General features: G+C 43.0%; 1 protein-coding gene across 1 annotated transcript; it reads left to right on the top strand.

Moving 5' to 3' along the window:
* Positions 1-1,268: 1,268 nt before the first annotated feature.
* On the top strand, positions 1,269-35,006 carry LOC311226409 (cell adhesion molecule CEACAM1-like; the record flags this gene model as incomplete). Its single annotated transcript, XM_084311835.1, has 11 exons — positions 1,269-1,318; positions 6,174-6,208; positions 8,529-8,656; positions 8,949-8,996; positions 11,351-11,413; positions 12,988-13,290; positions 13,854-14,177; positions 24,823-24,949; positions 29,423-29,451; positions 30,539-30,579; positions 34,911-35,006. Exons 5-11 carry the CDS (start codon positions 11,359-11,361, stop codon positions 35,004-35,006), a joined length of 975 nt encoding a protein of 324 aa, XP_084167961.1. The 5' UTR covers positions 1,269-1,318; positions 6,174-6,208; positions 8,529-8,656; positions 8,949-8,996; positions 11,351-11,358.
* Positions 35,007-61,965: the final 26,959 nt, after the last annotated feature.

Here is a 61,965-nt window from a genome sequence, read left to right as displayed (position 1 = left end):
CAGTACTGTCTATGTGTTACTGAGACAAAAGTTAAGTTTACTCTATTATTACTAGATCTGTATGTCATAAATGTCTAGATGTAGCAGTACTGTCTATGTACAAGTTTACTCTATTATTACTAGATCTGGTATGTCATAAATGTCTAGATGTAACATTACTGTCTATGTACCTATGTAAACGAGACGAAAGTTAGTTGAAAATGGGGAAGGTAAGTTGAAAATGGGGGATCTATGTAACTAGCATGGCTTTGTCATTGTTCCAATATACCCAACCCCCCCCCCCACCTCCAATGTACAGCCCCACCCAACCCCACCCCACCTACCCAACCTCCTCCAATGTACAGTTTCTATGTCAAATGTAAGTCAGTATTCAATGTACAGTGTGTGTGTCCCCTACCAACCCCCCCCCCCCCCCCCACCTCCAATGTACAGCCCCACCCCACCTACCCAACCTCCTCCAATGCACAGTTTCTATGTCAAATGTATACAGGGGTGCAGTCGTGCACACACGCGGTTACACGGCGTGTTATTAGTAGTCACTCAGGGCAGAAGTGCTCGCAATGATAAGTACTCGGCCGTTGTAGAAAGCTACCCGGCCGGCGGCCGGCACTTGTCACCTAGACTTTGCATAATAATAAGAACCTATACGAGAAGGTGGGGGGCTGCTTTATCTCCATTGTTATGCATAATAATCATCTGTTCTGTGCAACTGAGGGAACATGTATGCGCGTGCGCGGGAGCGCGCGTGCACGTGGCGTGTAACCAGTTCCCATATTACGACTGCACCACTGAATGTATATACACTCTTTTTCTGGATTTTTTAAATGTATAGATGTAGCAGTACTGTCTATCTGTATGTCATGTATGTCATATATGTTATGATGAATTGAAAATGGGGGACCCTGATGGAAACAAGACGAAAGTCTCTCAGGTCTGCATCCTCTTAACAATTGTATGTATTGAGCTGCACTGTACTGTACCCATTCTGCAATCTGTTAATAAACTTTTCAATCAATCAATCAATCAACGAGACGAAAGTGAAGTTGAAAATGGTGCGCAGTATACTTGTCCAGACCACTAATACTTGTCCAGACCACGAAGCCCCGCCTCCAACCCGTCCAGCCTGGCTCTGCGGCTCTGCAGATACCCCTATTGGAGTAACTAGACGCGGCGGTCCGTTGAAAAACACTGCTGATCCCTCGTCTCTCCTCTCAACTCCTTAGGAAATAAGGGCTCCAGTGTCCAAACTATTCTCGAAGCGCGACGGCAGTCCCTGTATAGGTGCATTGGATTAGGATACATGGCCCTCGCCAGAACGGTACGTGGTGGATTTATGTGTAAACTCCTGTTTGTGGGTCTGTTGTAGACTACTTTAAGTATATAGACGCCGAGCGCATTCGCAGCCTCCCCTACCCTACATTCTATATCAAATGTATATACACTCTTTTTCTGGATTTTTTTAGTATCACAAACAGTACTGTATTTGAAAATCTGGTATGTCATAAATGTATAGATGTAGCAGTACTGTCTATCTGTATGTCGTGTCATGTGTGTCATATGATGAATTGAAAATGGGGGACCCTGATGGAAACAAGACGAAAGTCTTTCTCAGGTCTGCATCCTCTTCTTAACAATTGTATGTATTGAGCTGTACTGTACTGTACCCATTCTGCAATCTGTTAATAAACTTTTCAATCAATCAATCAATCAGGGACGCGCAAAGAGCTGCCCAGCCGCGTAAAATGAAAAAGTGGACATCATGAGTCTCGGCACCAATGGAAAGTTGTGTATACGTGTGAACGTATAGGATGTGTCCCGTTAAGGACGATGGGGGGGGGGGGGCGGCTTGAGAGTTGAACAGAAAGTTGCTGTGTTTTCGGTACTATGATGAGGTTTTCGGTATCGATAAATACCTGCTTTTTATTGCGTTAATTGTTGCTTTTTTATTCCTTTATGCTGTGGAGCAAAAACGAAGACTCCCATTGTACTGAATCTGGATCTGAAACTCTGAATCTGAATGTCTGAATGAATGAATGAATGAAAACTTTATTTAACAGATTGCAGAATGGGTACAATACAGTACGGCTCAATACATACAATTGTTAAGGGGATGCAGACCTGAGAAAGACGTTTGTCTTGTTTCCATCAGGGTCCCCCATTTTCAATTCATATAGACATATATGACATACATGACATACAGATAGTCAGTACTGCTACATCTATACATTTATGACATACCAGATTTGCAAATACAGTACTGTTTGTGATACAGAAGGAGTCAAGAAAAGGGAGTATATACATTTGACGTAGAAACTGTACATTGGAGGTTGGGTGGGGGGGGTTGGGTACATTGGGATATTGACAACCATACTGGGTAATTTACATTGGAGGTGGTTGGGGGGGGGGGGGCGGGGGGCATACTGTATAAACAAGTAACACTGTACATTGAGGGGGGGGGGGGAGGAGACACTGTACAAACAAACACAATTGTACATTGAACTATTGACAAAACCATACTAGGTAAATGACTGTACATTGGAGGGGGTTGGAATGATTGGGTTAGGATATTTACAGGGGCCAGTGTTGAATTGCAGTCTCCCGTAGGTGTCCCTTGAGAGAGGTTTTGAAAGTGGGTAGTGATCCACATTCCTTTACAGCTTTGGGTAGGGCGTTCCACATTGATGTGGCATAATTGCGAAACGTGTTTAGTCCCTTATTTGAGCCGAATCTGGGTTTGACATGATTTGTGGAGCTCCCTCTGGTGTTGTGATCGTGGTATTCACTGACCTTTGGGAAGTATTTTGACATGTACATGGGTACCTTGGTCGTGTAGTGTATCTTGTAGACCAGGCCCATTGCAAGTTGTTGTACTCTGTCGTCTACTCTAAGCCATCCTAGGTTGTCGAAGTGGGCAGGGGTGAGGTGGGTTCTAGGAGTAAGGTCAAGCAGTAGTCTGACCAGTTTGTTTTGAGATGTTTGTAATTTTGTTTTTAGCGCCTTTGAGGTGCTTTGGTACCATGAGGTGCAAGCATAGTCGTAGTACCCCTGAATGAGTGCTCCTGCCAGAGTCTTCAGGGTGTTCTTGTTTACCAGAGAGGAGATCCGGTACAAGAATCGAGTTCGTTGGTTGACTTTTTTTATTACATTGGATGCCATTTTGTCACAGGAGAGATTAGCCTCTAGGATGGACCCCAGGTAGGTAATTTCATCTTTCCTTGTGACAATATTGTCACCCACTGTAACTGAGAAGCCGTCGGTCTTGCTGAGTTTGTTATTTGAACCGAAGAGAATGGACTCTGTTTTGCCCATGTGTAATGATAGTTTGTTATCAGCGAGCCATATGCAGATTCTGCCTAGTTCCGAGCTGAGGGTTTTTTCAACCTGTAACTTGTTCTTGTCAGAGACCAGCAGGGCTGAGTCGTCCGCAAACAGGAACAAGTTGCAGTCACAAGCTGACGACATGTCATTTGCATAAATTAGGAACAGTAGCGGTCCTAGTATGCTTCCTTGTGGAACACCACAGCTCACTGTGAGGGGGGGGGATAGGGTACCGTTTACCTCCACCATCTGTTCCCTCCCCTCAAGGTAGGATTGCATCCAGCTCACTGATAGACTATCAAAACCAATTGCTTTTAGCTTGTCAATCAGAATGGAGTGATTGACCGTGTCAAAGGCCTTTTGTAGGTCCAGCATGACCATGCCGCAGTATTTGCCTGCGTCCACCTCTTGTTTGATGTGGTCATTCAAATAGAGAAGGCATGTGTCAGTGGAGTGGGATGTTCTGAAGCCAGATTGGAATTCGTAGATTAGATTTTTTTCCGCTAGGTACTTTTCGACCTGTTCGTAGACTATTTTTTCCATGACTTTCGAGATGGAGGTGAGAATAGAAACAGGGCGGTAGTTGCCTGGGTCTAATTTGCTGCCCTTTTTGTGCAGAGGGGTCACCCTCGCAATTTTGAAGTCCTTGGGGACGTGTCCCTGTTTTATGGAGAGGTTTATTATGTGTGTGATGATTGGTGTGATGGCGGCTGCTGAGTCTCTGAGGAATTTGGAGGGGATGTTGTCATGGCCAGTGGCCTTGTTAGGTTGGAGGGCGCTCAGTTTATTGAGTACCTCATCTGTTGTTACCGTTTCCAGCTTGAAGTCGTCCTTGCGGACCCCTAGGTTTTTGTAGAAAGCTACTATGTGTTCTACCCCATAAAGCCCTGAGTGGGAGGGTAGTTTGTTTACCAGTGTTGTGGCTATGTTTGTGAAGAAAATGTTTAAGTAATTGGCTACATCCAGCTTGTCTGTGATGAGCGTGTTGTCAGTTTTTATGTTTATGTTTGAGAATCTGGTTTTAAGTTTTTTACTGCATCCTAGTTGATTATTGAGTAATTTCCAAAGTTCACGTGGTTTGTTTTTGTTTTCCTCAGTTTTGTCATTGATGAAATTCTTTTTTGCAGTTTTGATCATGGAGTTTACGTCGTTTCTTAGTCTGTTTCTTTCTAGTTTGAGTTCAGTCACGTGGGCTTGGAGTTCACTGCTCGTGCTTTTAGTAAGCTTTGACTGACTTTTACGAAACTCAGAGCATTTTTTGTCTCTGGTTTTCATAGCGGCCAGTATTTCTGAACAACAAGACGCGCTTTCCCCCTGGACGCGCGCTCTGGACGCGCGCTTTACGCACGGCTGTCGCCGCTATATTGTGCCATCTGCGAGGTTTCATACCGCCACAGAAGGACAGGGCTATCTATCGCGTATAGGCTACAAACGAAAAGCAATCCGTCCGTCCCTCGTTCCGGGGGAGAATTTAGAACTGTGAGTATTTTTCCTGTTTTGTTTGTTTGCTTGCTTTTTTGTTGTTGTAATCGTTTGAATCGATTATACCCATTTCGCGTAACCAAATTAAACACGCCATGGTCGTTGTGACAATAACGACGAGTATTATAATTGCGGCTGCTGTGAGCACCTGTTTATGAGTTGATCTCTCATTGTCTTTGTTCCTTGTAAATAGCCTAATTAAACGGGGTAAAGCATACACGCCTATTCGTGATTTTAAACGATGCTGTCTGACTAACGGTCCTTTTTGATTCTCACATTATTAGGTCGTTTCTTTTTTTTCCAGAGCGCACAAGGTTCTCCTATAATCTTTAAAACACGGTCGATGTTGATCATTTTCATGCACATTCCACCTCACACTGTTCCTTTGTATTTGTATTGTTATTATTTAATCATGCAGGCGACTATCATTTCCCTCGGTTGTTTAACAGATAGAATAATACAGAGACGTTGACCTGTTGCATGGCAGGTCACCAAAGTCAATCTGTCGGGGTGTTCTTTAACCTCTGCGCAAAATTATTATTAGCATATTGTTGGGTAAATGAGGTTAAAAAAAAACTTGGTGATGGCGAAGGGCTCTCTGGCTGCATGCATGTCCTGCATTTCAGGAAAATTACTTTAAATAATAAATGCATGGCAGCCCAACAGTATGTGGGACCCTATCCCTGCTGCACCGTCCTCTCAGGATTGTTTTGTATGAATTCACAGCCGGTCTCTGTGGTAGAACCGTGAACCTCAAGCCAGTCTAAGAGTTTAGTGCTTGGATGGTGCCTGGTCGCATGTGGCCACATCTCCACAGCTCTGCGGCTATGGGGGTACATTTCTATCAAAAATAAACAAAACGCAAAAGTAGAATCCACAATCGTAAAGTAGAATCCACAATCGTAAAGTAGAATCCACAATCGTAAAAACTATCCACACAATCATAAAAACGATCCACACAAACATACCTCTCAATTTGTGTTTCATAAATCATAAAAACACGCTTGATTTGTTTATATTTACGTACGGAATTCTAAAAACAGCTTGATCTGCTTAGATTTACGTACGGAATTATAAGGACACACTTGATCAACTTGGAGTTACGTACGGAATTTTGAGACAAATATACTATGTCAATATTTGGTGTAAATATTTCCGACATTAAATGGCATTTGGGGACATTTCTCCCCACATCACTCACCCCCCTCCCTCCCTCCCTCCCTCCCGCCCCCCCTCCCTCCCACCCACCCTCCCTCCCTCCCTCCCTCCCTCCCTCCCTCCCTCCCTCCCTCCCTCCCGCCCCCCTCCCTCCCTCCCTCCCACCCACCCTCCCTTCCTCCCTCCCTCCCTCCCTCCCTCCCTCCCTCCCTCAGGTGCATCTTTGAGGCGGGGCGACGCGGAAGTCCAGGTGAGTCATCCTCCAATTTCATTAGTTCCTGCAGTTATACCCGCAGTTTTGAGACTATAGCTCTCTTCTTTATTTATTTTTATTCAAATTATTATTATTTTAAAATTATATAGTGTTGAATCAGACCTACATATTATGTGAATAAATAAATAAATAAATAAATATCTTAATTGTAATGTTTCTTTCTAGCAATGAAGAAACTGGGGTTCTTTCCATATCATTTTATTTAGGTACTGGTAGCAAGTAGCTACAGTAGCATACAGGTCAGCATCAAACAGGTGTCTCATTACCTCCCAGTTATACTGACTGTGTTTGGGGTGTGGCCCATGTAGCCTGGTAGATGGCGCCATCTAGTGGTTAGTATAAATCACATCACATATATCACAACATCCTCCTTTCTTTAGATGCTAACCATACAACAATGAATGTACACATTTCTGTTGACTCAAAACACAGTCACCTCTTAGTTTTGTTTCTACTGTTGCTATTTCCAAATACAATTATTTTTTAACATGCATACCACAAATTAACGTCATATATATATAATGCTTTATAATTATTTTCCTTTTTCTTTTTAATTTTTTTTTATGCAAAAGGATAGAGCTCTGCGCTGTTCTTAACAAATACTGAAGTCTGTCAGGTGGTCTAGACTGACGTGTAGATCTTCTCAGTACCGGTGTTGAAGGTGTCTGGTCAGCTGGTGCATGGTGGCAAGTTTGTCAGCTCAGCTGTCGGTGGTGCTGCTGTTGTGCAAACTTCGTCATCAGCTGTTGACCGTTCGGTTCTCCAAGTGTCTGTGGTGTTTTTAGTTTTTTTTGGCCCCCCCCCCCCCAGTGCTGGGCCCTTGGAATCATCCTAAACTACCCCCCCCCCCCCCCCAGCTACACCCCTGTGTGTGTCTGTGTGTGTGTGTGTGTGTGTGTGTGTGTGTGTGTGTGTGTGTGTGTGTGTGTGTGTGTGTGTGTGTGTGTGTGTGTGTGTGTGTGTGTGTGTGAGTGTGAGAGAGAGGCGTCTGACAAGAGAGAAAGTTTGATTTGAATATATTATCAGTCAAATGTGTTACTTTAGTAGACCAATGCAATAGTAGTAGTAGTAATAATAATAATAACAATAATAATATTAATATGAATAATAATATGAATAATTATATGAATAACAATAACAGTATAGAAGAAGAAGAAGAAGAAGAAGAAGAAGAAGAAGAAGACTGATAATTATAATAATCACAATAGCAATAATAATAATAATAATAATAATAATAATTATTATTATTATTATTATTATTATTATTATTATTATTATTATTATTATTATTATTATTATTATTATTATTATTATTATTATTATTATTATAATGTTTGCCTACTATTGATTTAATTATTACTTAGGCTAATAAAAAAGCACAGACATTTATTTTTCATTATTATTTAATGGCATATAATAACACTGAATTACAAATACATTTGTTGATCATAGCCAAGAGTTGCGACATGACGAAAATGTGTGAGCCTGGCCTTTTAAAAGTTTAAAACGAATGGCCAACCTGTCCCTGCAGTAAACATGCAGGCTGATGCTGGGGATTGTTTAAAAGTGTCAAATCGAATCCGTCCTAATCTATGAACTCTGTCCATTAATCGCATTACCTCTCATCAAAGGCTGCCTCCTCCTCTCTCTTTTGTCAATATTTGGTGGAAATATTTCCGACATTAAATGGCATTTGGGGAAATTTCTCCCCACATCACTCACCCCCCGACCTCCCGCCCGCCCTCCCTCCCTCCCTCCCTCCCTCCCTCCCGCCCCCCCTCCCGCCCTCCCTCCCTCCCGCCCTCCCCCCCGCCCCCCCTCCCTCCCTCCCGCCCTCCCTCCCTCCCTCCCTCGCGCCATCCCTCCCTCCCTCCCTCGCGCCATCCCTCCCTCCCTCCCTCCCTCCCTCCCTCCCTCCCGCCATCCCTCCCTCCCTCCCTCCCTCCCTCCCTCCCTCCCTCCCGCCCTCCCTCCCTCCCTCCCTCGCGCCATCCCTCCCTCCCTCCTCGCGCCATCCCTCCCTCCCTCCCTCGCGCCATCCCTCCCTCCCTCCCGCCCTTCCTCCCGCCCTCCCTCCCTTCCTCCCTCCCGCCCGCCCTTCACTTATATACTTTCTTATACACAGTAAATTTAGCAGAGTAAATTTTACTTAAAATGTACTCAGTTTGAGTAAAATTTACTCTGCAAAATGTACTGTGTATTAAAATAACTAAAAGCGGCCCATGTGTGACCTGAGGTATAATGTAATGAAGCCTATATATTAACAGTGAATCTTCCAACATTTTGCGTCTTTCAGTGAACCCTTTGTGCTGCAGTGTGACTCGGCACTTTCCTCACATCACTGGTCAGAAGAAGAGCGCAGCGCAAAGACATCGGAGAATTGGTGTTTGGGCTTCAGGTGCATCTTTGAGGCGGGGCGTCCAGGTGAGTCATCCTCCAATTTCATTAGTTCCTGCAGTTATACCCATAGATATATATAGAACACTAGATAGCTTAAGGCGGAGTCACCAGCGTAGCTGAACCGCCGCCATCTTGCCCCAGTCAGCCTTGAGTGAGGGTGAGTGATCTGCACAGACAAAAATACTCATAACTCACTGAAACCCACCCACCTCTCATTAAATAAAGGTTGTAATCTGTAAATGTATTTGATTTTACTGTAATTTGACAGTAAGTATTTGGCAACCATTGATGCCAGGCATTTACCGTTTTCTTGCAGCTTTTTTTCTTAGTGTGGCAGACTAGAAGTCCCAACATAAACCAACACGTGGGTATTCAGAACCTTTATCTCCTTGCTTCATTTGATTACTTGATTCTTGTCTGACCTTGTTACTGTTTGCTATAATGCCGGGCGAGAACCATCGTGGTCTGTACATTTAGATGCGCTCATAAGGGCCCGGGTCCACCTGCCTCATATTTATGACCGCACGCGTCTTTTTTCAATGTATCCCAATGGGGAGAGATGCGCTCATAAGGCCTGTCCTGTGTTATTCTGCATTCATTAACCAATGATGACCAGTCGAAATCCACAACAGTATTTAATCAGAAAGGTCAGAGCACAGGGTCACCCTGGAACACCTTTTCGGGTTCAGTGCTTTGCTAAACGGCAATTAGGCAGAGATAGAAGATCACTATCCATACGTATACGTCTGGGGTTCCTTGGAAACTGTTGACCTATGTCTTTCAGATAATCTTGTCAATCTCCCTTGCTCAGGGACAGGGAAAACATTAGGTCTAACTTCCTGGCCTTAATGTTGAACTGTGGGTCCTCTTTACAGTCAACAATGGCCACATACATGTGACGAGAAGTCAACATTATCTATGATAACAACATGATATATGATAACAACGCAAAAATGCTCACATTAAATTACCTGATGGCATGACGTGGACGTGATGGCGCCTGTGTGTAGACATTGAACGCCTGCCTCCCCCCAAGGTCTGTCTCATCCCACATGTACAGCGAGCCAACTTCATAGTCGCCTGCTACAAAAGAGCAGAACAGCCAATATTCAAGAGGCCCAAAGCCTATGATCAAAGTATGGACTGGAAAAAACAATGGATGAGGAGGTGTTAGAACCGATGGTTGGACCCATCCTCTGTCCTTCTCTTGTTGAGGTACTGGCCCAGAAAGTGGAGTCAGAAGAGCAAGAAGGTCTTGATAAGGAGGCAGATTACGCAAAAAATAACATGGATGAGGAGGATGGAGAGTACAAGTGTGATGAGGCGGAGGAAGAGATGGAGATCGAAGAGATAGACTTTGACAATTGTTTTACTGATGATGATGTTTAGTAGTTTAGGGTACAAAATACAAATAGAAAAAATACTTGAATTTTGTGTCAACAAAGAAGATATTCAGTCCATGATATCCAGTGCATATGAAAACATATAGTTTGAACCTTAACAATAAACAAATCACTGATCAAAATCGCATGGGAAATGTTTTAATTTGTCTATATAATTGTTTATGCAAAACTATAATATTTAGGGCATAACAGCATGGAGACAATCTTTATTACAATATTATTTCCAATATTAACCTAAATCGATCTCGTCCAATGCATTATGCACTACATTTCAGTAAAAAGGGAAAATAGAAATGATATACGTTTTCTTTCAGCGTTTTTAGCTTTTTCTGTCCTGAAGTTTAATCAATATGTGTTTGAATATTAAAAATAACAATTCCTTGGGTCAAACTTGTTTGGGAAAATGTTTTAATTTGTCTCTATATGTTGTTAACTTCAAAAGTTATGCTGTTTTCTTTTTCTTATTTTTGAGGTTTTGGTTCAGGATAGGTGTAATAAAGTGTTAAAAATAAACCCCATGGGACATTATCCCAACCTGTTACCTGTCAGAATCTTAAAATAGACACTTCAAGGATTAATTAAAAAAAACGGTGGTGAAAAAAAATGCAGGTGGACCTATGTTTCCATCTAGTGGCTGTTCTGTATAGTTTAATAGGAGCCTAATACTGCTCTTCTAATTTAAGGCTCACAATGACCTGTAACAATGAAATAGTATAGGCATATTATACATTTCCTGAATCCTTATGGTCCTGAGAGTGTTGTAGATTGTGTCTCTGTTGCTCCTAGTGACACAAGGCTAAAAGATAGTATATCATTTAGGCGTAAATCGTGTAAAAATGTGTGTTGTTGACTGTTCAAATAGCTCCAGTGACCTCTATATTGGTCAGAAAGATTCACATCTTAGCTTGAATGAAAGATGACATAGTCCCCTTTAAAATGATACCAAACACAATATTGTGAAACATTGACAGATGTCCTCTACGTGAGTCTAAACAGGATATGCGCCAGCATCTGAAATGCAATTTCCTGAGGGGGTGGGTATACTTCATGACTTGATAATTATGATAAAGCTACCACTCTATCATACCAAAATATCATCTACAGACATAGAAGATCTTTGAAAAAATTATATGTAAGTTTAGTCACCCTGAGTGGCACCGACAAGTGACATTTTGGCCTCTGGCCCATGGACTAATTTGCATCATGAGACGAGGGAACCTTTGATGACTGAGAACAAATGAGTGATCAAGGCGGAGTAAATTCAGCTGAAAGCAGAGTCCAGCTCATTTCTGACCAGAAGGGATTTGTCTCCTAGGCAGCGGAATGAAGTCTCCTATGGTGTCTGCTCTAACGCTGGCCCTGCTGACCCTCCTAACAGGTAAGGCTGAATTACACACAATTATTTCGGTTCACATTTAGATGGTTGTCATATGGTGATTCATTCATGGTCATTTTGATTTATTATTTTAGTTTCTGGGGTGGTAAATGTGTGTTTTTCCCCAGCTTGTAGCACTGAATATATTTCAGTATGTCCTAACACAGGGCTGCTACAAAAATCCTTTTGACTCTCCAAAGAGTGAGAAGATGTAAATTTTTGACTATTTTGCCTGCAATTTAATTGTATTTGAGGAGCAATTCTGAGATACCAATATCATGTTTATTACAACCATAGAAATATGATAATGTTCATTATTCTACATGAATGATTACAACACATACGATTAGCAAACCCTATAATGACATAATACATTTAGTTATTTATCTGACGCTTTTATCCAAAGTGACTTACAAGTTCTGTACAACAGGTCAGCAGGAAGGGTACAACTCTTTCAGCTAAGTAACAATGTTTGTCAAACTGTGTTGAAACTTGAGTGGTACAGTCTAATACCTAAGAAGCCAACACCTACTATGTACACTTTGAAAATCTAATTACTCAAAAGGTACACAGTAAAAGTAGTTCATATTATTTGTGCAAGTAGTCTAAGAAGTACTAAGTACAACCATGGCAGTTTCATAAACTACTTATGGAAGAAATGCTTTTTATCCCGCATCAAAGTTAGTTGAAAATGCTCATTCTTCTATGGAGAGGACTTTGAAAATCAAATTACTCAAAAAGTACACAGTAACATTATTCCTATATTATTTATGCAAGTAATCTTAAGAAGTATTAAGTACAAACATGGCATTGTCATAAACTACTTATGGAAGAAATGGTTTTTATCCAACATCAAATGCTCCTTCTTCTTCTCTGGAGGGAATTTTGCCATTCTCAAAAAGTACACAGTAAAAGTAGTTCATAGTATTTGTGCAACAAGTTTATGAAGCAATAAGTCCTAACAATATTCTCATGAATTACCCTGTTCCTCAATCGCAAATAATAGAAATGAACCACATGCCATCCTTTATTTTGAAATCCTCACCGGAAGTGCTCCTCAGTGGGATTTTTTGTAGCTTGTGGTTGAATATATAATACTGCACATACGAAACGTCCTATTGATTCGATGTTCAATAATACTGCACACATATGTATACGAAACGTCCTATTGATTCGATATATTACCGGGAATAATTAAAGTATTTCTGTAAGATCAACTTGTGAGACTGTATTCAAAAGTCACTTCGGTTAATTACAACAGCTTCCCGTGGTTGTTTTAATGCATTACCGTAAACCTGGAACTAATCGCGCACTCGAGAAACAGGAGCGGCTGGTTTGACCACGCAAAAGTGAAAGACGGCTGGCTTGACCGCAGTGCTAATGCCTTCGTTTTACATTTAGTCAATGTTTTGTCTCTGGCCCTCTGTATGTCAAAGAGGCGTGGGCAGCCCTGTTCTAATATATTTCAGCCGACATATTTATATATTTGTGTGAACATTTGTCAATCTCTGAGGCACGTCTATTGATAAAAACTGAACAGAGCTCGCCTCTCACAGCACACGTTCCTCTCTTTCCAGAGCATGTCTGCAGCCATGGGATAATTGCCTCTAAGAACCCCTTACCTGTCGGCAGCAATGTCACGCTGAGCCTGTCCAACAATACCACTTTCACAGAGGGGGGCTGGTCCCATGGAAGAGATAAAATTATTATGGTGCATCCAGCGCTACAGATTGTACATCCCCAATGGAAAAACAGGATCACGTACAACAGTACCGGTGGACGGCTGACAATAAGGTCACTCCAGGTGGCAGACTCGGGAGACTACATACTAGACAACATACTACAGGGTTCCCGTCTCACTATAACGTTGTCAGTCCAGGGTAAGCTACCTGACAGAGTCCTTCTCCCCCTGACACACTCTAACTTTCTTTTTTGTAAATGTTTACTTTCTTGTACATTCACATGTCATGTGTGCATGTGCTCACACACACATACACACACACACACACACACTCGTCGACGCCCTGTCTACTCCCGGCTGCCCTTGGGGGAAAGGACGACGGGATGGGTTAAGCGCAGAGCTCAATCGCATCGGCGACTGAGAAAAATACAATGCGTGTGTGTGTGTGTGTGTGTGTGTGTGTGTGTGTGTGTGTGTGTGTGTGCGTGTGTGTGTGTGTGTATCCCACTGTGTGACTGTGTGTGTGCCGCTCCCATTCCATGTCCAGTTCGTTGCATGCCGAATAAAGACCCCTAAAGAGGTCCTGCATTATTATTATAATTATAATAAAAGCGCTATATAAATGCAGCCATTTACCATTTATAGCAAAAACAACCTTTCGATAGTTTCTGCTCTCTTCCGCTTCACTCTCATGCCCTCTCTTCTCCTATACTCCTCCCTTGTTATTGTTTTCATGTTCACACTCTTTACTTTCTTCAACAGAGCCGGTTACTGCTGTGAAATTGACTGCCAACATTACCGAGATGTCGGAGTTCAGCGGCTCTGTCAGTCTGTCCTGCTCCTCCTCTGGCTCCTCCCTCTCTTACCTCTGGCTGAATGGCAGCTCTGAGGTTACAGCCCGTGAGGGAGTTCAGCTTGGTGATGGAAACATCACTCTCACCATAGTCAATGTGACCCGCTACGACCAGGGACCGTTCAGGTGCAACGTGTCCAATGCTATCAGTGATGCAGTCAGCCAACCTCAGAATCTTATCATCAACTGTAAAGACGACGTTGCCTGTGTTCTCCAAGGATCACATTCGACAGGTATATTAGACTGGCTGACACGCTGTTCTATTTTGTTTGGTCTGATACCAAACCGTCCATGTCCCAATGATGCAATGCAGGCAGGTCTTGTTAAATGATATTTATTTGCTTCACTGTGCAAACAGGATATATTGGCTTTTGTTCCTTAAACTGATTAAATAATAATGAATACAATAACTAATTACCTACAAACATTTCGCCCTGCGGCGTGTTCAAAACAGCGACCTGTGACCTGCGTTAACCTGCGTGTTGCGGTCAAAAACCATTGCCCCTCCCGGGTCAAACTCCCCCCTCCTACAGGTGTACCTGACGCTTATATAAAAGAAGCGCCACCCCCTGGTCACATAAATCCACTGCACATTAAATCCATTTTGGCCATTACACCCATAGATATATAGATATCTATGATTACACCCAGTTATTTAGCTGACGCTTTTATCCGAAGTGACTTACAAGTTCTGTACAACAGGTCAGCAGGAAGGGTACAACTCTTTCAGCTAAGTAACAATGTTTGTCAAACTGTGTTGAAACTTGAGTGGTACAGTCTAATACCTAATACTTAATATCTAAGAAGCCAACACCTACTATGTGTGGTGTTATGTTAATGTGTGTGCGCTATACGCGAAGGTACAGGCCACCGTACTGGGGGTCTAGGGGAGTTGGAGAGGAACCTAGGATGCACACCTGTGTAACGTAGCTAGGCTAAGCTAATAAACATACTTACAACCAAAGCAGAGGACTCACGTATTTGTTACCGTGCAAAGTAACACGACATGGTGTCAGAAGTCCTGCTAGAGTTGTGTGTGAGTTCGGTCGGACATTAAAGTGCCATTTGAGACTCGTTTATGACGAAGAAAAGCAGAAGGAGAAAGAAGAAGATGGTGGATAACGCTAATAACGCTGTAGCTCCGGTAGCGGCTGCGGTTTCAAGTGCTACGTTTAGCATCCAGCCTCCTGAGTCCTTCGACTTCTCAAAGCCGCAAGAGTGGGCCAAGTGGATACGCAGGTTCGAAAGATTTCGCCTGGCAAGTAACCTAAATGCTAGCTCTGAAGAGAATCAAGTCAACACGCTAATATATTGTATGGGCGATGAGGCGGACGATATTTTACGTGGACTGAATCTGGCTGTTGATCTACGACGTACGTACCAAGGAGTGCGGGATGGATTGCAAGGTTTCTTCGTGGTCAAGAAGAACGTGATATATGAACGAGCCAAGTTTAACATGCGCAAACAGGGAGAAGGTGAAACAGTCGATTCCTTTGTGACGTCATTGTATGCGCTGGCGGAGCATTGTACATACGGTGTGTTGCATAATGAACTTATACGTGACAGGCTTGTCGTCGGTCTGATGGATAAGCGGCTGTCAGAACGCATGCAGCTGGACCCAGACTTAACCTTGGAGAGGGCATTGAACATGGCGAGGCAGAGTGAGGAGGTGAAACGACAGCAATCCTCTCTGCGAGGGGATACCAGGACAGAGGCAAGTGACATTAAATCGGTGGACAGGGTGTTTAAGAGCAGTAGCAAGAACTATGCTAAGAACAGCCCCCAACAGGCTAACAGCTACACAGCCAAACCACTCAGTACCCAGTACCCGAGGGGGAGAAGTGTCCAGTGTCATAAATGTGGCAGTTCTCAGCTCCACCCACAGCGCGATTGCCCTGCTAACGAGGTGAAGTGCCATTCATGTGGGAAGATGGGCCATTATAAACGTGTGTGTAAATCTTCCAAAAATGTACATGAGGTTGAAGAAGACTATTCCTGCTCCTGTGATGGGGAGGAGGAGCACATGTTCTTGGGCAGCATCACAACTGATGGGGAGCCATGGATGGTTGACATAGACATCAATGGCAGATGTGTGCCATTCAAAATAGACACTGGCGCTGATGTTACTGTGATGCCTCACACTGTATTCAGAGAGATATACAAACACAAGGATCCACCTACCCTGCAGAAAGCGACAAAACCACTGATGGGACCTGGGAGGAGTCCACTAGATGTTGTGGGCGTCGCCAAGCTGCTGCTGAGGAGAGGAGAGAGAGAGGTGTTGGAGGATGTGTACGTCGCTCGACACCTACACTCAGCGTTGCTGGGGAGACCTGCTATCAGCAAGATGGAGCTTGTGGCACGTCTAGACAGTATAACGATGGAGACGCTCAAGACGACCTACCCAAAGATATGCAGTGGTCTCGGGGAGATGAAACAGCCGTATGCAATCAGGCTGAAACCGGGGGCTCAACCATTCTCACTGAAGACGCCCAGAAGGATTCCATTGCCACTGATGGACAAAGTCAAGCAAGAACTGTCCCGCATGGAAAGCCTCGGAGTGATCAGCCGGATCGAAGAGCCAACCGACTGGTGCGCTGGCATGGTAGTGGTCCCTAAGAAGAAGACAGAGGAGGTACGCATATGTGTCGATCTCACAAACCTCAATGAGTCAGTGTGCCGGGAGAAATACACCCTGCCAACAGTCGAGGAAACACTGGGAATGCTGGCCGGAGCCAGGATATTCAGCAAGTTAGACGCGAACATGGGATTTTGGCAAATACCCCTGACTGAGGAGTCGTCAAAGTATACAACTTTCATCACGCCGTTTGGTCGTTACCACTTCAATCGCCTACCTTTCGGCATCGCCTCCGCCCCAGAACACTTCCAAAACAGAATGGTGACTGAGGTCACAGAGGGGCTGGAGGGTGTCGTCTGCCACATGGATGATGTGCTGGTGTGGGGCCGATCACAGGAGGAGCATGACGCTCGTCTGCATGTCGTGCTGGGGAGGATCGAGAAAGCAGGAATCACCCTGAACACAGGCAAGTGCGACCTGTCAAAGGAAGAGGTGACCTTTCTAGGCCATGTGATCTCCAGCAGTGGCATTAACCCCGACCCGAGTAAGACGGATGCCGTGAGGAGGATGGAGGAGCCGACAAATGTCAGTGAGCTGAGAAGCTTTCTCGGCATGGTAAACCAGCTGGGGAAGTTTATCCCGCGGCTGGCGGAGAGAGACAAGGCCCTGCGAGACCTTCTGTCAAAGAAGAACTGCTGGCTGTGGGGCATCGAGCAGGCCAAAGCCTTTCAAGATTTAAAAGATGCACTAATATCTCCACCAGTGTTGGCCATGTACGATAACCACAGGGAGTGCAAGGTCTCAGCGGACGCGTCGTCGTACGGCTTGGGGAGTGTGCTTCTCCAAAAATGGGATGGAGTGTGGAGACCAGTAGCCCATGTGTCGCGGTCTCTCACACAGACTGAGCAGAGATACGCACAGGTTGAGAAGGAGGCCCTGGGCTTGACCTGGGCTTGTGAGAGGTTTAGAAATGTTCTCATCGGCAGACGCTTCCAGCTGGAGACGGACCACAAGCCTCTCCTGAGTCTCCTGGGGTCTCAGGCGTTGGATGATCTCCCTCCACGGATTCTGCGCTTCCGGATGCGCCTGATGCGCTATTCCTATTCCATTGCCCATGTGCCAGGGAAGAGCCTGTGGACTGCTGATACGCTCTCACGTGCACCTGTGAAGAGGAGAGAGACACCTGAGGAGGAGGAGTTATTTGAGAATACAAATATCTATGTGGACATGGTAATAGAGAACCTGCCAGCGAGCACTGCCTACCTGGACGAGCTGAGAGAGCAGTTGGAGGGGGACAGTGTGTGCGCACAGGTGAAGCAGCGGTGTGCAGAGGGATGGCCACCACACAACAGTGAGCCGGCTCTCAGGCTGTACTGGGCGGAACAGGCGTCACTCACAGTAGAGGATGGACTGTTGCTGAGGGGAAGCAGGCTTGTAATCCCTTCAACAATGAGAAACGACGTGCTTGCCAGGCTGCATGAAGGCCACCAGGGGGTGGTAAAGTGCAGGGAGCGAGCACGGCAGTCTGTATGGTGGCCCGGGCTCAGCCAGCAGCTGAATGAGCTGGTCCTCAACTGCCGAACATGCAGCAAAGAGAGAGAGAACCAAAGGGAGCCCCTGATGCCATCTCAATACCCGGGGCGACCGTGGCAGAAGTTGGGAGCAGACCTGTTCATGCTGGAGAGCAAGACTTACCTGCTGGTCGTGGATTATGCATCAAGGTACGTGGAGATCGCTCTGCTGACTCCCACAAAATCAACAGACGTCATCCACCACTTGAAGTCAATCTTCGCACGCCATGGTATCCCGGAGGAACTGGTGACGGATAACGGGCCGCAATTCTCCGGAATGGCCTTTGCAGCGTTTGCGACATCATATGGGTTTCGCCATGTCACAAGCAGCCCGAGATATCCCCAGAGTAATGGGGAGGCAGAACGTGCGGTCAAGACAATAAAAGGCCTCCTGAAGAAGGCAGCCGACCCATACCGTGCTCTGCTGGCATACAGAGCCACCCCGTTGCATAACGGGTACAGTCCAGCCCAGCTCCTTATGGGGAGGAGACTCCGCACGACGGTGCCAACGCTTCCTGCTCTACTGGTCCCTACTCTTCCTGACAGTAAGGCAGTGGTTCAGAAGGAGGAGGAGAGGAGAATGAGAGATGCACAAAGCTACAACCGGCGTCATCGTACGCGAAGTCTCGACAGGCTCACTCCAGGAAAGGAGGTGTGGGTCACAGATCAAAGTGCAACTGGAGTTGTGGTCAGCAGTCACCCCACTCCACGTTCGTACATCATAGATGGACCCCATGGAACATTAAGGCGAAACCGTCGCCATCTGGTCCCCATGGAGCCCTCACCGGAGCAGAGTGCAGCAGAACCTACGGAGCAGGAGGTCCTGGAACCACCAGCTACTCCCAGAACCAGGTCTGGGAGATGTGTGGTGAAACCAACTAGGTTGGACTTGTAAGAGACAGTAGAGAGAGAGAGAGTAAAGAAAAGTGACATTCATGCGATAGAATGATAGAGGTTTATGTTAAGATAAGACATTGTTTCATGTTTATATATATTATTTGTTTAGATATACATTTCGAAAGAAAGCAATTGCTATGTTTAATATAACCCATGGTTTATATGGTGTTAAAGAAATTGTTTAGATCAGTTCAGATGAACAGACCTTTTAGATATAGAGGCAGAATAATCCTCTAAGGTCTGGGGAATCAATGGCAGTCTACCCATTGATTCTAGAAAGGGAGATGTGGTGTTATGTTAATGTGTGTGCGCTATACGCGAAGGTACAGGCCACCGTACTGGGGGTCTAGGGGAGTTGGAGAGGAACCTAGGATGCACACCTGTGTAACGTAGCTAGGCTAAGCTAATAAACATACTTACAACCAAAGCAGAGGACTCACGTATTTGTTACCGTGCAAAGTAACACGACACTATGTAAACTCGGAATTACTCGGACTGCAGTTGGTTTCCGGGTTTCCCATGTTCGCTAATACAACTGACAGGAAATCAAATGTAGTCCAATTTTATAATGTTTATGTTGTCAAGTTGAAACCATTGAATTGAGTAGAAACAGTATGAGCCTCGGATTATAAGAATCGTTTTAGAGAAATGCAGAAATGAGGAGGGTAAATTAAATTGTTGATGCTGATGGAATGATGAAACTGTTTGCAAGGGTACTGTATTGTGTGATGGTGTAAATATGATGTAGTGATGTAAATATTAATAATTTTTTTAACTAAATAAGACTTGTGTACATCTAGTTGGACCCCGACTGGAGGTGCAGGTCAGCGCAAGAGAGATATATAAAGCTAAAAGAAGAATACCTTCATGACAAACCAATTACATAATCCAACATGTGTAAAAAACTAACATATTCCAGTTTAACATTCCCGGTTATAGTGCAGTTTGAGAAAAAAGTATCTGTCGTTATTTTGTCGTTTTCGGTGCTACAAAGAATGCCATCTAACAATACACTTCATATAAATCCCGCAAGTTATTATTGTTTTGACAATGGGTCATGACAAACCAATTACATAATCCAACATATGTGTAAACAACTAACATATTCCAGTTGACTGTATCTTTTTTGAATGAGTCGTTATGATGAAATCAATACATCCAATCATAAAGATTATTGTCCGCCATCTTGGTTTCATTCAGAAAAAGGATGAACGGCGGAGCCATTTAAAAAAAAAAAAAAAAAAAAAAAGTTATTCGGTTGTGGGCGGGTTCTGGGGTCACGCGGAGTGTGTTATATGAAATAACAACGGCTAACTTGACTGTTTCAGCCAATCAGAATCAAGAAATTTGCATGCCATTGTATAATTATAATTTATTGTTTAGCGCTGCTCCTAATGCCTACTCTAAATGTGTGAGATTTAGGATTATACAATACAAGATTCTGAGTAGAGCAAATATTAGCCGTTCTAGATTATCTGTGGAGGAACCAGATCAATCAATTATGCAAATGAACAGATCTTCATGATCAATATAAATATGGGGGCGACAGTGGCTCAGGAGGTAGAGCAGTCGTCTGGTAATCCGGAGGTTCTAGGTTCGATTCCCGCTCCTCCCGAGCAGTGTGTTGAAGTGTCCTTGAGCAAGACACTTAACCCCTAACTGCTCCTGATGAGCAGGTTGGCACCTTGCATGGTTGCCTCCACCGTCGGTGTGTGAGTGAATGGGTAAAATGTGAGGAACAAATTGTAAAGCTCTTTGGATAAAAGTGCTATATAAATACACCATTTACCATTTTTTAAACGTATTAGTGACCAGAATCACATTGAGGGGGAGGAGGGGGCCCCAAGCCTCTTGTAACCCCAAACCTTGGCCCTCCAAAGGTGAGAGATGTGACTATTGTCTTGATCAAACAATGGAATGTTAGATTCTTCCACAAGTCACTGTTGACCAGCTCCGGACACAGGGTTGTTTATCTACAAAAAACATGTAATAGGCAGCTTGTCTATTAAAATACTTTGATAAGGGCCTGGAGAGCCACTGGGACACTGTCCATAGGTTCCTTAATAGATCATCATGCAATGTAAATAGAATGTAAATACTGTTTGCATGTGTTGATCCTCAGCAATACATCTGCCGAGCATGAGCTGAACAGTTCTCGAGATATGCGAAGAACAGACACAAATACACACACTATAGCACCACCATCTGGCCAAATGGCACCAAATCTGACCCGGACGCGTGAATATTTTAGGCAACCAACTTGTGTTCGGCTTTTCTCTGATTGGCCGCGCCCCCCCCCCGCCCCCACGCGCAGGCAAGCGCAGCCGTCCCACGTCCCAAATGAAATCCAAGGAGCAAGCGAGCGGCAGCGCGGGCAACCAACTTGTGTACCAACGCACTTGTGTTGGGCTGCTGTTCCAACGCACTTGTGTTGGGCTGCTGTTCCAACCAACTTGTGTTCAGCTGCGGTAGCAGTGGAGCGCTATGAAATGCGCTGAACTAGAAAGCGTAACGTTATTATGTTTCGCGTTTTTAACAACCAACTACCAGATTCACTCGTGTATAAACAAAGCCCATACAGTTATGAAATGCGCTGAACTAGAAAGCGTAACGTTATTATGTTTCGCGTTCCATTGATTAACGCCATTACCTGCTGTGCTGTAGGAAGCAGAGGTACAGTAAGTTACAGTAGGTGTAGGTTACATGTTTAATCAAAGCCCATACAATTTTTTAGATTAATGATTGTGGATATAATATAGAAAACACATCATTATGATATTGTCAGATGGCGCAAAATACAATGGTGAGTGAGAAATATATCTCCAGTGATAAAACCCAGTGCTCTGTGTCTCTATATGATACACAGCGTGGATGGGCTTTCAGAGGGAGAGGCATGACTTCGCGACAGCCATATTAGACACTCACTGTACATCAGTGTGGAACTGTAACGTTATATGTTATTTCGCCCGTTGAGGCTGCTGAGCCTGAAGCGCCAGCGGGGCGACGCGGTGGTTTATCCCCGGCTTCCGTGCGCCGCCCGCGGCTTGACTCGGTTCAGCTCCAGCAGCAGCAGCGGCCGTTCCTCCGTTGTAGAAGCCCTTCAATGACAGCGCTCTCATATTTTGCGAATGCATAAACTATATCTTAAATTATGGCTATGTGTCTAATATGGCTGTCGCTTATCAATGACTTCGCAACAGCCATATTAGACACATCGCCATAATTTAAGATATAGTTTATGCATTCGCAAATATGAGAGCTCTGTCATTGAAGTGGGTGGTGGCAGCATTACTAACAGTAGCGATTTTTATTGTTTTGTCATGACCAAACATAATCCCAACATAGATAGGAGGTGTACTGTATGTCAATGACAGCGCTCTCATATTTTGCGAATGCATAAACTATATCTTAAATTATGGCTATGTGTCTAATATGGCTGTCGCTTATCAATGACTTCGCGACAGCCATATTAGACACATCGCCATCATTTAAGATATAGTTTATGCATTCGCAAATATGAGAGCTCTGTCATTGAAGTGGGTGGTGGCAGCATTACTAACAGTAGCGATTTTTATTGTTTTGTCATGACCAAACATAATCCCAACATAGATAGGAGGTGTACTGTATGTCAAATGTCGGTCATGTGGTGGAAGAGTTTAGTACAGTCACACAACAGAACACCGCTGTAGTACAGTCACACAACAGAACCCCGCTGGTTCGACCAGCGCTTCTGCCGCGTCTCTCTTGCCGCAAGGGCGTGTGCTAGTGGATTGATTGATTGGCCGTGTGGCCAATCAGAGAAACGCTGAACGAAAAGCTGAACACAAGTTGGTTGCCTTTAATATTCACGCAACCCGGACCCCACTCCCCTGGCTCCTCAGCAATACACCTGCCAAGTGTGAAGCAAGCCGATTGGATGAATGGTTCTCGAGACATGTGAAGGACAGACAGACACACGCAAACAGAGATTCCTTCCTTTATAGTTAGATGGTTTGAAAAAATATGGAAACTGGGACTTGCATATGGACTTTTAAAGGTGGTCTCGTTGTACTGTGTTGCTTTTGTGATTAGGCGTTCTTGAGTGTTCTGAGAAGACCATTTTCTATAATTCTTTGTGGCGAGATAAACTACTAAAACATCTGCAGTGGAGCAGTTCACACTGTAGTGAACACTGGGCACAGTATTGTTGTGCTTGAGTTGTCATGGAAACAGGAGGGAAACAGCATGCACAATGGCTCCTTACTTGTAGTTGACTTTTGGCAGGAGATGTGACCGTTTATGTATTCTATGACTGGTCAGGCATGCAGTGCTGAAGACTTAGTGCTGGGCAATATATCATTATCGCTTATGTCTATCAGTGTGTTCGGATCTTGAGTTTTTGATATTGTGTGAATTGTGACAAACACATTTGTTTAAATCAACAATAAAACCCAAATATTAAGTACATTTCTCACAAAATGTATGAAATATCTGAGAACGTCAAATGATAATCACACTTTCCAGTTCCATGCAAACATCCTCATTTATGTGACCAGTGTTGTCAGGAATAATTTTCATGACACTCTCCAGGGCCAACATCTCCATTACAGTCAGCATTCATTTTAATGTGTGACATAAGACATCAGGATGCAAATTAACCATACAGTCCAATTGACCATATTCACACGGCGACCATTTTGCAAATCCCAACCTGAGCAAGACATAAGAGCAAAATGGCTGCCATGTGAATATGGTCAGTACAACACACATCATGTGACTTATCATGGGATATTCTATACCTAAGCAGATATAGATTATGTTGATGTAGAAAAAAATCTGTTTATTGTGATATTTATTTTTCTCGATATGGCCCAGCCACATATAGGCTATTTCTCTGATGTGTGAGGGAAAAGAGTGTCAGTATAAACATTTAAGAAATAGCTACTAATTATTTTGTTTTCCCCTATTAATTAATATACTTAAACCTATACTTCCTTCCTCCAGCCAAGTTCCTGTCTTGCAAAGGGGCATGTTTACAATCTAACACAACATTACAGTACATAAAATCATTCATTTTAGGGCTGGGCGATAAAACGATAACGATAATTATTGCGATATATATTCCCTCAATATATAATAAAAAAATGTATAATAATAAATAAATTAAAAATAATAATATATATAATTATTTTTGTATTGTGACCTGCAACAGGGCAGCTTTAAAACAGAGACAGTGCACAGACTTGTCTTTCTTGCCTGCAACTTAAAGTAATGGCTTTGCTTGTCCAAATGACATTTATTTGTCTCTTGTCCATTTATTTAGTTTGCTTTCTAATTTAAAATACAGTTTGAAACCAACAGTGGGAATTACACATGCACAGCAAATAATACTGTCAGCGGACAATTATCAGTATCCGATGTACACAGATTGTCTGTAAAAGGTAAAGCTGTATTACTGTAGATACTGTAGTAAAAAGTACATTTGAATGGGACATGCTTGATCTTGCTACCCGGGGATTCATACTAAAATAAACCGATGCCGTCTGATCTTATGATGAACTAATATTTATTAAACTTATAATACCAGGCAGTATCCTTTGAATAGTAAGCTATAGATGCATTCAAAGTGTTTGGACAAAAATGTAAGGGTTTGCTCAAAAGATTTAGGAGAGAAAGGTGCATGTTCACAATTCTCAAAATTCTCAAAATGGGTGGCATTCTAGATTAAGTAGAAGCATAGCAGATGAATACTAACCTAGGGGGTAATGAGTGTGTATTTTCGACATTATGACATTATCTTTTAAAATCATTGTAATCTTAAATTCTCTTATTTTTGTCTTGGCATGCTACAAGGGGAAGGTTCTTTACCAGGGTCTGGTCCCTTGTCGCCTGGTGCCATCGCAGGGATAGCCATCGCAGGGATATCCATCGCATGTCTCCTGCTTGTCGGAGTGCTTGGGTACTTGATGTATAAAAACGGGTAAGTGAAAACATATTACCTAGATGTTACTGGAAATGTTTTCTTTATGAATCAGGGGTAAATTATTCTTTCATATGCCTAAATAGTATAGCCTGAGACATCACAAGATCACCTGCTGTAGGGGGCCCTATTTTTTGTCAATCTAGATGCAAGCTCAGTCGTAAGTTCAAGGCGCAAAAAATTGCAAAGGCATCCCTGGCAAAGTGCATCAAAAGGTTTGGAGTAGGAGGAATGCATTATTAGCAGGTGGGTTTGGGGCTATGGCCTCAATTGTGGCCAATCAAATCAGCTCCTCTCATTTCCTTTAAAAATAAATCTTCAGAAAAAAAACTTCAACCAAGCCCAAAATGTGGAAATCCAGTGGCAATATACGCATGTATCGCCCATAGAAACATTAATACAATTAAGTATCCAGTTTGCCTGATCCAGCTGAAAAGTTCCCCAGCAAACGGATGTTCCATGGCACAACAAAAGGGTTGAAATGGCTAAATGAATCAAGTGAATAATTACTTTCTTTAACAAACATCTTATCTTTAACAAATAACTCTTATCTTAGTTAGGATGTCGCTCCTGTGGAATGGTCATTTCCTGGGGGGCTGTTTAGCTAGCTCAAGCAAACTGGATAATACAATAGATAATAGCGTTGGGAAGTTATTTAGTTGTTTTTTTGTTTTAATCATAGTTTTAAACAGATTTATCAATGCCAAGAAATGCTTCATATTGATCCAATGTTTTACAGTACATTGCAAAATATCACAGTCTCCATTATAAAGTGTAGGAGCTTTTGAACCAGGTGGCGGGGGCCAAATAGAATGGTCACTTCTGGGGTCTATAGGGGACTGAAACTGAAACATTCTATCACAACGTAATAACATTATTGTTAAACTGATGTAGCATTCTGTACATACCGTGTATAAATCATTTTGAAATGTAGTCAAGCTATTGGTATGAGTTAAAGGGATCTTGATAGGACAGACATAGGCTATGTAACCATGTATTGTTAAGCTAAACCTCATCACACATTACTAGTAGGGAATTCATTTAATTAAATCTTTTCTTTTTTTACTTGCCAATGCACTGTCACTTACCCATGACCCCACTTTGGGTCGCGACCCGTAGTTTGAGAACCGCTGCTCTAACTGAAGAGCACTGTTTTACTGTGTGGTTGATTATTTACAGGTTGCAGTTCACAGAGAGACAGCAGTACCCACCATACAAAGCTCAGTTGAAGATAACAAAGACAAATTTTAGTAAATAGAAAGTTGCAAGAGTAATTCACACATAGCCCATTATTATTTTGGGATAGAACCTGAACCTCTGAAAATAAAGAAATATATACATTATATCAGTGTGCGAACCATACCATCGTCTTCGGGGGGCAAAAAAAAATAAAAAGCTCAGAGCGTTTTCCTGCCGCGGCTCAGCCACTTCCTCGATGTTGATTGGTCGGTCGAAAAGAGTTACCTTGATGAGCGGCGCTCCTCTCCAAAAGTTGAACTAGTTTCAACTTTAGGCACTGGGAGGCGTGAATATTAAAGGTAACCAACTTGTGTTCAGCCTTTCGTTCAGCGTTTCTCTGATTGGCCACACGGCCACGTGACCGCGCTACCGCGCGCCAGAGAGTTGCGGCAGCGGCCGTCTTCCGTTGGCCGTCGCAATGACTTGTTTTGTTTACATCAGGGTGAACGCTGTTGTATTCGCAAATATGAGAGCCAGCAATACGCAGCTCCAGTTAACCTAATTTATACCGTAATGAATTATTAAAAAAATATACCGTTAACTGGAATATGTGGTTTCTTTACACATATGTTGGATTATGTAATTGGTTTGTCATGACAAAACAATAAAAATCGCTACTTTACATCAGGGTGAACGCTGTTACACTGCCACCACCCACTTCAATGACAGAGCTCTCATATTTGCGAATGCATAAACTACATCTTAAATTATGGCTATGTGTCTAATATGGCTGTCGCGAAGTCATTGATAAGCGACAGCCATATTAGACACATAGCCATAATTTAAGATATAGTTTATGCATTCGCAAAATATGAGAGCTCTGTCATTGAAGGGCTTCTACAACGGAGCACGGCCGCTGCTGCTGGAGCTGGACCGAGTCAAGCCGGCGGCGCCGCACGGAAGCCGGGGACAAACCACTGCATCGCCCCGCTGGCGCTTCAGCAAGCAGCCTCCACTGATGTACAGTGATGAGTGAATCTGGTAGGCGGTTTATGACGTTAAAAACGCGAAATAACATATAACGTTACAGCGTACAGTTCCACACTGATGTACAGTGACACCCAGAGTTTCTAGTTACAGTAGTGACGCGTGAATCGAGATAGTCCTAACAGTGTTTATTAGTAAGAGTCAGATAGTCCTAACAGTGTTTATTATTAAGAGTCAGATAGTCCTAACAGTGTTTATTATAAGAGTCCTAACAGTGTTTATTATTAATTAACGTCATAAACGAACTACCAGATTTATTTTGCACCAGGGAACTTGAAGGTTCCTGCCACGCTCGCGGCAAAAGGGGGCGGGCTAGCGGCGTGGGGTCGTGGCCAATCAGAGAAAAGTTGAACACAAAAGTTGGTTGCCTTTAATATTCACGCCACTGGGAGCGCTCTGCCCAAAAGCGCATAAACGCGAGGTGCGGGGCTGGTAAAAGGAGCGAGCCTGTCGCGTCTCTGGCATAGAAATAAATGACAGAAAGGAGCTGACAACTCATAAAACGTCCCCAGTCGACACGGGCCATAGGCTATAGGTATGAGTATTACAGAACCACACATAGTCCACACCAAACAGGTGTCTAAATACACATGCTCAGATTAACCCCTCTGATCCAACACAAAAATTCACACACAACAGTTCTATTTACACATAAACACACGGATGAACCAATACCGAACAACAAGTCCACGACCAAACACATCGAGTCTAACATTATTATAGTAGGCAAAAAAATGCAACATTATCGCCACCCACCTGTCCTGATGGTGAAGATCTGCCCAATTCTCAAAATCTGCATGTCACAGAAGTAGTCCCCGCAGCAGGCTGCTTCGCATTCTTTGTAAAACCAAAATTGGTTAGAAGGCTTACTTCTTTGATATTTCGTTTAAAGGGGAACTCCAACATTTTGGGAAATTAGCTTATTTAACATCTTCCCTGGAGTTAGACAAGAAGATACATACCTTTTTTGTCTCTGTGTGTACATTTTAGCTTTGGGAATAGACACTCCGTTAGCATAGCTTAGCTTCATCACTGGAAGTGAGGCAGGACAGTAGCCTTACAGTGCCTTACAGTGTATTGCAAGGTCTGACATTGACCAAACTTGATATGCATGACCTTGGTGGGCTCTAGGTCAACTCCTGAAAAGGGGGTCAATGTCAGACTTTGCAATCAAAAGTTAGGGGGCTAATAACCCTTGCCATAATTTCAGTGCGCCCCCTAACTTTTGATTGCAAGGTCTGACATTGACCCCCTTTTCAGGAGTTGACCTAGAGCCCACCAAGGTCATGCATATCAAATTTGGTCAATGTCAGACCTTGCAATACACTGTAAGGCACTGTAAGGCTACTGTCCTGCCTCACTTCCAGTGATGAAGCTAAGCTATGCTAACGGAGCGTCTATTCCCAAAGCTAAAATGCACGCACAGAGACAAAAAAGGTATGTATCTTCTTGTCTAACTCCAGGGAAGATGTTAAATAAGCTAATTTCCCAAAATGTTGGAGTTCCCCTTTAACTTTCGACATTATCCTGGATACCTGTATTTATTTATTTTAAACGACGGGTGAAGTTTGATTTGTGCCTGCAGACTGCAGTGCAGCGCCGCCACGCTCCGAATGGTAAACGCAAGAATAGCATGCATGTTGCATGCATATTACGAGTAGTTTATGCTATTGTCTATAACAGTGAATTAGTGCGCAAATCATTAATCATACATCAAAATAGCCTAATTTTATTATTATACACGATGATGACGATACAGAAAATTACAGAAAAATTAGAAATGCATGGCAAAAATAGCATTTATTGTCAGTATTTTAGATTCACAAATTCACAAAAATTCACAAATCATGTCTTCAGGGGAGCTGATGTCTGATCTAGGGGAGCCATGGCTCCCCCAGCTCCCCCATGATTCGCACCCTGCATTATATAATGTTTGTAGTTTACACATTTACAATACAGAGAACCATCTTCTAAACGTAATCCCATTGCTGGTCCTTTTTGTGTGTTGAGATTATATACATTTTAAGTCTTTAAATAAGTATTTGCATGTCATTTCTTTTTTTCAATAAATGTTTTCTTCTCCAAACTATACAGTGGTAGTGAAATTTTACAATATATTGAGTGCATACGATGCATCTTCATATCCTGATCCCAAATATCCCCATATATTGCCAAAGTATGTCAGTATCTAAGATACATCTTTTTATATTGACTGACATTTAGATTAATGAGTCATTATATCCACAGCAAAATACAGTCCTACAATGTTACCAATGGTAAGTTATCTCTCTCGCCCTCTCCCCCCCCCCCCCCCCCTGTTACGTCCTTGCTGGGCCGGGCAGCATGTAGCCTTTTTACAACGCACCCGCGTTTCCTGTTTGGCGCTCTGTTTGGCCAGGTCATGTGACATGTGCGCCCAATAGCGTGTTTGCCCATTTCCGCGTCGAACAGCCTGCAAACTACCTGGCGTTCTATCGCCATGCTCTAAGACAAACTCTAACCTTAACCAACTTCGAAGAGTGCCTAAGCTTAACCAGTGTAGAAACTTGCCGTCCCACGATTGGCGCTCATGTCACATGACCTGGCCAATAAGAGCGCAAAACGGGAACCGGAAACGCGGATGCGTTGTAAAAAGGCTTCAAGCGGCCGGGCATGAGAATGACGGTGGACATTTCCTCCCTCCTGACATTGGTCCCCTACCTCCCTCTAGTGACCAAAGCCTGATGGTGCTTATTATGGTTCAAGATAATAGATTTAATTTCGAATTATCTATTATCTTGGGCCATCCCTGTCGTTGTGTGATGTCTTCTCCCTGTCTGGTTGTTGTGTGTGTCATTGCTTTTGTGTCTAGTTGTGTTTATGATTCATTGCTTTTTGTGTCTAGGTTGTGTTATTGATTCTGTGTTTTGGCCTGGCCCTGCCAGGTGTTGATCGTTGTTAATTAGTGTTTGTATTTAAGTGTGGATTTGTCATCACCTCTTCGTGGCGTCATTGTCTCATGTACCCTCCTTGCTACCCTCACTCATCCTTGTTCCCATGCCCGTCGTGCCTCTCCGTTCCTTATGTCATGTTCTTAAGTCTTGTAAGTAGTTAATGTTTTCCGTTTTCGTTCATCTTTGTTTTCCCGTGTCCTTCAGTGTTGTTTTGTATTGTTTCGTCGCCCCAGTAAAGTCTGTATATATTTCCACGTATCCTGCTGTCTCTGCCTCCTCTCTTCCCTGTCTGCAAATTGCGTTATCACCCTCACAGCACCCCCAATCCTAACACCCCCCCCTCTATCTCTCTCTGTCTCATTGCACATTGTTGAATAGCGTAACAGATATTATCCCGGTACTTCTAAATGTTTGTGTTGTGTGTTTTCAGCTGGTGCAGGCCATGACAACAGAGCAGGCCCAGGGAACCAGGTGAAAGTCACTGCTTACACTATTCACTGATGCTATAAAAATATCAGATTCCATATCTATTTCAGTTCATCTCCATGAATCTCCTCAGATTCAAGCCTTTGTATTTTGCTTGGTGAATTTTCATTCACGTGCGTACAGTGCTGTACGCATTCACGAAGAGATAGGGCAGTCCTACAGGTCCTACGGGTAGTCTTTTGACGGCAGTTCTACAGATGGTGTGCCTAGGGCGAGCTATGTAAAAAAAAAATTATTTTCCTAAATAATAATATTAATATCTGTGTCCATCTCATTATCCGTGCTTTCCCAATTTCATATTTGGATTCAGGCTCATCCCCACTACCTATAATAGAACACCATGAAAAACAATAGAAAATCTTGTGTAAAGACATTTTGAGCTGCACTGTAATGGAGGGTGAAAAATAGGGTTTCTGCCAGTCGATTACCTGGTTTAAAACTTGATGTCAACAATAGAGATGAGCCCTCTTCCAGTCAGCCAGGTTTATCAACTTGATGTCAATAATAGAAATGAGCCCTCTTCCAGTCAGCCAGGTTTATCAACTTGATGTCAATAATAGAAATGAGCCCTCTTCCAGTCAGCCAGGTTTATCAACTTGATGTCAATAATAGAAATGAGCCCTCTTCCAGTCAGCCAGGTTTATCAACAGGCGTCTTTTACCGTGAGGGTCAGACTTTGACCCAGGAAGATAGTATCAGATTTGTGCTTGTATGTTCACAGGGATTAAAGTTCTCCGTCGCTACGACAGATTTCCCTTTGATTCCAAGTGGCAACGGATTTTCCGTCAATTGGCTACCTGGTATAATATGATTTGTAGAGGCATACAATCTATTTTGATGTCGGTATTAGGTAGCATATATAAATTATATAATATTAGCATAGCCTACATATAGGCCTTTATCGGCTACAACTATGCGACAGTATAACGCATGGCACAGACACGGAGCCCTGCGAAGCCTGCATACAGTAAACTAACTTGATCGTTAATCTAACTTGTCCTTGTATCTTTATGTAAACTGCACTTCTTGCTTTTGTAAAATTGCATTATGTATTATTTAGTGCTGTCAATAGATAAAAAAATGTGTACTTAGTAAGTATTGTCTAAGTGTTGTTTGTCTATAAATGTTAATACAAATTTAAAGGGGAACTATTTTACTATTTCTTTCACTATTTGGGCACTTTTACACAATTCCTGTGAGTCTATGGAACACCTCTGTAATATATATATTTTTTTTATTCATTGTTTTGTATTTCTAATCAAGTCCTCAAAAACAGCATTTTTCTACCTCAAGATTTCGAGCTGTTTTGAGTCTGGGCTCCTAAACATTTACATTTAGTCATTTAGCTGACGCTTTTATCCAAAGCGACTTACAAGTTCTGTGCGACAAGACAGCAAGAAGGGTATAACTATCAGCTGAGTAACAATGTTCATCAAAGTGTTGCGTGTTACAGTGTAGGTTAGTTTATTAGGACAAGTGCATGACATTAAGGTTAGTCGGGGTTAGATTTTTTTTTTTTTTTTTTTTTTTTTTTTTTTTATCATTTCAGATAATGGTTGAAGAAGTGAGTCTTTAGTCGACGGCGAAAGATTGGACGGGATTCGGCTGTCCTAACTGGGATGGGTAGTTCATTCCACCATTGTGGGGCAAGGACTGAGAATAGGCGGCTTCTCTTTGATGACCCTCCGGGAGCTTGGATAGGAGTAGATCTGAGGCGGCCAGAAGACGCAGAGCGTAGGGGTCTTGAACTTTCGTTCAAGAGCATCGTCGTGTTCGCCTGAACATTAACATGCAGCAGTGTCTTTATGACATCACATATAGGCACATTTTCAAACGACTCAGTTCAGTGAGGGTGAATATTGTGAGAGGAGAATTGGAAGAATGCGCCAATATGAGAATTTTGAGACATAGATCATATTAATATAAGTTCACATAGCTAGGAAACAATGCTAAACACTCAAAGGCCATTTATAAGATAGTTCCCCTTTAAGTAAAAGAAATAAATAAAAAATTGAACTAATTAATCTCACAATTTTCTGTAATTAATCTAGATTAAAAATAGCATTTTTCTGCTTAAGACTGAAGCTTGTAAGAGATATTTATTTGGGTAAAATCATGGAATTAATGTAAAATCAACAAAAAGAAAGTATAAGATTCAAAGATTTTTTTTTTATTATTCTTTTTTTTAATCCTCTTTTTCTCCGCCTGATTTTCAATTTTTCTCCCCATCCCAATTTAGTCGTTATGCCAATTCCCCCCCTCCCCTACCTGGTTGTTGTGCGCATGTTCCTCCTACTGGTCGGTACAAGGGAACCCTGAAGTCTACCACATGCTTCCTCCGACACATGCGGAGACAGCCAGTGGCTCTCTTTTCACCTGGCAGCGAGGACTCTCATTGGTGAAGCGTAACACGTGGGAGGTCACGCTGCCTTCACCATTTCCTGCCTTTCGCTGAACAGGCGCCCAGACCTGACCTGTAGGTGTCGCTGTCCACAACGCCAGATTACCACCCTCGACTTCCCTCCCGCTAACTCAGCCAAATGAGTTAGTATGACGATCGGCCCAAGCCGCAGGCAATGCTGACTCCGGGAGTCGAGACCGCAGCCTTTTGCATTGGTGATGAGCGCAATCTCCGCTACGCCATCCGACCACCCTTGATTCAAAGACTATTTCTTTGAATACAGTTTCTCTCCTGTGAAATACAAATGTTCAACAAAACCATCAACATAGCTAGACCTGTTTCTTATATCCGCGGCGCTAACAGAAATAAAAACAACCCAAGCCAATGTTAAAGTGCAGATTGGCTTAGAGGACGATAATGTCTTGTATGAACTACCAGTAATATAAATCATAACAAAAATGTGTTCCATCTTCATGTCAGATGATTTTCAAAAAGGTGCGTGAGTCAATGCAAAAAAAAGAACAAACAAATATACTGCTGAAAGTTCAAGATTTTTCACTCCATAGATGAATAATTTATTTTAATGCTTTAAATAATTTGTATTAATCTCCAAATTTACTTTGACAGCCCTAGTATTATTAGTTCCCCTTGTTTAGTTCCTTGTTCAAGTGATAAGCTTGTTCAGTTGTCACAATGTAAATAAAAAAGTGCACTGAAAAGTTACAGTACTGTATGTAGCTGGTTGATTATTTGTATGACAAAGTCAGAGTCAACTCTTGCAAAAAGTATCCGTTTTATTTAATTAATTGAAAACAGCATTGATATTATGTAAAAGCAAACTGGCAATAGAAAATATGTTCAAAATAATTGACGCTATTAAATAAAAATATAGTGGAGGTTAAAATAAGAATATGACTTGGCCTGCTTTAATCCCTGTGTTCAAATGATGGGTTTTAAGCCATGTTTAAATGGAGAGAGTCTGAACAGAAACCGCATAAGTCGTCTTACGGTCTCACTTTTAATGTTGCGTTTAGACTAGTGTTTTGGGATAGAATTCTGCGTGCAGACAAGGCTGTAAAAGTGTAGTCGACTCGAGACGACGGAGCCCCGCTGTCACACGATTGGCGGAGATGTCACATGACCAGAAACGTCAGTGGCCAATCAGATCGCGCAAACCGAACGCGGAAGTGCAACTCCGTCAGGGAAAATATTCACGCAACCCATACGCTACACTGCCTCAGGTCGTTGAGACAACCAGGCATGATGTGAAGACCCGCCCTACTCTGCCTCTGATTCGCAGACTGTGGGTGGGGGAATGTGATTGGACCAAAGCAGAGTCACACAGACAGTGGCTCCAGTCACTAATAGTTGCGATAGCCACTGGACTGATTCTTGTGTATTTAAAAGTACTGCCAATGTAGCCTTCAGGTGATCTTTGTGGATAGAATCAGACATGCTTGTTCGCTTTGTTTACGCTTCTAGGCTACTGGCGCATGCCTGTGACGTAAGCAGTAAGCGACGAGAGCCTTGACAACCCTTTTGTCATAGTTTTATGCGGTTTGACTGTTCAGTTGATAGCGCGAAGGTGTATCGTTTCTAGGATTTCCACCCACTCTCACTTTTTTGTGGATTCTCCCCGCAAAAACGCTGTTGCCGTATAAACAAAAGGCACATCCGATTTCTTTTTTCCGGATTCACCTGCTAGCGTTTCCATCTAAACATGGCCTTAGGCTCTGAACTAAAGCTGCATTTTCCTATGATGCCTCCAACACCTGGAATGTCCTCCAACTGACTCTGAAGTTGGATGTTCTTCCTTCTTTTGCTGAATAAAAAAATATTATCTCTGACCATTGTGTGTCGACTAGTAACTTTTAACTAATTATATTGTTTATTCTTATCTTATTTTGTCCTATAGGAGCTGAACTATGCAGAAATCAGCAGCTTCCAGAAGAGGGACGGTGGGACTGTCGCGAACCTGGGTACTTCTCCAACAGAGTACGCCCTAGTCTAACTGAAGAGCAGGGAAGGTACAACATCCACCCTTCCCTCATACGACGCCCACATGCAGTATGCCCAGCTGAGGAAGAAGAATCCTGCCCCTCAGCCTGATGGCAGCCACTATACCATCTACGCTGAGGTGAGGGAGAATACGCCTTCCCCTCAGCCTAGTAACAGCCCTTCTATCACCTACGCTTAGGTGAGGGAGAATAAGCCTGCCCCTCAGCCTAGTAACAGCCCTTCTATCACCTACGCTGAGGTGAGGGAGAATAAGCCTGCCCCTCAGCCTAGTAACAGCCCTTCTATCACCTACGCTGAGGTGAGGGAGAATAAGCCTGCCCCTCAGCCTAGTAACAGCCCTTCTATCACCTACGCTTAGGTGAGGGAGAATAAGCCTGCCCCTCAGCCTAGTAACAGGCCCTCCACCACCTACGTTGAACTGAAGAGGAATCCTGCCCCTCAACATTTTGATTTGATTTGATTAGGGATCCCCATTAGCTGGTGCGATAGCAACCAGCTAGTCTTCCTGGGGTCCACACACAAAAAAACAATCACTATTGCAAAAACAAAATTATTAAAAGTCAGTACACACAATGCATAATGAAACTACTGTAACAATTAAGATAGCTAAAATTACATTAATGTAAAACAAAAACAAAAAAATACTTTATAGTGTTAAAAACAATTTAAAAACAATTTAAGATTATTTTTAAAAGTGAATCTACTGTAAATGCAGCAGAGGTTCCGAGGCAGGCCATTCCAAAGAGTTAATGCTCTAAAAATAAAAGATCTCCCCAAAGCGCTGGTTCTAGGACCTGGCAATTCAAGCTGCCCACTACTGGAACCTCTAGTGTAATGCTCATGCACAGTATTACTAAAAACAATCTTATTATGTATAAAAACAGGAGTTTTACTGCTCATGACCAACTTGAACAGCACAAGTATATTAAAAGACAATCTATTTTCAACGTTAAGCCAAGAGAGGTGGGCATGCATACGGCTCACATTAGACCTTAGTGAGCAGCCCAGTACCAACCGTGCTGCCCTGTTCTGGACCACCTGGAGCTTCCTGAGGTCACCACTGGCAGCAGATGACCACATTGCGGTGCAATAGTCAAGATGACATAAAACTAAACTTTGCACTATCTGACATAAAAGGGGACGGGCAACAAAAGAAACACATTTCCTGGAAATACCAATTGCTCTTCCCATTTTTAAAACAATATAATTAATATGCTGAGACCAAGACATGGTGACAGCCCCTCCAACACCGGCTAAGTTATGACTTGGTGATGTTTACACTCCCCACTCAGTGCTGTTAATTAATGAAATGGAGCTGAGATTGGCCAACATCTGCACTTTAGCAGCGGTTAAGATGTTTTTCTTCTCTTGCTCTTTGAAAAGCTAACCATCAGCTTTGGGTGCTTTCACACCTAAGTTAGTTTGAAATGGCCTGAATCTATTTTAACTTTTTGTTGTAGTTTTTATTGGTTCAGTTATGTTTCACATTGCCAATTGACAAGCGAACCACACTCTGACACAATTATCTGACATAATTTTGAATCCTAAGAAAAAATTATCTTGTGATCTCCACTTTGGCTAGCACAAATGTTTTTCAATTCATGATCTGTGATTACTGTTATGTGCTACTGTTTAGGCTACTGTCACCTGCATTATGCATGTGAGGTTTTTGTTTAGTATCACAACATTATAACAGCAGTGTAAATGATAATCTTGTGATGATTAAAAATGTCAATACGATTGCTTTCTCACCTCAAGCACTCCAGGGTTCACTTGGAAGCGGACTGAGACCCGCCTCAAACAGGTGGATCATGGTGCGGTTGTTTGGTGTGGACCTGGGTTCAATTCCAGTGTTCTCACCAACCAAAACAAACTGCACCAAGGGGGTGTAGTATATTTTAGTTTGATTATTAATGGTTATTAGACATTATTTGTATGGCGTTTTCACATTCGCCGAAATGCTTGCTTGTGATTGGTCAATAGCGCTCGTCAGAGGTCCGATATTACTCGATAACGGACCTCTGTGGAACAATAATGACCGCTGTGCGCAGCTGTTCGCAATCAAGGCCACTGACAGTGGAGCCAATCAGACACACCTGCTGGCTGCACTGACAGCGGAGCGGAGTGTGTGTGACGATGACAGCGGAGCCAGAACTGAGTCTGCATTTTATCTCGTCTTGTCGATGTAAAATTAATTAGGTATATTGTTAGTAAGTTAGCCATGTAATAAGCGGGATAATGTATAGCTATACTCGATCATTGTCGCAAAATAATTGACCTTCACTGACGTTTAAAACACCTCGGCGCTGCGCCTCGGTATTTTAAACTCTGTGTCGGTCAATTATTTTGCAACAATGCCCTCGTAGCTATACATTATCCCTTACTTATTATAGCATTATAGCATTATTACCTGCACTATTCTTACCCTGCCTACTTTTATACACTGCCTATCAAATATCATGTGTCTGTTCTATGCAAATTTTATCTCACTACTTACTACTGTATGCACTGTAATTTTAAGAGAACTATTTTATCACACTTTTTTACTTCTTACTGATGCACTGCTCTGTTGTATGTTAACAATTTCAGTGCCGGCCATTTAACATTGAAAACCCCGTTGAGTGCCAGCATCCACTTCAATGATAGCGTTAAAAATGCATAATCTATGTTTTAAATTATGGCTATGTGTCTAATCTGCCTGTCGTTTATCAATGACTTGTTTGCAGTCAACATTGTCAAAACGGATTGTTTTTATTATCGGTTCATTTTCGTTTTATAGCATTTTGAAAAGCCCTAGTTTTCAAGGAAAATATAAAGATTCCGGGATAAAAGGCATTTACTGGAATATTCTAGAATACACAAAAACGTTGTAATTTTTCGGCCTATTTATGAATCGTTTTCAAATAAACGCTAGATTATCGATAGTATAAAATATAATTTAATAATTTAGGACATGCTCCGAGGTCATCAATTGGCACACATGCGATGCATGCATGCAATTCGTATATGCGATTAGCCCATCCCGTCGTCCTTCCCCCCCAAGGGCAGCCGGGAGCAGACAGGCACAACGTGAGCCGCGCCAGGGGACCAATCCAAGTGCTCCTGTCCGTCTTCGTCAAGGACGCCACAGCGTTAGCGATCTTATATGATCTTATGCACGCTATAGAGGCGGGCTGAAAAATAAATTCTCATTTCCTCATCAGCGATCACAGCCACAGAGCCACATACACACATAGGGCAAACGCTTATATCTCCGCGAAAAAACAGGTCTGATTATCCTAAGACTGGTAAAATAGATTCCTTAACTGAGATCAGATGTTATCCAAAAAGATTATTCCAATTCCTGATCGCCAGTGGTGCAGTCGTAATATGGGAACTGGTAACACGCCACGCACGCGCACGCGCGTACTTAGCGCACAACGAATGGATAGAGCGCATCTTTGTGTGCGCATACTAATCATCTAGTAACACGGCGTGTAACCGCGTGTGACCACGACTGCACCACTGCTGATCGCCATTCCAAATATCGATCACGCTTATTGATTACAGTGTTGATACTGTAAATACATAATCCACAGGTTTTCTGGGCCGGTGAGCACAATCGATCCTGCAGATGCCTTGAGGGAAAAATAAAATGAGGAAACTGACCACTCCCCCTGCATCAGTCAGAACTGATGGGGTGCAGTTACACAGGGAGAGACGATAGGGGGCGGTATCTTCCCGATTGAGCTCAGAGAGACTCTGCAGCACTAACCCGAGGCTCGATTGATGAAATATGAATTCAAATCGCCAAAAAATACGGCAAACAAACGACATTTCATGTTGTCAGCACTCAATGGGGGGTCTGATAAGACGACAATTGTCGTGGCTGGCATCCAAAGTGTTAAATACCCTGTTGTATGTGTGTTCTATTTTATAATTTTTTGACTATTTTTAAACTGAATCATTTTAAACTATTTTTATTATTTGTATTACTGAATGAAACTGTAAACAGAGAGCCTATTGGGATGCTAGATCATAATGTGAAACACTGTGATTTACCATACCTTGCTACCTATCTATATTTTTTATGCTCGCTTATGCCTGTATTTTTTATTGATTAGGGTGTGACTGAATGACCTTTTGTTACTAGACTGACAGAACCACACACTGGCCAAACCGATTTTACCTAGGTAAGGATGACGAATCACATCACAGCATTTAGATTAGGTTTGAACACATATAAACCACTCATCTTGAGATTAGGACACACACCACAGAACCAAGCTGTCCGTGTCACTGAAAGATTATTTGTATCCTGTGAATTTAATGTCTACTACCGCTGTTGCCCTGCTGAAATAAATTGACTGAGAAACCTGAAGCCAACGACTTTCAACTCGTATCCAGCGTCTACTTTCTTGCCGTGGAATTGGTCATTCTATCATTTTTGTTTACAAAGTTATAGCTGATTTGCAACTTCAGGGGTAAACACTCCAGGGTCCGATTTAACTCAAGATTCAATTTCAAACCACAGTGTTAGTTTGGCTACATTTACCATTGTCCGGCAAAACAATATTTGAAAATAAATGAAATGGGAAAAGAGAACCCCCCCCCCCCCCTCAAAAAAATAAAATAAAAAATAAAACAGCCAGACACTGTTTGAAAAGGAGATGGAAGAAGCAAAGCTTATATGTTTCCATCCCCCATCAATAACTATATTATGTATAATATTATATATACTTCAGCAAGTATATGACACGATTACCAATACATATACATAATACATAATCACACACGCACACACACACACACACACACACACACACACTAGACTATACACTCATGTCACCCTTCAAATCATTCTCATACAATACGTTGGTCTTCCTCCCTGGTATAATTTGTGAACACCATCTTTTTGAACGTCCTCTTTAATATATTTATAGATTGACTGGATTTGATCTCCTCCTCCAGATTATTCCACAAGGTAACTCCACACAGAGAAATACACATAGCCTTCCTGGTTGTTCTTGAAGATTGCTATTCCAGTTTGAGTTTCCCTCTAAGGTTATATCTTTGAAGACCAGCTCTCTCACAGAACAATTTCTGTATCTTGTCAGGAAGGCTGTGGTGTATGACTCTGTACATGAATTGGGCGGTTTTGTAATCCACCAGGTCCTTTAATTTCAGGACTGAAACTTTTAAAAACAAAGAATTTGTATGTGCTTTGTAGCTCTCATTTGTTACAATCCTGATTGCTCTTTTTTGGAGCATAACCAAGGGAAGTAGGTTGGTTTCATAGGTATTTCCCCACACCTCAACACAATAATTCAAATATGGAAGGACCAAAGCATTATATAAGATAACAGAAGATTTTTGGTTCAGCCAATACCTTGACCTCCACATAATACCCACACTCTTTGACATTTTTGTTTTTACATGGCTTATGTGAGGCTTCCAACAATTTTTTTCATTTATGATCACTCCTAAAAAAGTGGTTTGCTGTACTCTTTCAATAACGGTATCATCTATCGTAACTTGGATCGGTGTGTCATAATTACGATTTCCAAAAATCATTAGTTTTGTTTTGTTCAAGTTTAGAGACAATCTGTTTTTGTCAAACCACTTTTTTAATTTGACCAATTCAGTCATGGTTTCATTCAGAATCTGTTGTAAACTCTCACCAGAGCAAATCATATTTGTATCATCTGCAAAAAGCACAAATTTCATTGTTTCAGATACTTTACAGATATCATTAATGTACAAAAGAAACAAAACTGGACCCAGAATTGAACCTTGTGGTAAGTCACACCTAATATTCCTGTTTGTTGAGATGGCACTGCCCATTTGAACAAATTGATTCCTGTTACTCAAGTAACTTTTAATCCATTCCAATGCTATACCCCTAATGCCATATATTTCCATATTTTTTATTAAAATACTATGGTCAATCGTATCGAAAGCTTTTTGAAGTAAAATAAAAATTCCTAGTACATGGTGTTTTTTGTCAATTGAAGTTGTTATTTCCTCTATTAGCTCAATGAGGGCCATGGTGGTGGATCTATTCCTCCTGAAGCCATATTGGCTGCCAATCAGCAATTTGTGTTTCTCAATGAACTCTTCAAGTCTTTTTACATAAATCTTCTCCAGAATCTTAGAAAATTGGGAAAGCAAAGAAACCGGCCTATAATTTGTAAACTGGTGTTTGTCCCCTGTTTTAAATATCGGTAATACTTTTGCAGTTTCCATCATACGAGGAAATATTCCCGATTGTAACGACAAATTACAGATATGTGTGAATGGTTCTACAAATCCTTCCGCTACGTTCTTAATCACGGTCATGTCAATCAATCCGTTGATGTTCTATTTTTACAGTTATTGAGTATGGCCATGATTGCATTTCCATCTGTTGGAGTAAGAAACATGGAGCTTTGTTTTCTATGGTTTGAGTCTTCTACACCCACATTTTATGTCGGACCGCTTTCTGTGATTTTTTCAGCTATAGACTAGGTCCAACCCCTACAAAGAACTTGTTAAAGCCATCGGCCACTTGCTCCATATTACTACTTTTCCTGCCGTCCTCAATGAAGTAATTTGGATACAGTCCACCTTTTGGCCCTTTTCTTATTATGTCATTAAGCACTTTCCAAATACCCTTGCTATCATGTTTATTCCTTTCTAGTAAGTTGGCATAAAAAACCTTTTTACAATTCCTCATAATATTGGTTAGTTTGTTTTTATATAGTTTATATTTTCAATTCAGACTCTTCCGTCCTATTTGTTATACAAAAGGTTTTTCTTTTTACTGGCGTTCATCAGTCCCTTGGTTAACCAGGGTTTTGTACAGTGATTTTCCCTGTTACATTTGACTAATGGGCAATGCTTATTATACAGATTCATGAAAATATCCAGAAAGGACTCATAAGCAGCATCAGTGTCCTGTTCTAGGTACACAGTTTCCCAATGCTGGGCCATTAACTCATTCTTAAGGGCATTCATTGAGCTATCAGTCTTAACCAGTGTTGGGCAAGTTACTTTAAAAAAGTTACTAGTTACAGTTACTAGTTACTTCTTCCAAAAAGTAACTAAATTACTTACTCAGTTACAAATTATAAATTACTTACTCAGTTACAAATTATAAAAGTAACTAGTTACTTCAGAAAGTAACTATTAAGTTACTTTCAAGTAAAATGTTGCTCAAATGTGACCCGACCTCCACCCCTCTTTAACGGAACATAAAATACATGTGCATGTTCAATTATTTATGATAAATCTGAATATTGAAATATTGATGAAATGGGCACTTAATACAATACATTATTAACATAAACAATGTACACAAATCTAAACAATTTTAATGTTGCTGTGGGACAAAGTGAGACTAGCCTCCAATCAAATGCCATGTATGTATATTATTATAATTACTATGTTTATATAGTGAATCGATACAAATGAAATACCACAATAGATGTTTTGGAATTTTGATATTTATTCAACAGGCCACAACTGGGAAAAATTGAATTATGCTTTTTAATCACTATACCACAAATAAATAACAAATTAACTTTGTAGTGCAAATAAAACTTCAGACAATTGGTAGATACAGTATACTGTACTTCCAAGTATTTTCTTCCTCGAAAAAGTAGAAAAGTGTAACAATATGAGGTGCTTTCAATGTAACTGAAAATTGAAATGTATAGAAAAACGAAGGAATCCAAATGTAAACAGGTAATACATAAAAAAAAAAAATACATCTCCATAAAAATACATCTCTTTCTCTGGTCACTGACAATGTGCTTATAAAATGAATATCTTGAAACCAGATACCCTTGCCAGTCCATTCAGAGTTCATCCCAGGAGATATAAAGAGCAGAGGTTACTGACCTCAGTAGCCCTAAAGCGTAATATCTTATTATCAGCAGCCCTAAAGCTTAATATCTTATTCTCAGGAAACCTAAAGCTTCATATCTTATTCTCATAAGCCCTAAAGCTTCATATCTCATTCTCAGTAAACCTAAAGCTTCTTATCCTTTTCTCAGGAAACCTAAAGCTTCTTATCCTTTTATCAGGAAACCAAATATAAACAGGTAATACATCTCCATACAAATAAATCTCTTTCTCTGGCCATTGTTGACAATCTCACTTCAAGAGGCTGCAGCCAGCCAATACATCTAAATTAAATTATGCTTTTTAAGCACTATACTACAAATAACAAATTAACTTTGTAGTGCAAATAAAACTTCAGACAATTGGTAGTACAGTATACTGTACTTCAAGTATTTTCTTCCTCGAAAAAGTAGAACAGTGTAACAATATGAGGTGTTTTCAATGTAACTGAAAAGTGCAATGTATAGCAAAACGAATGAATCCAAATGTAAATAGGTAATACATAAAAAAAAAAATATATATATATATATCCATAAAAATACATCTCTCTCTCTGGTCACTGACAATGTGCTTATAAAATGAATATCTTGAAACCAGATACCCTTGCCAGTCCATTCAGAGTTCATCTGAATTTGCTGACAACACAGTGGTGGTGGGCCTGATCTCTGCCAACGACGAGAGGGCCTACCTGGAAGAGGTCAAGGTCCTGGCGGGATGGTGCCAGGAAAACAGCCTCTCCCTGAACGTCAGCAAAACAAAGGAAATGATTGTGGACTTCAGGAGGTTGGGGGTCAAGGACTACAGCCCCCTCAGCATCGACGGGGCACCGGTTGAGAGAGTCAACAGCTTTAAGTACCTCGGAGCCTACATATCCGAGGACTTGACATGGACCACACACATTGACAGTGTTGTGAAGAAGGCACGACAACGCCTCTACTTCCTCAGGCGCCTAAGGAAGTTCCAAGTCAGTCAGAAGATCCTTAAGAACTTCTACTCATGTACAATAGAGAGCATCTTGACTGGCAACATCACCTCCTGGTTTGGGAATAGCACTGCACAAGACCGAAGCAGACTACAAAGAGTGACACGTTCAGCCGAACGCACAATTGGAGGGGGGCTCCCCACCCTCCAGAACATTTACAACAAGCGTTGCAAGGGCAAGGCTAAGAGAATCATTAAAGACTCCAGTCACCCGAACAACTGCCTCTTTGAACTGCTGCGGTCAGGCAAGCGATACCGGAGTCTCAAGGCGAGCACAGAAAGACTCAGAAGAAGCTTCTATCCCCAGGCCATCAGGCTGCTAAACGAACAATGAACACTACACAACAACAACCACCAAACGCACATAGCACACACATCCACACGCACACACTCACTTTAAACAAACACACTGTAGCACCCACTCCACACACTTTATAGCACACACCCACTTTAAACAAACACACTGTAGCACCCACTCCCCACACTTTATATTTATTGATGAAGGATTGCACTACAACTCGTACACCTTACTGTAAATTGTACCTAAATTGTACCTCATCCCATTTCTGCTTTGCACTATATAGTACTGTACATTAGTACACTGCATAGTATTGTATATTATATGGTAACTCAGTTACGTCTATTCTGCATCGAACATTGTACATATGTCTATACCGAACACTGTGACCTCATTTTCTTCTTCTAAATTACATGCTATACTATGTTATTTGATACTATCTTGTCTAGCACAATCTCTGGAGCGTAACAGTAAGAAGCATTTTGTATGAAAGTATTCTGTACTTCTGTATGACAACTATTAAAGAAACTTGAACTTGAAACTTGAAACTTGAGATATAAAGAGCAGAGGTTACTGACCTCAGCAGCCCTAAAGCTTATTATCAGCAGCCCTAATAAAGCTTAATATCTTATTCTCAGGAAACCTAAAGCTTCATATCTTATTCTCATAAGCCCTAAAGATTCATATCTCATTCTCAGGAAACCTAAAGCTTCTTATCCTTTTATCAGGAAACCAAATATAAACAGGTAATACATAAATCAAATCAAATCAAATTTATTTATAAGGCCCGACAGCACACGTTAATGTCCCCATGGGCCGTACAAGTCTTCTTTAAACAAGTCAAGAAGAAAACATAACAATAAGTCAAGAACAGAACAAGAACACCATAAGGTCCAACAAATTTAAAATAAATGCAAATAAATGAAAGAATGCAAGCACTCCCAGACATACCCCACGCGAAGGTAAGGACAAACTCACTAAAACCTAACAATAGGGAAAAATGCTCCACAGGCAGTGTGGAGGAGAGAAACCTTAGAAGGGCCATTCAAGGGGGGATCTCCCTTCTTAGATGTCGGTGATAGTAGTGTTGCAGACTAACAGTTGGTAAGCATGCACTCAAGTGTGTAGTGAAACACAGATGAGTGCATGCAATAGCAACTGAACATTTTGAAAGATTAAAGATAGAGCTGATAGCGATAGCAACTGAACATCTCCATAAAAATAAATTTGTCTCTGGCCATTGTTGACAATCTCACTTCAAGAGGCTGCAGCCAGCCAATACATCTAAATTAAATTATGCTTTTTAAGCACTATATCACAAATAACAAATTAACTTTGTAGTGCAAATAAAACTTCAGACAAGATACCCTATCTAGCTATCCATTCACCCCTTCTTGTCATTGAACCAGTGGTTGTATCTCAAAACCAAAAGCTTCTCAAACTTCTGGTCAGATAGCCTGTTCCTCAGTGGAGTCAACACAACTTCCCCAGCAGCTAAAAAGTCTCTCTACTGGGGCACTGGATGGAGTGGCTGCATTATGCCGGAGTGAAATCTTCTTTATCAGTGCAAATCCATTAAGATAGTCTATCCCTTGTTCTCCTGATTTGAAATAATCTGCAACTTGACTTTCAGCAGTATCAGAGGTGTCATCCTCATCCTCAAAGGAAAATAACTCATCCTCTATGGCAGAGTCTGTGCTGAGGTGGCGTGTTGGTGGGATGGTACCTGCTTGCTGGTCTTCTTCTTGGACAATTTTCCGACACTCTGCCAGCAGACTTGCCTTGGCCTTGTCCTTCCTATCCTGTGTCCGCAGCCAACGTAGTTTGAACTTGGGCAAAGTCACAGCAGCCAAGACAGCATCCTCGCTTTCCAGCACCTCTGCAAATCTTGTTTTGACTGCCTGAAATGATACATAAGGATGCAAAGTCCATATTATATTATCTGTATCTATCCCTATCCAGATAGAGAGATATGCATTATAGACTATTACAGTATGAACATATTTATAGATATTTAATTTTACATTAACCTTTATTAATTTCCCTATATGCCTATACATTCTATTTCTTTACAACAAGGCTTTGAAGGTCCATCATCTCATCTGTAGTCATAATGATTCATTACTGTAAAGGCTAGAATAGAATAGTTATCTTTTCCCATTCATATAATAAAATAAATGTATTGGGTAATTTGTTGAAGATCTAAAATAAATTAAAGTTCTTACTGTGACAATTGCCTCTGGAAGGTCAATTAGGATGTGCAGGCCACTCTTCAGTTGCAGGGTCTTGGATATCAATGTCTCCAGCGTGGGTAGGAGTGTGCCATGGAAACAATGATCTTCTCCCTGAAGAATGTCTAAGGCAACTGTAAGTGGCTTCATGACCGTACAGTACTCCTTAATGTGTTCTCGTTCTGAGATGGCTGTCAATCCAAACTTGGACGAGATGGTGTTCAGCTCAACTATATAGATATGGTTTACATAAAAACCTTGGAGATCATTTTTCGTGCTAAGAGTAAGAACCTACCAGCTTGTATTCAATGTCTCTTTCAACCAAGAGAAGGAAGGTATAATTTAAGAGGGTTATGTATTCTTAAAACATATAAAAAGGTAAGAACTAATGTAAAAGCTAGATGTGTTTCAATTTTGGGAGTTAAATTGTGGAATAGTCTTAGTGACGGGTTGAAGTTGTGTACCTCTCAGGGGAGATTTAAAAAGGCCCTGAAGGATAAAGTACAGTTTTGAGTAAAACATCAAACATTTATTTTCTCTTTTCTTTTTTCTCTTAAAGAAAAAGAAAAAAAATTATATCTTGCAGCATATTTAAAAATTGTCTTTCTTATGTTAAAGTATATTTAGTTTTTAAGAATTGTAAAGGATAGGCAAAAATAAGCATGTGCTTCAGCCTATTCGTTTTTTCGGTCATTGAGTTTGGATTTTGTGTGTGAGCTTACTTTGAATATGTACATTTGTGATTTTTTCTTTTTTTCTTTTCCTTTTGAAAGTCCACACATGTGTGTTTTTGATTTATCTGTAAACAAAGACCAAAAATAAAATGATTCATCATCATCATCACTTGACTTGACTTGACACCCCCGTGACAGTACTAATAATACAACACAAATAGAGAATACTGAGACTTACGTTACGGCTCCCACACTAATTATTAATGTGGTTGTGTTTGTTATTATTATTATTATTATTATTATTATTATTATTATTATTATTATTATTATTATTATTATTATTATTATTATTATTATTATTATTATTATTATTATTATTACTTTGATTATTTATTATTGTTATTATTATCTTAATATTATGAAAAAATGAACATATTTCAATTAACTTTTGTTTTTGTCTTTATTTTTTTTTAATCCAGAGTTGAAGCCCCGTATAGGCCCATCTGGGTCTCTTGCCTTTACTCAGCACCATTATAAACTCTCTGTCATGGTCAATGTTTTGCTGAAATGGTGCGAAAGAAAGAAAGAAAGAAAAGAAAGGAAGCGGGTGTTCATCTTCCCCGACTTCGCACCAGAGGTCGCCAGGAAGCGGGCTGCTTTCACAGACAGACAGGGGTGAAGCGCCTTCTTTATTAGGACATTCCAGACGTCAGATTCGGCCTCCGCTTCCCAGCCAAACTCCGGATCATATTCAACGGAGTGGAGAAATCCTTTGAGGACCCTGATGTGGCCATGTCTTATGTAAAGGAGAAGATTCTGCCCTCACCATGAATATGGTTTGATTGATTGATTGAATTGATTGAAAACTTTATTAACAGATTGCAGAATGGGTACAATACAGTACAGCTCAATACACACAATTGTTAAGGGGATGCAGACCAGGGCCCTATTCCCCGTACCTGGTTCAACTAAGTCGATCAAGATGTCATTATCCAGCTTCAGTTAACCCGATGTTTGAAGCCGGGATTTTCCTGTTCCTCGAAGGTGGATTCAGTCTCGTTAACTCAAGCCAGACTTGCGACCCAGGCTAAATGCGCGCGGCCGCTTCAGTTGAAAAGCCACCACGTATCGATAGCAGAGAATCTGATTCTCTAGCGGCATTGATTGATTAATTGATTTAGAACTTTATTAACATATTGCAGTACGGCTCAATCGCCTCGCCGACAAGTTAAATGCGTTATCTATAGGCTAATTTCAAGTCCCTCATTACCTCAATCAATCAGATTATATTTCTTTAAACTTGCCTGCTGGATTGAATAATCAAATGAGATCTTGCTAGCGAAAATAATTAGTAAAACTGTTATACAGAATAACGATACGGCTCCCTTACCCATTGATTGATGTATGGTCGATCTTTTACTTATCTTCTCTGTGGTGTAACGGGTTCTTCTTTTGACTTTCACGCAGACGACCGGGGTTCGAGACCCAGTCGTCTCCTTCTTTTTGCAATATAGGAATAATTCAATTTGGTGCACGTTGAGAGCTATATAAAGAATGACATCCTCAATGCATGTAGATTTATAATATTTTAACTTAAAACTATGCTACCTTTGCGTATAATCATTAATATTATATTCCAAAAATTTATATTGGAAAGACAGGGTTTCGAACCCCGGTCGCCAGGTTACCAGGATTGAGCACTACCGCTGAGCCACTGTGCCAGATGGGATAAATTCATTGTTTATACATTAATGAACGAGAGACCCGTGTTTAGAATATTCTTTGTTTTGAATGAAGTTTTATCTCTTTATCCTCATTCATTAATGTGACGTCAACGGCTCATTCAATTTCTCAAATCCGTCAAACAGCGCATCTCATCAGACATCTTAATCCCAGTTACAATTAAAATAACCACATAATGTGTACATCGCACGAGCGAGCGCCACGGTATATATAACGTGCATTATTTAGGACAAAGTGAATTTAGTATCAGCATTTTGGGTCTATTTTACATTTCAAAAGCCCCCTCTGGAAGAATGGAGCACAAAAACGTAATTCAGAATGGTATAATGCAGATCGTAGACTGTGGGAATAATTTCAGGAAACGGGCTGTCACTTCTTTGCGGGGGCGTGGCGATGGTTCAGGCTAACTTGAACTTAAACTCTGCTTTCGACCAGGCTCAAACTTTTGGATCTGTTGTCATGGTGATTTGGAAAATCCAGGTACCGGGAATCGGAAAGTCCGGCTTAAGTCAGACTTACCCGAAAGTTATCCGGCTAACTCAGTTATCCAGGTACGGGGAACGGGGCCCAGAGAAAGACTTTCGTCTTGTTTACATCAGGGTCCCCCATTTTCAATTCATCAGGACATATATGACATACATGACATACAGATAGTCAGTACTGCTACATCTATACATTTATGACATACCAGATTTGCAAATACAGTACTGTTTGTGATACAGAAGGAGTCAAGAAAAGGGAGTATATACATTTGACGTAGAAACTGTACATTGGAGGAGGTTGGGTGGGGGGGGGTTGGGTACATTGGGATATTGACAACCATACTGGGTAATTTACATTGGAGGTGGTTGGGGGGGGGGGCACACTGTATAAACAAGCAAAACTGTACATTGAGGGGGGGGGGGAGACACTGTACAAACAAACAAAATTGTACATTGGACTATTGACAAAACCATACTAGGTAAATGACTGTACATTGGAGGGGGTTGGGTTAGGATATTTACAGGGGCCAGTGTTGAATTGCAGTCTCCCGTAGGTGTCCCTTGAGAGAGGTTTTGAAAGTGGGTAGTGATCCACATTCCTTTACAGCTTTGGGTAGGGCGTTCCACATTGATGTGGCATAATTGCAAAACGTGTTTAGCCGAATCTGGGTTTAACATGATTTGTGGAGCTCCCTCTGGTGTTGTGATCGTGGTATTCACTGACCGTTGGGAAGTATTTTGACATGTACATGGGTACCTTGGTCGTGTAGTGTATCTTGTAGACCAGGCCCATTGCAAGTTGCTGTACTCTGTCGTCTACTCTAAGCCATCCTAGGTTGTCAAAGTGGGCAGGGGTGAGGTGGGTTCTAGGAGTAAGGTCAAGCAGTAGTCTGATCAGTTTGTTTTGAGATGTTTGTAATTTTGTTTTTAGCGCCTTTGAGGTGCTTTGGTACCATGAGGTGCAAGCATAGTCGTAGTACCCCTGAATGAGTGCTCCTGCCAGAGTCTTCAGGGTATTCTTGTTTACCAGAGAGGAGATCCGGTACAAGAATCGAGTTCGTTGGTTGACTTTTTTTATTACATTGGATGCCATTTTGTCACAGGAGAGATTAGCCTCTAGGATGGAACCCAGGTAGGTAATTTCATCTTTCCTTGTGACAATATTGTCACCCACTGTAACTGAGAAGCCGTCGGTCTTGCTGAGTTTGTTATTTGAACCGAAGAGAATGGACTCTGTTTTGCCCATGTGTAATGATAGTTTGTTATCAGCGAGCCATATGCAGATTCTGCCTAGTTCCGAGCTGAGGGTTTTTTCAACCTGTCACTTGTTCTTGTCAGAGACCAGCAGGGCTGAGTCGTCCGCAAACAGGAACAAGTTGCAGTCACAAGCTGACGACATGTCATTTGCATAAATTAGGAACAGTAGCGGTCCTAGTCTGCTTCCTTGTGGAACACCACAGCTCACTGTGAGGGGGGGGGGGATAGGGTACCGTTTACCTCCACCATCTGTTCCCTCCCCTCAAGGTAGGATTGCATCCAGCTCACTGATAGACTATCAAAACCAATTGCTTTTAGCTTGTCAATCAGAATGGAGTGATTGACCGTGTCAAAGGCCTTTTGTAGGTCCAGCATGACCATGCCGCAGTATTTGCCTGCGTCCACCTCTTGTTTGATGTGGTAATTCAAATAGAGAAGGCATGTGTCAGTGGAGTGGGATGTTCTGGGCCCTCTTCCCCGTACCTGGTTCAACTAAGTCGATCAAGAGTCCCATTATCCAGATTCAATTAACCCGATGTTTGAAGTCGGGATTTTCCTGTTCCTCGAAGGTGGATTCAGTCTCGTTAACTCGAACCAGACTTGATACTCAGGATCAGTGCGTGCGCCCGCCTCAGCCGAGAAGGCAGCAAGTGTCGAGAGCAGAGATCCTGATTTTCTAACGGCATTGATTGATTGATTGATTTAAAACTTTATTAACAGATTGCAGTACGGCTCAATAGCCTCGCCGACAAGTTAAATGCATAATCTATAGGCAAATGTTAAGTCCCTCATTACCCCAATCAATCAATCAGATTATATTTCTTTAAACGTGCCCTGCTGGCAGTAGGTTCATGGAATGGATAATCAAATGAGATCTTGCTAGCGAAAATAATTAGTTCAACAGTTTCAGAATAAGGATACGGCTCTCTTATCCATTGATGGATGTATGGTTGATGTTTCATTTGTCTGCCACTGTGGTCTGATGGTCGAGCATTTTGTCTTTCACACGGACGACCCGCGTTCGAATCCCACTTCTTCTAGCTTTCTTTTTGAAATGTAAATACTTCAATTTGGTGCACGTTGAGAGCTATATAAAGAATGACATCCTCAATGAATGTAGATTTATAATATTTTAACTTAAAACTAGGCTACTTTTGCGTATAATCATTAATATTATATTCCAAAAAAATCATATTGGAAACGCGGGGTCTCAAACCCGGGTCGTCGGCTTGCCAGGAGTGAACACTGCCGTTGGACCACTGTGCCAGACGGGATATATCCATTGTGTATCCAAGACCATCAATGGACAAGAGACCCGTGTTTAGAATATTTTTCTTTTGAATGAAGTTTTATCTCTTTATTCTCAAATGCATTAATCCCAGTTACAATATCACAATAACGTGTGAGTGATGATACAATTCAACAATCCTCAGATTCCTTGTAATTCATAATCCACAAAAACCACAATCCACGCATAGACACTTCAATTTTATGCTTGAATGAAACACAATCCAGGCGCTCCCACAGCGGAGAATATGAAAGGAATCAGAGCCAAACGAGCGATAGGTTTCAATCATTAAAAATATCCCCGCAGGATTCACATTTGCAATGCTGCGCGTTGTTAAAATAACCACATAATGTGTACATCGCACCTAGCGAGCGCCACGGTATATATAACGTGCATTATTTAGGACAACGTGAATTTAGTATCAGCATTTTGGGTCTATTTTACATTTCAAAAGCCCCCTCTGGAAGAATGAAGCACAAAAACGTAATTCAGAATGGTATAATGCAGATCCTAGACTGTGAGAATCATTTCAGGAAGCGAGCTGTCATTTCTTTGCGGGGGCGTGGCCATGGTTCATCCAGCTAACTGAACTTAAGCCTGCTCTCGACCAGGCTCAAACTTTTTGATCTGTTGTCATGGTGATTTGGACAATCGAGCGTCGGGGAACAGAAAGGTCCGGCTTAAGTCAGGCTATACTGGAAATTATCCGGCTAACTCAGTTAGCCAGGTACGGGGAACGGGGCCCAGGTAATGGCTGATTAAGGCACTCTTCTGTTTTGAACTCTGCACACAGCCTGAGAGGTTACTGTGTTGACTGTTTATTATTGACAATAGCCTCCTGTTTCAAGGCTCCTGCTGTTGAATTGTGTCCACGTTCAGACGGCCAGCAGATGGAGCCAAACGCTCATTGTTGGACCTGACATGGATGTACAATAGAGGCCACATAATATGTGCCTACTTTCTTTTCTTCCCATGTCCCTTCATATGTCGTGTTCTGCTATGTTTTATAACGTATGGTGTTATTCGTTAACACAAAAGGTCACCGTAGTGACCGATGAAGCCTTTTCTGTTACTTTTACTACACGCCAAACACTCACTCTCTCTCTCACCTGCTCTCTCTCTCTCTCTCTCTCTCTCTCTCTCTCTCTCTCTCTCTCTCTCTCTCTCTCTCTCTCTCTCTCTCTCTCTCTCTGCAGGCGTCCAGCAACTGGACCCAGACGCTCATTCTTGGATTTGACACTGAACCACATAATAGGTCAGTATATAGACTATAGATTTAAATTTTTTTTTTTTATGAAGGCCTGTATGTGCCCACTTACTTTTCTTCCCATGTCCCTTCATATGCCGTGTTCTGCTATGTTTGATAACATATGCTGTTATATATCGTATTTGCATCGCGTCCCGCTCTGAGCCTTACGAGATACTTCTATCTCCTGTGATACTTAATGTATCTCCCACGAATAAAAAACACATGCACCCCACCTGTATGGGGCCCCGCCCCTTACGGTGGCACCACCCATATAACCATGACTCTGGTCATGAAACACCCTTCCTCTGTTTTCGTCCCAGCGTATTGGATGCGTGCACCATACGAGACTAGCGGAATGAAAAGATTAAGGAAGATTAATAATGTTGGAAGCTTACCGGAGGTTGCTGGCCCCTGGCATCTTCGACGCATGTTTTCGGCGACACGACGGGCCTGTGTTGATGTTCCTCGTTTGATGACTGCACATCGAGGTTCAGCTGTACAAGGCTGGCTGTCGGGCCAGCTTGTACTCAGGTAGGCCCTGTGTCTTCAGGCATGGGTATTAGTGTTAGTAATGCTGGTTTGTTTTGTTAACACAACCATGTTGTGTGTTGGCGCCGGGGGCAGGATGGTTTGGTGAACGTTCTCTGCAGGGAACGGTTTCCAAGCTGTCTTGGGCGTGCTGCTAAAACATCTGAAGCTATGCTACATGCTATCGCTACTGCCGCATGCTATTACTACTGCTAATTGCTATGCTGTTTTAATGTCTCCGCCGTGAGATGTTGTCACTCTCCCGCCTCTTGCCCGGTTCATCAATGAAGGTCAGTCGGTAGCTGTTGTGGGGCTTTTTGAGTTCTATTTACCTTTTTCGGGTAAATGGGTTGACAACGGGGTAGGTCGTGGCTAGGTTCCTAGCCAGGTATTTTACCTTGTGTTCCGGCGGGGTTTGTTGAACGGTGTTCCCATCTGGGTTGGCGTCGGGTAGTGGGGCTATGGGTCCAGCCGACATGATAAACATGTTGCGTGTCTGTGCACAGGCAATTGTTGTCTTGGGTCCCACATTGCCTGGCGTTAGGCTGCAGTAGTATAAGGGCAGGGCCGCCTGGGAGAAATGTGAGGCCCTGTGCGTTTTTAGACGCGAGGCCCCCCACCTCCTGGGGCGGCCCTGTGTAGGGGGCTATTGTTTCGTTTTGTCACTCTGCTATGAGAAGGTCTGTCTTGCTACAGCTTTCTCTCCTCTCAAACCATTCATACTGACGGTCAATCGGTATACTGGGGGAGTAGTGCGGGGGGGGGGCTTTGTTTACCTTTTTTGGTAAATGGGCTAAACTAGGGCTGGTGTTCTGTTGTGAATATTTTGAATGAAGACGGGTCTGGTCCGTCTCCCCTTAAACTTTGTGTGTATGGGTTTGCTCATTCTACAGTTTTTTGTGGTTTAGCTCTTTTATTCATTTAACCCTTTCATGGTGCACACCACAGTGGAGGGTGCTGTTTGCAATCACCACTGGTGCTCCATGTTAACGTCAGTCCTTTGTTTTTGATATATTGAAACAATGCCCCGCCCGGCCGACACCATGGGTGGGTCGGCCTGGCGAGTGGCTGGTGGGCTGTTAAGGCTTGTACCGCCACGGTATGGAATTGGCAACGATTAGAACTGTGTTCGAATTGCTGGTTTTTTCTATTAAAAAAATGGTGTCTGGTGGAGGGGCCTTGAGGGCCAGCCGACGTCGACACATCGCGCGAGGTTGTTGACGTTATTAGCTTTGACCCAGCCGCAAGCTATAACCGCTCAGGGTTCCCCTCTCCGCAGGGGATTTTGGTCTTCTGCTGGAGCGCGGGCGGTATTGTCCTAGGCCCTACACCGCCTCACACCGCGCAGCCAGAAGAAGAGAGAGCACGGCCTCGTCAGCGGCGATGACGGGGTCCTCGACAGGCGGCCATGTTTTTCCCCCGCCAGAGGTATCCTGGGCGTTGATTCGACAGGTGTCCACAAGGCCGACAGCCTTGGCGGCCGAGGGATCGGCCATGTAGGATGGGTTCGGCTTGAACAAACAAGCCGTCACCGTCCTGCCGCGAGCAGCCCGCTCTCCGATCACTCCCTTCCCCAACACCAGCGGAAGAAGTGGGCTCTGATTGTTTCCTTTGGCTGCGGGCCGCGTGCCTTCGTTGATGCGCGGGCGGCCCCCCTTTTTTCGCTTCTCATGGGGACAGGGGCTGACACCCAGTTGATGGCTGAGCCTGGGTCTGTCCGTGAGAATGTTGTGCTGTCAAGCGGCTCCCACACCTTGAACTGTGTTGGTTGAGCCTGGTGTTACGTCTGTCAACTTAAGTGTTGTCAGCAGGGGGGCTCGAAACCTTTTGAGGCACACAGTGCGGGCTTCCCCGGCCTCGCCTTCGCCAGGCCAGGTATCATGTTGGTGCCTCCCACTCCTGAAATATTGGCAAGTGGTCGCAGCTCACATGGTTTGGGGTGGTAGTAATATCACTGCAGGGCTACGGTGTGTAGGAACCCATGGGGGCCTTACACCTTGCATGTCCGGCTGCAGAACAACTCCTTCAGCATGTTCTGGAGGGGTGTTCAGTGGGGGGGCTTTTTTCATCGGAAGCCCCCCGTATCAGATCGGCCCTTTCTGTCGGGGTTCCCCCTTGGGTGCGATTGCCTCGTGGGTGTGTCAGGGTCAGGTGTTCCGACACGGAACGCGCTCCTCGCACGGTTCCGGGGTTGTCTACGCACAGCGGGGGGACCGGGCCAACTATCTACAGTTCCTGGCGGACCTGCACCACGTGACGGCGGGTGCGTTGGGAGTGTCGTCACATATGACTACGGCAGTACCATATGTCGAGGTAGATGGAGAGAACGGTGAGGCGGGGACTTGTGTTTACACAACCCCACCCGTTTTCAGGTTTGGTACAGACCCTGTTGTCGGGGTCTCCAGCAGGGACAGCTCTGGTCAACGAGATCCAATCTCTGTGGACGAAGCAAGCCATCGTCGTGGCGTTCTCCTCCCGGTGTTCTCAGCCCGAGAACTCGGGAGGGAGGGGTGTAAGACCCAGGCTGGACCTGTACCATGGGAAGGTTCAGCATTTTTTGGATCGTCTCCTACCTGTTGAACACTGTCAGGTGGGGGTCTGGTTCTCCTCCATAGACCTGTAGGATGCGTATGCGCATCCCCGATCTTCCATCCTAGGGCTTACCTACGCTTCCTTTGCAGGGTTAGCGTATGAGTACCAGAGGCTGCCGTTCGGTTTTCTCTGGCTCCCCGCATCTTCACCAAGTGCGTGGAGGCCGCACTGGGGCCTCTGCGTCGTCCGGGGTTACGGAGTGTTCTGCCCTGATGACGTTCTGGTTCTTCGCGGTCAAGGTGGATCGTCAGGTCTCATACCAGGCAGGTCTCTACCAGCCTGGGGTTGCTGTAGACTGGATGTAGAGTATTCCTCTTCCCAGTCAACGGTTGGAGGGCTATGGGCATCCATCTCAGAGCGTGTTGTCAACACGCTCGGGAGGTTCCGTCCTAGGACGGTTACGGCGCTGTCTCACGTCGCGTTTTCACCGACGCCTCCCTCGCTGGTGATGCGTCGGGCCAACGCAGTAGGGGGCAGCTGGCAAACCATGCTGCCCGGTCTGCGCTACGTTCAATGTGTTGGTGTTGAAAGCGGTCCTTCTGGTCCACAAATGGTGTTGATCAGGACGGACGATACGACGTCAGTGTCGTGTATCGACAGACAGGGAGGAGTACGCTCCCCCTGTCTGCACCAGGCGGCGGGCGGCTGGCTATGGGCGTCCTCCATCTGCGCGGCCTGAGGGCTCCCCACATCCCCGGCAGGGAGAATGTGGGTGCAGGTGTACTGTCGCGGGGCGGCCCTCATCCTGACGGGTGAGGATTGCGTCTGGACATGGCCAGGCAGGTCTGGGACCGATGCCGTGCCGCCAGGGATTCTTCCCCATACATCTGTTAGGTCAGTTGTTGGGACGGGTACGTTGAGGGGCGCAGGTTCTTGATCCTGATGGTGTTACCATCTGGAATGTGCATGCTCCCTCCACTGTCGCGCTTACGCGGGCAGATGACGTATGTTCCAAGTGTGGTGTAAGGCGGGGGGCCGGGACTCAGTCTCCTGCCCCCTGGATGCTGTCCTTGGTTACCTCCAGTCTCTCCTTGATAGACTGTCGGCTTCGACGGTGAGGGTATATGCAGCAGCTATATCCTCCTATCATGAGGGGTTTGAGGGGATGTCTTGTTCAGCCACCCTCTTGTGAAGCGTTTCCTGCTTGGCGCTCGACGCGTTAAGCCGGTGCAACGCTCCTTGGCTCCGACTTGGGATCTTCAATTGGTCCTCGGTCGGTTGTCCTTGGCCCCGTTTGAGCCGCTCGAGCAGGCGCCGTGGGGACAGCTGTCCTTCAGGACCGCGTTCCTTCTGGCTGTCACTTCCGCTAAACGCGTAGGTGAGCTCTGTGCTCTCTCGGTACGTCCAGAGTGCCTGTCTTTTCGGACCGATTGCGGTGTCACTCTGCGACCTGATCTTGCTTTCGTGCCTAAGAATATCCGGAGTTCCTTCCGCTCCCGGGATATTGTGGTTCAGGCGTTTCGTCCTCCTCCTCACACTAGTGAGTTAGATGCGGGCCTTCACCTGTCATGTCCAGTCCGTGCTTGGGGATTTACCTCAGCCGTACTCAGGATTTCAGGGTTACCGTCCAGCTTTTTGTCTGTTACGGTGGGGCTCGTGCTGGTAAGGCACTGTCGGAGCAGCGCCTGTCCCATTGGTTGTGCGAGGGTGTTACCCGCTGCTACACGTTGGCTGGGCAGGATCCCCCTGGGGGCGTCAGGGCGCACTCCACTCGTGGGGTGGCTGCCTCTGCCGCTCTCCTGGGTGGGGCCTCGTGGAGGCCATCTATGCTGCAGCTTCATGGTCCTCCCCGGGCTCCTTTGTAAGGTTTTTCCTCATGGACATGACCGGGGGTTCTGTCTCCCAGGCGGTTCTGGGGTCTGTGGCCTTTCCTGCTTCCCGTCCTTTGGTCGGGTAGCAGGAGTGTATGGGTATGGGCCACAGTGTGTTGAGTCACACGTGGTTCCGCCTGTACGGTGTGTTCAAGGGGTTCTAGTTTCCCTCTTGTTCGCATTCAGGTGGAGTTGACTGCGCCCCCCCTTCATTAGGGAGGATGGGGTGACAGGGCTCCCCGCACCCCTTGATGTGGGCTTACGGGTCCTCAGGGGGTACATCTGTCGGGTCTCGCGCCCGCTCTTCCCCATTATCTCGTAAGGCTCAGAGCGGGACGCGATGCAAATACGATATATAACGATAGGTTATGTAGATAACCTAGTTATATTAGTATTGGCTGAGCGTCCCGCTCTGCGCGGCTCTGAGTTCCCTCTTGAGGGATCTTTTCCTGGGACGGGTTTTGGCGAGGAAGGGTGTTTCATGACCAGAGTCATGGTTATATGGGTGGTGCCACCGTAAGGGGCGGGGCCCCATACAGGTGGGGTGCATGTGTTTTTTATTCGTGGGATATACATTAAGTATCACAGGAGATAGAAGTATCTCGTAAGGCTCAGAGCGGGACGCTCAGCCAATACTAATATAACTAGGTTATCTACATAACCTATCGTTATTCGTCAACACAAAATGTCACTATAGTGACCGGCAATGCCTTTTCTGTTACTTCTACAACGCATGGTAATTTATTTGCACTGCTCTCTCTCTCCTCTCTCTCCTTCTCTCTCTCTCTGTATGTGCCTACTCTTTATTTTTTTTCATGCCCCTTCACATGTCATGTTCTGCTATGTTTTATAGCATAATGGTGTTATTTGTTAACACAAAATGTCACTGTAGTGACCGATGATGCCTTTTCTGTAACTTTTATAACACATGGTATTTTTATCTGCACTGCAATATCTTTTATATTATATATATGTTTTTTTTCTTAGCTATGGGTTGGTTTAGGTTAGCCAGAAAGAGAAGTTGGGCCAGTGGCCCTGGTGATTATGTACATCGAATGGGGTAGTGCTGGAGGGTGGGGGGTTAATGTGTGTTTTGTGTTAAATGTTGTACTTTTGTTTTCATTGTTCTACTTCTTTACACCATCTATTAGTAATTTTTTTTCATTTTCTTTGTAATTTGTGTTCACTAGAGTCTCAGAGTTCACTTGAAATTACACTTGATAGGTGCCATGTTCCATCCGCTCAACATAAACTCATTAGGCTGTAATACACCTGATAGGTGCCATGTTCCATCCACTCAACATAAACTCATTAGGCTGTAATACACTTGATAGGTGCCATGTTCCATCCACTCAACATAAACTCATTAGGCTGTAATACACTTGATAGGTGCCATGTTCCATCCGCTCAACATAAACTCATTAGGCTGTAATACACCTGATAGGTGCCATGTTCCATCCACTCAACATAAACTCATTAGGCTGTAATACACTTGATAGGTGCCATGTTCCATCCGCTCAACATGAACTCATTAGGCTGCAATACACTTGATAGGTGCCATGTTCCATCCGCTCAACATGAACTCATTAGGCTGCAATACACCTGATAGGTGCCATGTTCCATCCGCTCAACATGAACTCATTAGGCTGTTATGGCTAATACAGAGTTAATACAGGGACCCCCTTGCACGGGAAAAGGTGTTTGACTAGCTTTACTAACTGGAACGTAAAGGGACTGAATCACCCTATTAAACGTACTAGGGTACTTGCCCAGACTGTAAAAAATAAATGTTTTTTCACAGGAAATTCACTGTATTATTTTACAGATTACTTTTGTTTTTCTACTTTAAGTGTAAATTCTATAAAAATACAGTAAATGACCTTTTATCAAAATATTAACCATTAAATAAAGGTTGTAATCTGTAAATGTATTTGATTTTACTGTAATTTGACAGTAAGTATTTGGCAACCATTGATGCCAGACATTTATCGTTTTCTTGCAGCTTTTTTTCTTACAGTGCACCTTAAGCTTTTGAAAACTGCTGGATGGATTTTCCCCATTCTGTCAGTGTCTATGAGCTATACTGATGAAGCTCTTCAGATTCAGGTCCCGTCTGCCACTCCTCTGTCACTTTAGAACTAGCACTCAGGTGTTAATTTGCGGGGGCTGGTGGCTGGGTCTAAACATAAACAAAGGAAGGGTACTTAACTTAAGTGCTTCTCCAGGGAGGGGGTGGGGGCTACTGCCCTCAGACCCCCAAGATAATTTGTATATGGGCAGTCTGACTTGGGGTACTGACCATATATTAGTCTTGCAATGCATGATAAATAAACAGTGAAAAAAGCTAAGAAATCGGATGAGGCTGGGACATTTGGGACGAATAAAAATGTAAGAGGAAAATCTCCCCAGCCTGTGGGAGGCAGTGGAGGTGTGAAATCTGGCCCGGTCCAGAACAATAGGAGTCACAAAATCAGTTTGGAGTGGAGTGGTGGAGTAGTGGTAGAGGAGCAGTAGATGCTTGACTATTTTTGGCTTCATCTGTAGCTTCTGTTGGCTTGTTTAAATAACCCCACAGATAATAATTATCTAAACGTATTAATCTTGATTGTACTGAATGTAATTGACATGCTATTTTTCCCTTGTTGTTTCCTCAATAAACCAGGGATGGAGAGGACAAAGTGCAACCTTCAGAGCTTCAACAGACAAACAACTTAATGTAGGCCAAGCTAAGCAACAACTCCAGAAATAGTAATAGTAAAATCATGGTGTTTGGGGATCTATACCACTTTTCATCTTTGTGTTATGGATCAATAGCACTTTTCATCTTTGTGTTATGGATCAATAGAATCCTAAACAAGGGGACATATTTTGTAAATGTTCAAAGATTTCATAGGGCTTCCTTGCATCTGTGGCACATGTTTGTCAAGAGTTTTGAAAAGAGAATTGTCTAAATCAAATTCTAATCAATTATTTTGACCACACCTTTCTTGTTGTGAACACACTGTTCTCTGTGGCTGTAGTGACACACCACATCTTTCACTTTTACCTACCAAGGCAGGTCACGTTTTCCATTCGGTCGGTGTGGGTGTCCGATGCGTTCACTGGGGCCCGGGGCTCCGGGCCGGTGGGCTAGGGTGGGTGTTTTTGTCCCTGAGTCGATCCGACCACCCTGGACCACTTTCCCCGAAATGAGACTGAAAAACTACTTTTTTGACTTTTTCGTCAAAAAATATTTAAAAAAAAAAAAAAAAAAAAAAAAAAAATTACAAAACTTTTCTGAGTTTTTAAAATTTTTCGGGACCTCCATGTTTTGGGGGTATTCATTGGAAAAATCGGATCCGGGATTCGGCTCCCATCAGTCGGGCACGAACTGCGGGTTTTCAGCCTCTCTCCTGGCTTCTGGAGCCTCTCCGGAGCTCTCCTCATATACTCGGGATGGAACCTGTCTGTGAGTACCCCCCTGTGCACGACATAGCGGAGGAAGGCCGATTTTCGAGGGCCGTGGGGGAGAGTTCCCCCCCAGAGCGACTTTTTTTGGTTTGGCCATATCCGCTTTTTCCTTGCGCGATTTTGCGCGCCGTGTGGGAGCAAATTCGAGACTCATGCTTTTGCACAAAGGTGTCCCGCGGTCTCCTCTATGGCCGTGAATATTTTCACGCGGATTGGAATCACGCTCGCCCGTGGCATACTTTGCCGTTTCGGCAAGTTTATTTAACGCTTTCTGCTTTCCTTTTCTAAGCGTGTTCGGGGCTACATGTGAATGAGTAATAGTTGCAGGATCTATACCACTTTTCATCTTTGTGTTATGGATCAATAGCACTTTTCATCTTTGTGTTATGGATCAATAGAATCCTAAACAAGGGGACATATTTTGTAAATGTTCAAAGATTTCATAGGGCTTCCTTGCATCTGTGGCACATGTTTGTCAAGAGTTTTGAAAAGAAAATTGTCTAA

The sequence above is a fragment of the Notolepis coatsorum genome, assembly GCF_963971535.1.
Source record: "Notolepis coatsorum genome assembly, chromosome: 4".
NCBI classification, from domain to species: Eukaryota; Metazoa; Chordata; class Actinopteri; order Aulopiformes; family Paralepididae; genus Notolepis; species Notolepis coatsorum.
Note: the sequence above shows the minus strand (reverse complement) of the source record. Positions and strands in the feature narration are given on the sequence as shown.